This window comes from Notothenia rossii, assembly GCF_949606895.1.
Source record: "Notothenia rossii genome assembly, chromosome: 1".
NCBI lineage: Eukaryota > Metazoa > Chordata > Actinopteri > Perciformes > Nototheniidae > Notothenia > Notothenia rossii.
Genome location: NC_136912.1, coordinates 73,012,716 through 73,084,804, shown reverse-complemented (window position 1 = coordinate 73,084,804; position 72,089 = coordinate 73,012,716). Strand labels below are relative to the sequence as shown.

Below are 72,089 nucleotides of genomic sequence, written 5' to 3'. Positions count from 1 at the left end.
TTAAATTCGGCATCATGTAAGTTGCGCTGACAGGTCCACACACTGCTTCCCCGCAGCGAGGCTCCCCCGCCCTCCTGCTGATAGTTGACGGGCGTCAAGCTCCTCACCCCCCCCCCCGTTGATAATTCTCGATCGTTGGCACGCTGATAACATTATTTTTTTTAAATGGCACTTCATATCAAAAAGGTTGCCGACCCCTGGTATAGTGTATGGTACTATGGTATGGTATCCTAGCTTAATCTGTTATCTGTAAACGTTCCTTAAATCTACTAATTTAGGGATAATCCACTGACATCCTTTTATACACATGTTAATTTGAATCAGATGTACTGATAATATCCGCAATATAAATCTTTAAGCTTCTTCTTACCTTTAAAAGTCCGTCACGAACGGTCTATTATGCTGCAACTCTACAGCTCTGCTAGCCTTGGCGCTAACTTCCGGGGAACGATTGAGAGGCTCCACGATCCGCCATTGCTGTAAAAAAGTGGTCCATTGGAGTGAACGGAGATGACGTAACTCTCAGTCTATATGGCGCTGGTTGTTACCATACGTTTTAACTCTCGTTGTAATCGGAGCGGCTCGGAAACACATCTACAGCAGTAACATGCAACATACACATTAATGCAGCAGCAATATTAATGGAGAAACATCAGACATAATAGTAAAACACTGAAAGGGAACACTTTATTACACCAGGAGCTATCTTGGTAGCGGTCTTGCTGTTCAAAGAAGAATGACAACACTGTAGATCACCAACACTATGGTTTATTTTTGATTCATAGGCAAGGCAACGTTGTCGCAGTAAAAGTCCCAAGATAGCTCCATGGTGCAATAAAATGTTCCCTTTCAGTGTTTCTATTATCCTGCTGCATTAATGTGTATGTTGCATCTTGTTACTGCTGTTGATGTGTTTCCGAGTCGCTCCAACGAGAGTTACAACGAGAACGTGACGTCATATTTAGACATATTTAGACGGATCCTTTCTAGTCATAACGCTGTTCACTGTCCTTCGGATTCCTGCAGGACTCCTGAGTCGCGAAGAACCGGGGACGTGCACAGACATTTTGGTGGGCGGGTGCTCAAATGAGAAAAAGGGGCACTTCTAATCTTTTATAAAAAAATGTTTTAAAAGAAAAAGTTAAATATAGTTGCACATCTCTGACTTACTGACACATTTATTTTAATACCCTCACACTCACGCAATTGTTTAATGATCAACAGAATTCTACAAAAATAATCAGCTGACGCAGAGACAATGGTCTTCTTTAGTATTCACAATGCACAAGAGCAGACAACAAACTAGTAAAATGAATAGTTATCAAATGAGCAGCCAACAATCAAAATTATGAAGTGATTGTTTAAGGACATTACAGGCAAAAATATCGTTTTTCATGTATCCTACTTGTTATTTTGGTCTATTTTGCTTCCATGTTTTCTTTCACTAATGGAAATAAAACTTCCAAGAAACACATTTAAATGGTGTTTGTTTTACTACCATGTCTGAATTCATCTATAGATTTAAAGCTAATCTTCATATTTAAACATAACATTTCAGGGGAAAATACTGACTTGACGTAAGTAACTATCTGGGGAAGTTGTGAGGCGATGTGTTTTTGTTGTTTGATCCTTTTCACCTGCAATGCCTTGGTAACTTCAAGCAAATTAGCGCATTTTAATTAAGCCTATACGACTAATTTGTCACGATCTGTCTGTGTTGTGTTTTGTCTTGTCTAGATCTGTCTTTAGTTTTCTGTCTGCGTTGTGTTTTGCATTGTTTAGATCTGTCTTTGGTTTCCTGTCTGTGGGTCCTTTCACTTCGGTTAAATGGATTCCTTGCGTCCCTCACTTGCGTCATTTCCCTGTGACTAGTCCCTCCCACCAGGGAAGCATGGAGAGGCGCAAGGAAACCACGAGAAGTAGGGAAATGTGTTTTAAGAGCAATGGGACGTCCTTTCCTCCGGAGCGTCACGTGAAGCGACGTCCGTTTGTGATGACGCTGCACAGCTGATCGTCTGACAGCAGCCAGCTCTGTCCCCGTTATTTCGACACACACCCCCGCCTCTGTTAGTACACATTTACTGACACAAACATTTGTATCATCTGTTGTAGACCCAAATAAATAAAATAAAATAAGAACTAAAGTAGTAGTACACATGCTGTTTCAATCACATTAGTATGCATACAAAGTGACAGGTGGGCCCGCCCCCAATTGTGCTAATGAGCTAAGTCCCGCCTCCCTTTTTTTGAGGTGTTATCACACGTATACGTGTGAAATGCACCCCTGTAGTAGCACCTCTGTTGTTTAATCTAATTAGCCTTTGATGTCTGTCCTTTGATGTGAGGGTTGAGGTGTTATAACATGCCGGTATGATATCGCACCGGCATGTTATAAGCCTTTGATGTTAATCTATGTGTTGATTAAGACAGTCTCTTTGAAGTTGTGCGTGAGACTGTCTCGCACCCCGTCCCCTCACACTCCCTGCCTCTCCCCCCTTTCTGTCACACCCGCTTCTTTTGGCTATGAGGCCAGAAGATAGTGGGGGGTGGAGTTAGGTAAAAAAAAAGAAGAAATCCGTGCAGACTAGATAAAAAGCCAGTCATTTCCACTCATCAAGTCACCTTTCAAAAAAGAAAAATGGCCAAGAGACGCATCTATCTGGGTTTAATCAGCGAGACGCCTGTGACAACTTACCGCCATCCGTCGGGAGCGCCAGTCAAGAAACGGACACAGTATCTGTGCCGGGTTCAGACCCTCCGTCTGAGGGTCTTCATGAAAAATGGAGTCTGGATGTGTGAGATTGTCTCCCCCCTTCCCCCTCACACCCCTTCTTCTCCCCCACTTTCTCTCCCCCCTCCTGTCACCCCCGGTTTTGTTGTTATCCTAAGCCAGAAAGATAGGGGGGTGTTGTTATTTTTAAAAACAAATACGCTCAAACTAAATAAAAAGCCATTCATTTTTACTCACTAAGTCATCTAAAACTTTTATTGTCCTCTCTAAATTAGATTAGTTTTTTTAATATGATTTGTGTTAACTAAAGATGTTATTTGTTGTTGTTGTATGGCTTGTGAACTAATGTGTAATTACTTTATTAACTATAAGGAGGTCTCTTTTATGAAGGGGGGTAATAATAATTTAAAATATCTTAATGACCCCCTGATCTTGTATTTTTTAATGTTTAATTACTTCACACAACTTTAAAAGCCCCTATGAAGTTGTTGTTAACCAAGGATGTTCTTTTTGAAATTGTATGACTTGTGAACTGGATGTTCTCTCAAGTTGTATGGCTTGTGAACTAATGTTTTAATTATTTTATTAACTACAAGGAAGTCTCTTTGAAGAGGGTAATAATAGTTTAAAGATCTTAATGCCCACATGATCATGCCTTTTTTATTGTTTAATTACGTTATTAACTATAAGGAAGATTCTCTCACAAAGGAACTGTAAGACTGTATGTATGCAAAAAGTTAAAACTATAAAAAATGAAATACTTTGTCTAAAGAGATGTTATTTAAGAATGTGACTCTAAAAGGCAAGTTTGTGATTTTAACACTTTTTTACTGACACTAGGCAGATTTAGCTTTTTTATCTCGTTGTCTTTCTCTTACTTTTTGGATAGAGTTTTAGGTATGATAACTTTACAACTGGTAGAAAGTTAAGTACTTTTTCTGAACAGATTTTCTTTAAGACTGTGACCCTTAAAGGCACTTTGGAATTTTAAGACAATCCAGTTTTCTGGAAATAACTTAAATTATTTTTAATTTCTTCTCCGACAAAGATACTTATAGTTACACTTTATTGGATGCAAAACTTTATAACTTGGTAAAAATATTCATTGATTTGTAATGAATTGAGTTTCTTAAAGAATCAAACACTAAATGAAGAGTTTGTGATTTTAACACTGTTTCGATGAAACAATGCAGTTTTGATAACTTGACTTGACTAACATTACTTTTTTAAATATATGTTTTTTAGATGACTTTACTGATTTTTGTTTTTTCTGCAGCCAAGATACTTTTAGATACAGCTTGTTGTCTGAAAACATTACAACAGGTAGAATGTCAATTACTTTGTAACAAATGTATTTTCTTAAAGACTGTGACTCTAAAAGGCAAGTTTAAGATTTTAACACTTTTTTACTGACAATAGGCAGATTTTGGCTTTTTTCTCTTGCCAAGATACTTTTAGACACACTTTGAAAAAAACAACAACTAGAAAAATCAAATACTTTGTCTAAATAGCTGTTATTTAAGAATGTGACTCTTAATGGCAGCTTTTTGATTTAAGTAAGACAATCCAGTTAAAAAATGTGATTTTTGATGACTTTACTAATTTTTTGCTTTTTTCTGCCACCAAGATACTTTTGGACACTTGTTTATGACACTAGGCAGATTTTTGGCTTTTTTCTCTTTTTCTTGTGCTACTGAGATACTTTTAGATACACTTTGATGTATGCAACACTTTACAACTGGTAGAATATGAAGTACTTTGTAAGGAATTCGGTTTCTTTTAATGGCCTAGGCAGATTTTGGCCTTTTCTCTTGCCAAGATACTTTTAGACACACTTTGAGGTATGCAAAACCTTAAAACTAGAAAATGAAGTACATTGTCTGATTAGATTTTTTCTTAAAGACTATTTCTCTAAAGGACAAGTTTGTGATTTTAACATTTTTTACTGACACTCGGCAGATTTTTGTGTAATTATTTCACAAAGGAACTGTAAGATACACTTTTTATGTATGCAAAACCTTATTTTGAAAATAAAATACTTTGAATACATTTTCTTTAAAGGCACTTTTGATTTTAACGCTATTTCAGTAGAACAATCCTGTTTTGTTAACATCAATGCTTTTTTCTCTTTTCTTGTGTTACTAAGATACTTTTAGATACACTTTGATGTATGTAACACTTAACAACTGGTAGAATATGAAGTACTTTGTAAGGAATTCGGTTTCTTTTAATGGCCTAGGTGTCACGGTCTGTCCGTGTTGTGTTTTGTCTTGTCTAGATCTGTCTTTGGTTTTCTGTCTGCGTTGTGTTTTGTCTTGTTTAGATCTGTCTTTGGTTTCCTGTATAGAGAGGCGAAGTCCCGCCCATCTACTTCCGACCCATGGGACCCCGGAAGCGGAAAATTATACATTGACGTCAATGGAGAGAGAAAAGTCATCTTTCGATCCCGTTTGAATTGTGCCACGAATGACACATATGATGTTTGTCAAATTAAAAGAACATTTTGCAAGTTAAAAAAATAAAAATGTGTCGTAAAACTGTGAAGTTACAATTTTTTTTGTGTGAAACCGCTCAGTGAACTACAGGTCTCTGGTCTCGCACAATACGCGTCACCATCACAAAGATGGCTGTCACGTTAGTAAATTTCACCTGTTTCTTTCAGAATGAGGCGAAAAAGTATAAAACGAGGTGAAAATCACTACAAGTCTAGGCATGTTGAGAGCTGTACATACACGAAAGGGAGCGGTTCTGTAAGAGCCAGCATGCGGGACCGGCTTTACAAGGTTTCAGTGAGTAATATGAGTGCAATGTTTAAGGTTAATGTCAGCTAGCTAACAAGGTACACTAACGTGTTTTGTTTTAGCAACTAGTTTTCTCCTTAAGAACTTCGTGGTGTCTGTGTATGCTGTGGATAACATTAGTGTTCACAAGAACAAGATACACTCCTGTGTTTTGTTTTAGTTGCTCTTCAGATTGAAGCGGCCAGTTTTATATCGACTATATGTGTGATCTCCTTTTTACATCTCGTTGTGTCATTTGAGTTTATTTGCTGTGTGTAGATTCAAGGATTTTGCTTATCTTGTCCAGGGATGTAAACTTGTGACCTTTCGGCGAAATTCTCCGTTTTGAATCCAAAATAGGTCGTTTGTGTGATTCATGTATATAATGTATATAAATATATAAAAATATTTTGGGGTATGGGAGGGGGTCTGGGATCCGGATTAATGTGCGGCCGCAAGCTTTTTTTATATATTATAATGAAGCGCGAGCTGTGTGCTCGAGTCTTCCTGCCTGTCGGCTCTGCTCATGATGTATAATAAGCCTCTGCTGCTCGGCGATGATGGTCTAGCTTCAGCAGCTACATTACCTACGGTGCGTTCGTTAATATTAACTGTGCGTCCGGAGTCACTGTGGCACAGACTGGACCGCTGGTGAACAGCTGTTAGAACGGGCCGTTCAGGTGTTCAGAGTAGAGCTCCCTGTCGGAGCGGCAGAGCGTGATGTGCACTGAAAAGTGTTTTTCTTCCCGTCGCAATATTATCGTTGAGCTAGCTAACTAGCATACATTGTCACTATCTTCTTCTTCTTCTTCTCTTGATTGTCACTATCTGCTAACGTTAGCTTTAGTCTTCGTTTTCTAATCGTTTTTTTCATAGGGTATAATCAGAGGTGGTATAAGTATATATCTTGTACTTGATTTAAAAGTAGAAGTACTCAGTTCTTGTACTTGAGTAAAAGTAGAAGTAGCCTACTCAGATCGTGTAGGGTACTTGAGTAAAAGTAGAAGTACTCAGATCTTGTACTTGAGTAAAAGTAGAAGTACCAGAGTGTAGGAATACTCTGTTACAATAAAAGTCCTGCATTCCAAATGTTCCTCAAGTAAAAGTAGAAAAAGTATTATTATCAAAATATAGTGAAAGTAGCGACAGTAAAATTAGTCATTTTGCAGATTGGTCCATTTCAGAATAATATGATATGTTTTATAATGATTGATCATTAAAGTGTTATCAAAGCTGGTAAAGGTGCAGCTAGTTTGAATGACTTTGTATACTGCAGGGTAGCTTTTGGATTTACTCCAGGTGGAACTAAAGTCGGAATTAACACTTGATTATATTTCACATCATTCATCCACATCTGTAAAGTAACTAAAGGGATTAAATACATGTGGTGGAGTAAAAGTACAGCATGTACCTCTGAACTGTAGTGGAGTAGAAGTACAAAGTAGCAAAACATTGAAATACTTAAGTAATGTACAAGTATCTCAAAATTGTGCCCAAGTATAGTACTTGTTGAGTTTATGAACTTAGTTACTTTACACCAGTGGCTATAAAGATAGAAAGATTAAGCCTTGCACAGAGGCATGAAAATACATTTTCAAAATGCTCAACAGTGCTGACAAAATTATAAACTGACTGCTACACAATAAAAAATAAATGCTTTTTATATATTTCTATTATGTGACTCTTTGGCGTTTCTGTTATTATTAACACTGTTGCTTTAGTTGTTCTGACTGCTAAAATCCTCTGTTATTCCTCATTTTAAAGCCGATATTCTGTGGGGTCAGGGGGCTCGGATCCTTGTCACCTTTTTCATACCTGATGAGTTTGCATCCCTGTTGTCAATTTGTTTGGTTATCTAGGCACAGCTGTGTGTGACTCCCTCTGGTACACTGGTATGTGTTTTCCTAATGTAGAGAGCATTGATTAATTAATAAACTACACACTGACTCTAGATCCTGACCAAATCCTTTTTTGTTGATCAAATGTTTTTCAAAAATGTATTGTATATTATATAACAGCTGCACATCACAGACCGGAGTCTCTGCTACTGTGGACCACGAAGGAGGCGATTATCATCCCCATCCCCAAAGACCCTGCATGGCATGGAAATCTCCTCCTCCTGGAACAATTCTACACCCAGCATATGCTCCCTGTGTTGGCCAGTAGAGAGGACATTTAAATAAACATACTCTTAACACCCTCGGACTCTGCGTTGTGTTTCGTATGTGTGATGGGGTGTTATGCAGAGGGGAAGAAAACGGGACACAGCAGATTGGGATTGTGGTGGAGATGCTGAGCAGTTATTTAATTGTTGCGTGTAATTATTATTATTATTATTATACTGCGTGCTTCTTAGTTATTCCATCTTTTGCTGTAACATGGATCTGTATGTAACTCTATATTTACTTGTTATCTACCACACTTCCTTCTACATCATACACCATCATTATACATGGTGTATATAGGATATATATATTTGTATACATATCTGTAAATTGTATAATTTTATTTTTCGTATTTGGGATTTCTCTTTTGTCCACTCAAATACACTTGGCCCTTTCTCTTTTCCATGTGGAAAATGGCAGCTGCATATTCTGCTTTTCTCGTCTGGCTCCCTGTCTGCTCGTTTACAATGAGACAATTATATAATTAATTACTAATAATCATTTAAACCTGTTATTACCAATATTTCACAAATTCTTCATGTAAACTTAAGAGCACAGCTGTATGTTGAGTATGTCAACTTTGCTTGGTTCATCTTACTGGGGGGCAGCTACATGGATGTCGGTGCAGTCCACAATCATTGTGCAGTTGAAGGCAGAATGAATTTATTATTGACTCGGAATGAAGCACAACTTCATGTCATACAATACATTGACTTTATTTGTAATTGTGTAAAAAAAATATGAATATTGATTAGCAAGCAGGACCTGCAGGAACAGAGAATGGTGATGGATGGAGCTGGGAAGAGAAGAATAAAGAAAACAGATCAACTTTATTATCGGATATTAAAAATTCAATTTCAAAACAAGTTGCCGCTCCTATAGTTTTCTAGTATGTAAAGATGATTTCACATGACCAATGCAAAATATCACACTCAATACATGTGTGTCTCTGGGGGGTGCATTGTGCCTTTGATGTATATAAATAATATACCATAACCAAATACTATTACGTACAGTGGAAATCAGGTTGCCAGAGCAGGTCAGTCCAGTGTGCATGTTCCTCAGGGTCTCAGCAGTTACAGGTGAGGTAAAGAAAATAAAAGAGAAAAAGGTCAGTAACAACACTTTAAAGTAACAACACTTTGAATCATTATCTATTTTAATAATTTTCTCTCAGTAATCACTCAACTACTGTCTTTCCAACAAACAGATTGACTCACTCTCACTATCATCACAATGAAACACGTCCAGAAGAATGTCATGCAAAGCTGCCTGCCTTCCTTCCTTCGACTCTCCCCGTAGAAAATATGCTAATGTGGCATTAGTCTACCTCCCGCCCCCTTAGCACCTGGTGGAGGGGGCGATAGGCTACTCTTCAAATGTTTCACAAAATACTTACCATCATGACTACTCTTACTGTTTAACATTTTTGGTTTACTTCATGTTAAGGCTAATACAAATGACAAGGCTAAGTAATGTAATGTAATGCTAACTAACATGCTCGCTACTAGCTAGGTATAGCTAACTTGACTATGTTCCATGCAAAACATGTATATTACCTGATATGTTTGGTCCAACGACTCCTGGTCCTTTCATAAGACGGGAAGCGATAGAACGAGCAAGTGGTATGATCTCTTTTGTGATTACAACCTGGTACAAAGCACACAGGCATCTTGTAAAAGTGAATTTATTGGAGCAATCTCTTATATTTATTGGAGGGAATAAATCAGTCTTCTTCTTCCTCTTTGATTTGCGAGTCGCAACCAGTCTTCTTCTTCTTCTTTACTTTAATGGCGAATCGCTTCCACTTGGAGCATATATCGCCACCTACTGTTTAGTTACTAAATGTTCATACTAAATCCTTGTCCTCAGACCAGTGCTTTTGAGGAATTTGAAGATCAGCTTGTTTGCTTCATTTCTTGATTTACTTTCAAATATTGCCTTGAAATCCATGTCCTTGATGTTGAGTTGTTCCAGTGCAGTTTTCAGAATGAATCTTTGTCTGTTATAGTCCGGGCAGCTAAAAAATACATGATGTATTGTCTCTGGTTGTTGGCAACCATCACAATTGCCATTTGGATGTTTTCCAATCAGATGCAGTGATGAGTTTAGTCCAGAGTGTCCCAATTTTATCCTGCTGTTGATGCTCTGCTCTCTTCTACTACTACCCCACGTGCTTCCTGTTCCTACTTCCCTTTGTATCTGATATAAATGTCTTCCTTTGGTGTTACTGTCCCATAGTTTTTGCCATTGTTGCTTGATAACCACTTTAGTAAAAGATTTGACTTCTGCTCTACTGATGGGTACACTAATATCAATCTGGTTTGCTTTCAAACCACATTTTGCCAGTTGATCCACTACTTCATTCCCTCTAATGCCCACATGCGCTGGAACCCACACAAATTGAACAACAATTCCCAGATGAACTAACCTAAACATGCTTTGTAAAATTTCATGTAAAATATCCTGACGACATTCTGAAGAGAAGTTGTTTATACTCTCCAGAGCTGCACTGGAGTCAGAGCAAATGACCACTCGCATTGGCTGTATTTCCTCTACCCACTGAAGTGCTAGAGAGATAGCCATCATCTCTACTGTATATACTGCAATGTGATCACTTGTACGCTTTCCCACTTTGACTTTTAACTCAGGAACATAAAATGCACAACTCGTTAAACCATTTTCTGGATTTTTGGATCCATCAGTAAATATTTTTATAAAGTGCCCATATTGTTCATGTAGAACAGTGTTCACATAAGCCTGTACATTGAATTTGTTTTTCATTGAATGTACCCGTTTCAATAGTGATAAATCTACTATAGGTTGAGGTAGCAACCATGGTGGAACAGCTGATAACAACACCGTCGGACTAATATTCCATTCCTTAACTTTGAATTCCTTACATATTTCCGAAACACAAAAACAAAAACTTTCTTTTTTTATTTTGTTACTTTCCCAACTTGTTTGTACAGTTTGTTTAGTAGGGTGAGTATCTTTATGACCCTGTAGATTTGCCCAGTAATGAACAATTAACTGCTTTCTCCTCAAAGAAATAGGTACTTCTCCGACCTCTACCTGAAGTGCCGACACTGGTGTAGATCTGACTGCCCCACAGCATATCCTTAGTGCTTGTGCCTGGACTCTATCTAATTTTTGAAGAGAAGAGTATGCAGCTGACCCATACACTATTAGTCCGTATTCTATGGCTGATCTAATTAAGGCCGTGTATACGTTCCTCAAAGCAGCTTTATCAGCCCCCCACTTAGTGCCTGCCAAGCACCTCATAACATTTAAAACCCTTTTACATTTATCTACGACTTTATCAATGTGAGTACTCCATGTGACTCTCTCGTCCAACCATATTCCCAGAAATGTAAATGTCTTCACTTTCTTTAGATCTTGTCCATAAAGTTTTAACCTAACCTCCTCACCTATCCTTTTCCTCGTAAAAAATAAAGTTTCAGTTTTTTCCACCGACAATCTAAACCCCCATGTCAGAGACCAGCTTTCAATTTCCCTAATGGCTTCCTGAATCTTAGCTACAATATATTTTACATTTCTGCCCCTTTTCCAAATAGCTCCATCATCTGCAAAAAGTGACTTACCAATATCAGATCCTACTTGTGTATATATATCATTGATCATGATAGAAAATAAAAGAGGACTGATGACACTCCCCTGCGGGGTTCCATTCTCAACTTCATGCCTGCGAGAATATGACTTGCCAACTCGGACTCTGATGGCACGGCCAAACAAAAAATCCATAATCCAATTATATACATTACATCCCAGACCCATAATGTCCAGTTTGATTAATAATCCTTCCTTCCACATCATACCGTAAGCTTTTTCCACATCAAAGAATACAGCTACAACACACTCCTTGTTCGCTTGGGCTTTCCTGACTTCAGACTCCAGGCACAGCAGTGGATCTAAAGTACTCCGCCCTCTTCTAAACCCACTCTGATACGGAGTCATTAGTTCATTTTTCTCAATGTGGTATGTTAGCCTTTCTGTTATCATTCTTTCCATAACTTTACACAAGTGCGACGTCAGAGCTATAGGTCTATAACTGCCTGGACTGGTTGGATCTTTCCCAGGTTTCCTAATAGGAATAATGACTGACTCTTTCCATATTATTGGCAGCTTCCCTTTCTCCCAGATCTTATTGTACATCTCCAGCAGCTTTCCTAAGGCAAAATCACTTAATTTGGTCAACATTATATAACATACATTATCTTTCCCAGGAGCAGTCATTTTACACTTACTTAATGCTCTTCTCAACTCTTGAATAGAGAAAGGTATATTTACAACACTCTGCGACGAATGTCTTTCTTCATATACATTAGGATGCTCATCTAACACTTCCTCCCTCCTGATCTTACCTTCTTCTGTCAAATTTTCCGAAGAATGAACTTTGACAACATTTTCAGCTAGAATTTCTGCCTTCTCCAAAGCACCAGTGGCAACTTCCCCTCCAATCTCTAATACTGGCAGGTTACTCTGATGTCTTATTCCCCTCATCTTCTTAATCATTCCCCATACTTTATCTAATGGTGTAGTTCTCCCAATACTTGAACAGAATCCTCTCCAACACTCACTTTTTGCTCTTTTAACAATGTTCCTTACCTGAGCCTGTGCCTTTTTATATTCTAATAAATTATGTAATGAATGTGTCTTTCTTAGCTTTCCAAACAGCCTGATTTTGTTTCGGATTGCATCATTACAGTCTTTGTTCCACCACGGTACCATCTTAACACATTTACCAAGTTTCCCAGTTTTATTCCCAATAGTTTGATTAGCGCTTTTAATTATATTTGAAGTAAATTGCTCATTTATTTCATCAATACTTTCTGCCATATCAATCTGATCCAATTCATTATCGCACAATTTAGCAAACATCTCCCAATTTGCTTTAGAAAAAGTCCATCTCATGATACCGTCTAGCTCAACCACATGATTTATATCAAACTTGATTATAATTGGAAGATGATCACTCCCAATACTGTTATTTGTCAATACTTCCCAACTGCTACCAGAAGCTAATTCACTTGTTACAAGAGTTAGGTCGATCGCAGACTCTGTTCCATCTCTAAAATTGATCCTTGTACCTTGCCCATTATTTAAACAAACTAATTCCTTTGCCTCCATTAAATCCTCCACCACCTGTCCGTTGTAATCTGTTGATCTCCCTCCCCACATTGTATTATGTGCATTGAAATCACCACACCATATTATTTCATTTCCTTGGCAGAGACTGTCTAATTCCTCTATTCTGAGTTTATTACATGGATTATAAAAATTCAGGACACTAATTTTCCTTTTATTAATCCAAACTTCTACACCCACTATTTCTAAATCATGACTGTTCTTAAAAGTTAGCTTACTATAAGACATGACTTCTCTGATAAAGATTGCACATCCCCCTCCCTGGCCATCATTTCTATCTTGTCTTATAGCAGTATACCCCCCAATTATGAAGTCCAAATGAGTCTTCAGCCATGTTTCTTGAATACAAATAACGTCTGGTTTTTCTTTTAACTGATATATATAGGTCTTGAATTCTTGTCCATTTGCAATAAGGCTTCTAGCATTCCATTGCAGAATGAGAAAAAACATTCATCTACTCAATCTGTGAATCATCATTATTGGTGGCTAGCATTTCATGTATCATTTCAACGGTTATATCCTTTATCCCCAAAAATTCACCTGCTGCCTCCACTATTGTCTTCAGTCTTGACCTCTTTTTTGTCTGTTGTAACGCAACATTCACCACTTTTCCAATAAAGGCCACAAACTTGTACTTATTAACAATCAATGCATCCTCTCCTATCACACACTTATGTGAACACTTTGTGGGGCTTTCCTTTGCCTGTGGGAGTTTGGGAAAATCTTTTGAAGAGAAAATACTTGATGCTACTTGGGATTTCCTAGCTATGTTTAGTGAAACCTTTTCTGTTGCTTCAGCATATGAGACTTTATTTTGCACTTTGTATCTCTGCACCTCCTTGGCCTTTTTCTGCACTTCACAGCCCTGATACGCAGCACTATGTTCCCCACCACAGTTACAACATTTCACCTTAGCACCTGCAGTACAACTACCATATTCATGTTCCCCCGCACATGTTGGACACCTGGGCTTAGTTGCTTTGCACTTGTCTGCCACATGCCCAAACCTTTGGCACTTAAAGCAGCGCAGAGGTTTAGGGATGAATTCTCTTACTGGAAAGCTCATGCAACCGATCATTATCTTCTGTTGCATTGTTTCTTCAAACTGAAGAAGAACAGACAAACTATCCACTATCTTACCTTGATACCTAGTAGGAAGACGCTTTACTACAGTCACTTTCCCCCCTTTAATTTCCTTCTTGAGTTCTTCTATGCCTATTTCTATGGGAACTCCACTGATAACTCCAAGTATTTTCCGATTTGCTCCAGGAACATGGCATTTAATTCGAACTTCATTCAGGGTCTTCATTTTCAGTAACTTTTCCTGTTGTGTTGCATTAATCAACTCAACCAACATCCGTCCTTTGCTCAGAAATCTTGCTTGTTTTATCGATCCAATTTCTTTGTGAATTGCTTTAGTCAGGGCCACTGGATGTAGCTTAGCTGCGGATTGCTCACCAAACTCCACAATCACTTTCCACTCTTCATTCTCAATCCTTTTCTTTACTTTCTTCAATTCATTCTGTGAATCAGATTCACTAAGACTGTCACTTGACATGTCTATCTTCTTTCTTGAAGTCTTTTTCCTTACTTCATTCCATCCTCCTTCAGATGCACTTTCCATATCCTCCTCTCCAGGACTCAGAGAAGCCATTCCACCAGCTGCTCTCAATCTCGCACTCACTTCAACGTTCACTCCTATCTCCGTCTACTCAGTCTCAGCACGTGTGTCCGCTGCTCCAACCCCAGGTTTTTGGTTGTCGTCGCAACCAGTCTTGGAGCATTATCGCCTATGACATCACTTACGCGACCCAGAATGCATTTGGGATTTGTAGTCTTTCTAGTTGCGTATTTTTCATAGTCTTATATTTCAACAGTTTTACGACAAACTGTGACTTTTTTTACATGGAAATGATTTTTTAAGATTGACAAACATCATATGTGTCATTCGTGGCACAATTCAAACGGGATCAAAAGATAACTTTTCTCTCTCCATTGACTTCAATGTATAATTTTCCGCTTCCGGGGTCCCATGGAGGCTCCCGGAAGGGGAGGGACTTCGCCTTCTTCTTCTTCTTCTTCTTCTTCTGTGGTGGATGTGTGTTTGAAGAGGGAAGAGGGAATTTCAACTTTAACTCTTTTGTTTCTGTTTCAATCGTTTCTTTAACTGTATGATCTTTCGTTGGGATTTTTGTACCCTTTGCAAGTACGGTTAATTTGTTAATTTAGTGTTTTTCCGTGCCTCGTGGCGGGGATGGCGTCCTCCGGGGCGCCGCCGGTGTCTCTGAGACACGGAGTGCGGCTGGTGGCTCAGGCCGCAAGCACAGTGGAGCAGGTGCTGCTGGCTGTGGGGGATCAGGTCGGTCATGTAAATATCTCCTATGCTTCCCGCATGAACAAAGCGGTCGTGGTCTTTTTGAAAGACCAGAAATATGTGACGGAACTTATCGAGAGCGGATTAATGCTAAACGAGGAATACATTCAAGTTTCACCGCTGGCGACACCGTCCACGCGGATCACTGTGTCTGGCGTTCCTCCGTTCATCCCGAATGAGGCGCTGGAACGGGAGCTGAAGCGTTTTGGTAAGTTTGCCAGTAGTCTCCGCACTGTTGCTCTGCCGTGTAAGGATGAAAAGTTAAAACATGTCCATTCTCTGCGGAGACAGGTTTTCATGTTTCTGAATTGTCCCACTCAGACACTAGATGTGTCCTTCCGGGTGAGGCACGAAGAGGGTTTTTATATGGTTTATGCGAGCTCAGGGAGCGTAAAGTGTTTTGAGTGCGGGGAGTCGGGTCACAAACGTGTTGCATGTCCACAGAGACGGCACGCCGCTCCGCCGGGTGCGGCTGGGCCCGGGGCCGCCGAGCCGGGGGCCGCCGGGGCAGCCGAGCCGGGGGCCGCCGGGGCAGCCGAGCCGGGGGCCGCCGGGGGCAGCCGAGCCGGGGGCAGCCGAGCCGGGGGCGGCCGGGGCCGCTGTGGCGGCCGAGCCCGGGGCGGCCTGGTCCGCGGCAGCGGGACCCGGTGTCGCGGGGGCTGCTGCTGCACCCGCCGGGGCCCCGGTGGCTGCGGAGGAAGTAGGGATGAATATCGTGAGAGATGAAACAGGGACTGTAGAGAGTGTGGTGAGTGTGAGAGGAAAAAATGTGGAAACAGGTAAACGGGTGAGAGATGATGTAGCAGGACAGGTGAGGACTGGTGCTGTCGGACAGGTAGAGGCTGTTGGCACACAGAAGGAGCTGCCGTCTGGCTCTGGGCGGAAAAAAGAGCTTCAACAGGCTGCAGACAATAATGAGGTGACAGAGATGGACACAGACGGTGAGGGGGATTCTGACTGTGGTTCAGTTGCAGATAGTCTCTCTCAGAACGCAGAGATATATTCTTTGGAAGAGATTAATGTCTTTTTAGACGAGTCTTTTGGCAAGTCAGTGGAAGTGAGAGATTTTTTCCCTGACATTGACAAGTTTCTTCATACAGTGAGAACTCTTCAGAAAGTTGTAGGGTTAGACCTGCTGGATGAAAAGAAACGTTATCGTCTCAGGAGGCATGTAACTGCTATGAAAAAAGATACGACAGGAAGCAATAGAGGGAAGAAACTGAAAAGGTCTAAATAATTTCAACATGATCATGCAACACCGGGTGTCTCCTCTCTGCTGTGTGTACCTGTCTGTTCTTTCTCTCTGTCTCCTTCCTCTAATGCAGGCTTTAAGGGTTGCTTCCTTGAATATGAACGGGGGTAGAAGTGCACAGAAAAGAGCTTTAGTGTTAGAAGTCTTTAATCAGAAAAAATTAGATTTGATATTTCTGCAGGAAACGCACAGTGATAGCCTGAATGAGACGGACTGGGGGATGTGGTGGGGGGGTCAGTATGTACTCAGTCATGGCTCAAACCTTAGTGCTGGAGTAGCTGTTTTATTCTCCCCCTCTCTAAATGTAAAGATTTTATCCAGCACTGAGATAGTGGCAGGTAGAGCCTTGATGGTGAAAGTGGAACTGTTAGAGTTCAGTTTCACCTTTATTAATGTGTATGCACCCAATCAGGGCCCTGCACGTGTATCTGTGTTTCAGTTATTAAAAGACAAGCTAGACACTAGTGTACAGGGGGAGTGTGTTATACTGGGGGGGGGACTGGAACGTTTGCACTAATGTCACTTTAGCCCCTTGACGCCTGAATTTATATGCAATTATGTAAAACATTTTATTTTATGTGTTTTTGCTTTCAAGCAGATGCTAAAATAAGTGGAGATTATTAATTTGAATTTAGCACATAGAATAGATATAATTTTGGGTATGATGCAAATTAGCGACAACAGGCATTAATGGATAAAATAGTAATTTGGGGTATGATGCAAATTAGCGACAACAGGCATTAATGGATAAAATAGTAATTAAAACACATTTCCCATATCAGGCATGTAATTCATTTTATTGATGCCAACAAATAATTTAAATATAAATATATATTTCATTTCATGACAATATGTCAACAGACATGCAAAACTCATGACAATGACAACAAAACCACAATAAAAAAACAGCGTGTAGAACTGTTTGTAATAGAGAGTGTGTGTGTGTGTGTGTGTGAGAGAGAGAACGAGAAAACACTTAGAGTGAACAAAGCTGTCTTACTCATGAAGCTGTCATGACATGTCAAACAGACATTCAAAAACTCATGACATCATTCACCATTCATTATAACAATGAAAACAATAACAATAACAAGAACAAAACAGCTAAGGTGTCTCACTGATGGAAATCTCTGAAGCAGTTGTTATTTTTGTTCAGGCACAAGTGAACATTGCACTTCGAACACTTGATCACAGTCTGTCCCCTACAGTTTGGGAGTTTGCAGCGCTGTCGTGAACTTTCAACCACTGGCCAGTGACCCACAGCATCTGCGCGGACTTCCTGTGCTGGTATGGCCTTGGCTGGGCCTCTGTGTCTTTTCCTCTCAAACTCTCTTTCCAGATCTGATGAAGGGCGTCCCCTCTTCTTCTTGGACAAGTCCTTGCCCTGCATGCAGAGAGCTTGTGCAACTGATGTTCTGAAGGACAGCAGATCCCTCTGCTTCTTCTTCGGGATATTCAGGGATTCAGAATCACGCCGATACAACAGCCAGCTGTTGACAATGGCCATATCCACAAAGTGAAAAAAGAACCTATGGTAGTACTTCTTTGACCTAATGTGGATGCGATAATAGGCAATAAGTGCATCAAGAGCATCAACGCCACCCATGAACTTGTTGTACAGGCTAATGATGTTTGGGCATTCCACAGTCATTCTCTTCTTTTGCTTTCTGTCCCATCTTTCCACAGTGGAAACAGGCTGGGCACTGGCAAAAGTGCTGGCAACAATCACCCCTCTGTTGTCAAACCATTTCACAGCTCTAACTTCCACATTTTCCACAACAGCCTGTTTCTCCTCGAATGTCCCTCTGCCCTTCTTCTTCATTTCTCCGTCCGCACTGAAAGTGCAGCCTTGGAGTCGATTTTGCCGCACTGTGCCAAGGGCAGGTATCCCGTTGTTTGCCAGAGCTACAAACAACTGCAATGAGGAAAACTAGTTGTCAAAATATAGCAGGTGATTGAGTGCACCCTGAATGACTTGTGCAAGCTTTAGCACGATGTTTCCGCTTGCCCCAATGTCTGGCCCGTTTGGTGGAGGGTCAGATTTCCCTGCAAAGATGTCAAAGGAATGCACCAGCCCCTTTGTGTCACAAAGCACAAATATTTTATATCCCCATTTGTGTGGCTTGCTGGGGATATATTGCTTGAGACTTGATTTGCCTTTGAAAGGCACCATTTGCTCATCGACACAGAGCATTTGATCTTGCGGGAGAGCCTGGAATTTTGGAAGAAGTGCATCAATCAGTGGCCTGATTTTGAAAAGTCGATCCTCGTTGTTTGGTGTCATGTTGTTGTTGAAGTGGATGTAATGTTTAATTGCCTCCCATCTGTCACGGGGCATCACATCAGCCACATGTGGTAGTCGACATGCACTGGACCAGTACATTCGGGATCGAGGTAAGTGCAGAATGCTCATGTAAACAACTGTGCCAATGAACTGTTCCAGTTCATTACGATCCAATTTCAGCGCACAGTTTGGATTATTTTGGGTGCAGTATAGATTGCTCTGTTCCACAATACTGTCTAGAAGCTCTGTGTCAAAAAAGTCTCTGAAGTATTGGATGGGCAGTCTGACTGCATCGGCCTCAGGAAGAGCGTCTTGCCAAACTGGGACTTCTTTCTGTCTTCTTGCTGTCTTCCACTCTACCCTCTGTCTTTTTTGTTTTGTAGCAGCTGCTGTGGTAGCAGCTGCTCTCGCAGCAGTAGCTGCAGAACTGTTGTTAGGGACCGCATCAGAGTCTCCATCAGTGCTGCCACTGTCATCGCTGCTGCTGATGCTGCTTTCGTCACCTGGTGTAAAAAAAAAAAGGTCACTATTGAAAAGAGCAGACATTTTTATTTATGATTTATGAGTACACTTGTAAGACAGAAAAGTTCTTTGAAAACAGCTTTCCATACTTTGAGGTCAAGCAAAATGGAAAAAAAAAAAGCCACTATTGAATGCAGACATCGTTATTTACATAATACAAAACATGTAGGCTACTCATTGTGACATCCACAAATATTTGGCTAACAACAAAAAGCTGCACAATATTATAACAATATTCAGCGTTTTCCCACTGACTTTTCTGCCAGTCTCGCAATGAATGGGAAACACTGATATTATAACATTATTACTACTATTCTCATCACCTGATGCAGGTCTATAATCCTCATCCTCATCACTGTCTCCACTCTCACTCAGACAACTGTCCTCACTATCTGATGGTGGAACCCTGGTTTGTACTCCAGGAGTTCGTTTTCCATAAAACATGGATGTGTTCATTTTTTCTCCTGAGCAAAAATAAAGGGCAAAAATTGCATTTATATTCAACATTGTAACTTTATAAGGATTATAGAAAGTTACTAGAATTGTATTTCCTATAGAAATTGTGTATGACTACCGCTAAATATAGTATTGTTTAGATACGGCCGAATGTAGCCAATATGAAGCCGATTGTAACCAATGTAGACAATATGGCCGAATGTAGCGAATTCGCGACACACAGAAAAACTTCAAATAACTTCCGAAATATCTGTCAAAACTATTCTATTCTGCTTCGTTAGCTGCACAAACAAACAATAAACAGCAAACATATTTTTTTTTTCAATAACTTACCTCAAATAGGAACGTATCTATTCGTATTTGCCTTCTCCACTCATTAGCGTCTAACCGGATATGCCCGCCTTCGTCGACCGGATGTAGCTCCCACTTTGACCGGTCCTACTAGAAACAAGTGCTTTGCAAAACGTTCCTAGGTCCGTATCGAAGAGACATGAACCGGCATTGGGGGAACACATGCACGATCTCGGCTGCATTTTTAATAGAAGCGGTTTGAGGCGAATTCGCGACAATAGGCGTTAAGGGGTTAGACAGAATAGGACGGGAGCCTCATCCTCAGTCGTCCCATTTACTGTCACAGGTGATAAGAGAGGCTGACTTAGTGGATGTGTGGAGGATGAAGCATCCCTCCGTTAAACAATACACCTGGATGAGAATGCTAGATGGGGGCGTCAGTGCAGCCAGGCTAGACAGATTTTACATGTCTTCTTCTTTTATTACTCGTGCAGTGAACTGTCACATCCAACCTGTTGGTTTTACAGATCATCAGCTAGTTTCTTTGGATTTGGCTTTATCCAACACAGAGAAACCTAGATCGTTCTGGCAGTTTAATGTTAACATTTTACAAGATTTGATTTTCTGTGAGAATTTTAATTTGTTTTGGATCAACTGGAAATCAAAGAAAGAGTCTTTTCCCTCCCTGAGTCAGTGGTGGGAGGTAGGAAAGGCTCAGATTAGAGTGTTCTGTCAACAGTATACAGACTACTCCACTGCAAACACTAGGAGAGCTATAGAGCAGTTAGAGAGAGAGATCAGAGAGTTAGAGAGTGTGTCTGCTCGAAATATAGAACAGTCCCTCCTAAAACAACAACAGCTTAACTGTTTTCTTCAGGAGAAAGCCAAGGGAGCTCTGATCAGAGCCCGTTTTACTTCCATGAGAGACATTGATGCACCAACCACCTTTTTCTTCAACCTGGAGAGGTCTGTGGGCCAAAGGAAGCAGATGGTATGTCTGCGTCTTCCCAATGGACAGGTAACCTCTGAACCTGCTGAGATGAGGAGACATGCAGTGTCCTTCTACACGGACCTGTTCAAAGCCGAAGGTTGTGACGTGGAAGCCGCTGATGAACTTTTTCAGGGTCTTCCACAGCTGAGTCCAGCCGAAAGTGACACCTTGGGCTCTGACATTACGCTGGAGGAACTGACCTCTGCGGTGACACAGATGGCCTCCGGCAAGGCTCCGGGCATAGACGGTTTACCTGCAGACTTTTTTAAACATTTTTGGAGCATTTTAGGACATGATTTGTTGGATGTATTGATGGAGTCCTTTGGGAAAGGGACTCTTCCAGCTTCCTGTAGGCGTGCAGTGATTTCACTGTTGTCTAAGAAAGGAGATCTAACCCTGCTGAAGAATTGGAGACCTGTGGCTCTCTTATGTACGGACTATAAGATACTGTCAAAGGTTTTAGCTAACAGACTGAAGTGTTTTATCGAACTTCTTGTTGGTACTGATCAAACATATTGCATCCCTGGCAGATCAATTGTGGACAATTTGTTTTTGATGAGAGACACTTTTGATGTTTGCAAACTGTACAATATAAATATTGGTATTATTTCTATTGACCAAGAGAAGGCCTTTGATCGTGTGGATCACACTTTTCTGGCTGCCACATTGCAGGCTTTTGGTGTTGGGGAGCATTTTTTGTCCTGGGTGAAGTGTTTGTACAGTGATGCATGTTGTGTTGTGAAAGTGGGGGGAGGGCTGAGCAGACCTGTACCAGTTAAAAGGGGGATCAGGCAGGGCTGCCCTATCTCAGGCCTATTGTATAGTATTGCCATCGAGCCACTTTTGTCCAGGCTTAGAAACCGGCTGAGGGGCCTGAGTCTGCCAGTGTCAGCTCAGGCCCCCCCGGTGGTTGTATCAGCTTATGCTGATGATGTCAGTGTTTTTATCCAGGGTCAGCGAGATATCCAGGAGCTACAGGACAGTTTAGTTTTGTATAGGAAGGCTGCCTCAGCCAAAGTTAACTGGGAGAAGAGTGAGGCAGTTTTGGTAGGTCAGTGGAGTTTAGAAAATAGGCCTAGTCTTCCTGGTAACCTCAGCTGGGGAAACGAGGGTTTAAAGGTCCTGGGAGTTTGGTTGGGGTCTGAGGACATGGTGGCACAGAACTGGGAGGGATTGCTGGGAAAGGTGCGAGCAAAATTAGCTAAATGGAAATGGCTGCTACCCCAGCTGTCCTACAGGGGAAGAGTTCTTGTAGCCAACAATCTGGTTGCCTCATCTTTGTGGCACAAACTCCAGGTGTTAACCCCACCGCCGGGCCTCATGAAACAACTGCAGCGGCTCCTTGTGGATTTCTTCTGGTCGGGTCATCACTGGGTGCCAGCATCGGTCCTGTACCTCCCTGTGGCGGAGGGGGGGCAGGGCCTTGTGGACATTACTGCGAGGACTGCTGCTATTAGACTGCAGGCAGCTCAGCGGCTGCTGTATGGTGCCTCTCCCTGCTGGCTGGCTATGGCCCGGCTGTTGCTCTGGAGGGCAGGGGGCTTTGGTTTTGATAAACACCTGTTTCTGCTGAAGGCCCCGGCGTACAAGATAACTGGACTTGCACCTTTTTACTGCTCAGTCATCAATGCCTGGAAGATTCCGAGTTTTACCAGACCACCCGACCCCCGGCCTGGGATGAGGCTGTTTGAGGAGCCCCTGTTTGACACTGGTTTTCTTTCCGGAACCATTTTCTCTTCAGCCGCCCTAAAAAATGCGTTCATTGAAGCGGGAGTGGTAAAACTTGGCCATTTGACACGGATCTCCACAGAAAAACTGGCTGAGGTGACGGGCATTCGATCAACTCGAGTTCTGGAGAACCTGGTAGAAGAGGTGTGGCAGTCGCTGTCGCCATCCCACCGGACTTTTGCTCTGGATGCAGATCTGGCCGACCAGTGGAGAAAGGGACATGATTATATTTTTCCTGCCTTGAGTGTGGGTCCTGCGGTGGGGGAATGGAGAGAGGAGGATGGTCTCCTGCTATCACTGGGGACTCTAACACCTGGAATGTTCAGCTCCTGCAATGGGAAGAAGCTATATCTTAGCTGCGTAAAGGTGCTAAACCTCAGCTCGCTCGCAGGCGTCAGAGAGTCGAGGTGGACAGATGTGTTTGGTTTGGGCTCTTCCCCTCAGGGCAGCTGGCGGATCCTGTATAAGTCTCCCGTTGAAAAACGGATGGCTGACATCCAATGGAGAATTATACACGGTGCAATAGCCACTAACAAATACAGGGCTAATTTTGACCCAGGCACAAGGGGGGGCTGTCCGTTCTGTTTTATGGCAGAAACATTGGAGCATTTAGTGGTGTCCTGTCCCCGGTTGGCTGGTCTTAAAAAAATGTTACAGGAGTGGGTGGAGGGGTTCGGGGAGGTTTTCTCCATACCACTTTTTGTCCATGGCCCCAAATACATCCTGAAAAAGAAGGAAATCCTACTATTGATCAATTTCTTGTTTGCTAATGCAAAATTAACAATCTGGAAAAGTAGGAAGAACCAACTTGCTGGAGTAGGGTGGACGGATGCAGTGCTCTGTCTGAGGGGGCTGGTGGCAGCGCGTCTGAGGGTGGAGCATGCATACTATACGCTGATCAATCATCTACAGGGGTTTCTGGATGTGTGGGCTGTTGGGCAGGTTCTGTGCTCACTGGGGGAAAATGACTCTCTAATATTGAAGTTTTAAAGGGTAGGTGAATTTTTTTGTTTTTAAAGTGTGTAAAAGATGATGTTTTGAAATGGGTAAAACGTTTTCAAATGACATTTATTTGGTAGACGTGAACATCTGTTTATTTATTTGATTTGTGTAATGTTTTTTGTTTCGGTGTATAGTTAAAACAAATGGAAATAAAATTTGTTTTAAAAATCAAATCAAATCTTCTTCTTCTTCTTCTCTTTAATGGCGAATCGCTTCCACTTGGATCATATATCGCCACCTACTGTTGAGTTATTACATGTTCATATTAGATCCTTGTCCTCATACCAGTGCTTTTGAGGAATTTGAAGATCAGCTTGTTTGCTTCATTTCTTGATTTACTTTCGTATATTGACTTGAAATCCATGTCCTTGACGTTGAGTTGTTCCAGTGCAGTTTTCAGAATGAATCTTTGTCTGTTAGAATCCGGGCAGCTAAAAAATACATGATGTATTGTCTCTGGTTGTTGGCAACCATCACAATTGCCATTGGGATGTTTTCCAATCAGATGCAGTGATGAGTTTAATCCAGAATGTCCCAATTTTATCCTGCTGTTAATGCTCTGTTCTCTTCTACTACTCCCCCAAGTGCTTCCTGTTCCTACTTCCCTTTGTATCTGGTATAGATGTCTTCCTTTGGTGTTACTGTCCCATAGTTTTTGCCATTGTTGCTTGATAACCACTTTTGTAAAAGATTTGACTTTTGCTCTACTGATGGGTACCATAATATCAATCTGGTTTGCTTTCAAACCACATTTTGCCAGTTGATGCACTACTTCATTCCCTCTAATACCCACATGTGCTGGAACCCACACAAATTGAACAACAATTCCCAGATGAACTAACCTAAACATGATGTGTAAAATTTCATATAAAATATCCTGACGACATTCTGAAGAGAAGTTGTCTATACTCTCCAGTGCTGCACCGGAGTCAGAGCAAATGACCACTCGCATTGGCTGTATTTCCTCTACCCACTAAAGTGCTAGAGAGATAGCCAAGCCATCATCTCTACTGTACAGTATATACTGCAATGTGATCACTTGTACGCTTTCCCACTTTGACTTTTAATTCAGAAACATAAAATGCACAACTAGTTAGACCATTTTCTGGATTTTTGGATCCATCAGTGAGTATTTTGATAAAGTGCCCATATTGTTCATGTAGAACAGTATTCACATAAGCCTGTACTTTGATTAGGTTTTTCATTGAATGTAACCGTTTCAATAATGATAAATCTACTATAGGTTGAGGTAGCAACCATGGTGGAACAGCTGATAACAACACCGTCGGACTAATATTCCATTCTTTAACTTTGAATTCCTTACATATTTCCGAAACACAAACACAAAAACTTTCTTTTTTTATTTCGTTACTTTCCCAACTTGTTTGTACAGTTTGTTTAGTAGGGTGAGTATCTTTATGGCCCTGTAGATTTGCCAAGTAATGAACAATTAACTGTTTTCTCCTCAAAGAAATTGGTATTTCTCCGACCTCTACCTGAAGTGCCGACACTGGTGTAGATCTGACTGCCCCACAGCATATCCTTAGTGCTTGTGCCTGGACTCTGTCATTTTTGAAGAGAAGAATATGCAGCTGAACCATACACTATTACTCCATATTCTATGGCTGATCTTATTAAGGCTGTGTATACGTTCCTCAAAGCAGCTTGATCAGCCCCCCACTTAGTGCCTGCCAAGCACCTCATAACATTTAAAACCCTTTTACATTTATCTACTACTTTATCAATGTGAATACTCCATGTGACTCTCTCGTCCAACCATATTCCCAGAAATGTAAATGTCTTCACTTTCTTTAGATCTTGTCCATAAGGTTTTAACCTAACCTCCTCATCTATCCTTTTCCTCGTAAAAAATGAAGTTTCAGTTTTTTCCACCTACAATCTAAACCCCCATGTCAGAGACCACCTTTCAATTTCCGTAATGGCTTCCTGAATCTTAGCTACAATATATTTTACATTTCTGCCACTTTTCCAAATTGCTCCATCATCTGCAAAAAGTGACTTACCAATATCAGATCCTACTTGTGTGTATATATCATTGATCATGATAGAAAATAAAAGAGGACTGATGACACTCCCCTGCGGGGTTCCATTTTCAACTTCATACCTTCGAGAATATGAATTGCCAACTCGGACTCTGATAGCAAGGCCAAACAAAAAATCCATAATCCAATTATATACATTACCTCCCAGACCCATAATGTACAGTTTTATTAATAATCCTTCCTTCCACATCATATCGTAAGCTTTTTCCACATCAAAGAATACAGCTACAACACACTCCTTATTCGCTTAGGCTTTCCTGACTTCAGACTCCAGGCACAGCAGTGGATATATATAGGGCGACTGTGGCTGTGAGGGAGTGTGGTCGTCTTTCAACCAGAAGGTTGTGGGTTCGATCCCAGCCCATGCAGTCAACATGTCGATGTATCCTTGGGCAAGATACTTAACCCTGAGTTGCTCCCGATGGCATGGCCAACGGTGTGTGAATGTGTGTGAATGTTAGGTCCTAGAGTAAGGTACACTGCTCTGTATGAATGGGTGTGAATGGGTGAATGACATGTAGTATGTAAAGCGCTTTGAGGGGTCTTAAAGACTGGATAAAGCGCTATATAAGTACAGTCCATTTACCATTTACCATTTAGTGGATCTAAAGTACTCCGCCCTCTTCTAAACCCGCTCTGATAAGGAGTCATTAGTTCATTTGTCTCAATGTAGTATGTTAGCCTTTCTGTTATCATTCTTTCCATTTCTTTACACAAGTGCGACGTCAGAGCTATAGGTCTATAACTGCCTGGACTGGTTGGATCTTTCCCAGGTTTTCTAATAAGAATAATGACAGACTCTTTCCATATTATTGGCAGCTTCCCTTTCTCCCAGATCTTATTGTACATCTCCAGCAGCTTTCCTAATGCAAAATCACTTAATTTGGTCAACATTATATAACATACATTATCTTACCCAGGAGCAGTTATTTTACACTTACTTAATGCTCTTCTCAACTCTTGAATAGAAAAAGGTATATTTACAACACTCTGCGACAAATGTCTTTCTTCATATACATTAGGATGTTCATCTAACACTTCCTACCTCCTGATCTTACCTTCTTCTGTCAAATTTTTCGAAGAATGAACTTTGACAAAATCTTTAGCTAGAATTTCTGCCTTCTCCAACGCACCAGTGGCAATTTCCCCTCCATTCTCTAACACTGGCAGGTTACTCTGCTGTCTTATTCCCCTCATCTTCTTAACCATTCCCCATACTTTATCTAATGGTGTAGTTCTCCCAATACTTGAACAGAATCCTCTCCAACACTCCCTTTTTGCTCTTTTAACAATGTTCCTTACCTAAGCCTTTTTATATTCTAATAAATTGTGTAATGAATGTGTCTTTCTTAGCTTTCCAAACAGCCTGATTTTGTTTCGGATTGCATCATTACATTCTTTGTTCCACCACGGTACCATCTTAACACATTTACTAAGTTTACCAGTTTTATTCCCAATAGTTTGATTAGCGCTTTTAATTATATTTGAAGTAAATTGCTCATTTATTTCATCAATACTTCCTGCCATATCAATCTGATCAAATTCATTATCACACAATTGAGCAAACATCTCCCAATTTGCTTTAGAAAAAGTCCATCTCATGATACCGTCTAGCTCAACCACATGACTTATATCAAAGTTGATTATAATCGGAAGATGATCACTCCCAATACTGTTATTTGCCAATACTTCTCAACTGCTACTAGAAGATAATTCACTTGTTACATTAGTTAGGTTGATCACAGACTCTGTTCCATCTCTAAAATTGAGTCTTGTACCTTGCCCATTATTTAAACAAACTAATTCCTTTGCCTCCATTAAGTCCTCCACCACCTGTTCGTTGTAATCTGTTGATCTCCCTCCCCACATTTTATTATGTGCATTAAAATCACCACTCCATATTATTTCATTTCCTTGGCAAAGACTGTCTAATTCCTCTATTTTGAGTTTATGACATGGATTATAAAAATTCAGGACACTAATTTTCCTTTTATTAATCCAAACTTCTACACCCACTATTTCTAAATCATGACTGTTCTTAAATGTTAGCCTACTATAAGACATGACTTCTCTGATAAAGACTGCACATCCCCCTCCCTGGCCATCATTTCTATCCTGTCTTATAGCAGTATATCCCCCAATTATGAAGTCCAAATGAGTCTTCAGCCATGTTTCTTGAATACAAATAACGTCTGGTTTTTCTTTGATATACAAAAACTGATATATATATAGGTCTTGAATTCTTGTCCATTTGCAATAAGGCTTCTAGCATTCCATTGCAGAATGAGAAAAACCATTAATCTATTCACTAATCTGTGAATCATCATTATTGGGGGCTAGCATATCATGTATCATTTCAACGGTTATATCCTTTATTTCTCCAAAAATTCACCTGCTGCTTCCACTATTGTTTTCAGTCTTGACCTCTTTTTTGTTTGTTGTAAAGCAACATTCACCACTTTTCCAATAAAGGCCACAAATTTGTACTTATTAACAATCAATGCATCCTCTCCTATCACACACTTATGTGAACACATTGTGGAGCTTTCCTTTGCCTGTGGGAGTTTGGGAAAATCTTTTGAAGAGAACATACTTGCTAGTACTTGGGATTTCCTAGCTATGTTTAGTGAAACCTTTTCTGTTGCTTCAGCATATGAGACTTTATTTTGCACTTTGTATCTCTGCACCTCCTTGGCCTTTTTCTGCACTTCACAGCCCTGATACGCAGCACTATGTTCCCCCCCACAATTACAACATTTCACCTTAGCACCTGCAGTACAACTACCATATTCATGTTCCCCCGCACATGTTGGACACCTGGGTTTAGTTGCTTTGCACTTGTCTGCCACATGCCCAAACCTTTGGCATTTAAAGCACCGCAGAGGTTTAGGGATGAATTCTCTTACTGGAAAGCTCATGCAACCGATCATTATCTTCTGTTGAATTGTTTCTTCAAACTGAAGAAGAACAGACAAACTATCCACTATCTTACCCTGATACCTAGTAGGAAGACGCTTTACTACAGTCACTTTTCCCCCTTTAATTTCTTTCTTGAGTTCTTCTATGCCGATTTCTATTGGAACTCCACTGATAACTCCAAGTATTTTTCCGATTTGCTCCAGGAACATGGCATTTCATTTGAACTTCATTCAGGGTCTTCATTTTCAGTAACTTTTCCTGTTGTTTTGCATTAATCAATTCAACCAACATCCGTCCTTTGCTCAGAAATCTTGCTTGTTTTATCGATCCAATTTCTTTGTGAATCGCTTTAGTCAGGGCCACTGGATGTAGCTTAGCAGCGGATTGCTCACCAGACTCCACAATCACTTTCCACTCTTCATTCTCAATCCTTTTCTTTACTTTCTTCAATTCATTCTGCGAATCAGATTCACTAAGACTGTCACTTGACATGTCTATCTTCTTTCTTGAAGTCTTTTTCCTTACTTCATTCCATCCTCCTTCTCCTTCAGATGCACTTTCCATATCCTCCTCTCCAGGACTCAAAGACGCCATTCCACCAGCTGCTCTAAATCTCGCACTCACGTCAACGTTCACTCCAATCTCCATCTCAGAGCCAACTCAACTCATCCTTGTCTTGCCTGTTGCTGTCTGTCTGTTTTCCCTCCTACCTAATTACCCGATTGTGTTCACCTGGTGCACCTGTGTTTTCTCCTCCCTCCTCACCTGTTTCTTGTTTGTGTGATTAGTCTTGTGTGTATTTAAGTTCTGGTTTTTCTGTCTGTCATTGTTGGTTCGTCATTTGTCTGTGACTGTGTTCACCGGGGAGTGTTCTGATTGTCCTTACTCCATATCCTTGAAATAAAGGTATTTTCAGTTTTTTCTGCATTTGGGTCCTGCCTGCTTCACTCAACTGTAACAGAACGAACCAACCAAGATGGACCCAGCAGATGATCCATTTGAGGTGGAACTACATAAATGTACCTATTCTTTGGCTTTCTGCTATGGTAGGTGGAGGGGAGCTTCCAGTGTTGAGCAGAAAGAGGATGCTCTGGCAGAGGCGCTCCAGATAGCAAAGGAGAAACCATGTCTTGTGAAGTTCTTACCTGGCTGGATTATGGAAATCCTCCCGACATGTGTTTACCGGCCTGCTAGCCCCAGGCATGCTAGCCCCCTGCCTCCCAATCCCCAACCTGACACCATACGTCTCGGCGTGTTCCGTTTGGAGTCAACCTCTGCTTCTTCCCCAGTTCCTGCTCCTGTCCAGGAGCCGTTCTCTGGAACTCGTCTGGCTTTTGGAGGTCCACGGAGCCTCCAAAAGGCTCTTAAGAGAAGGAGTCGCAAGTCCAGACTAGCAGCCCGAGCCCCAAAAGTCATTGTTCCGGCCCCAGTTCTGGCCCCAGCAGCCATGGTTCCAGCCTCAGTCCTGGCCCCAGCAGCCATGGTTCCGGCCCCAGTTCTGGCCCAAGCAGCCATGGTTCCAGCCTCAGTCCTGGCCCCAGCAGCCATGGTTTCGGCCCCAGTTCTGGCCCCAGCAGCCATGGTTCCAGCCTCAGTCCTGGCCCCAGCAGCCATGGTTCCGGCCCCAGTTCTGGCCCAAGCAGCCATGGTTCCAGCCTCAGTCCTGGCCCCAGCAGCCATGGTTTCGGCCCCAGTTCTGGCCCCAGCAGCCATGGTTCCAGCCTCAGTCCTGGCCCCCGCAGCCATGGTTCCGGCCCTGGTTCCGGGCCCCAGCAGCCATAGTCCCTCCTCTAGTCCCTCCTCTAGTCCCTCCTCTAGTCACTCTTCTAGTCCCTACTCCAGTCCCCTCTCAAGTCCCTTCTCGAGTCCCCTCTCCAGTCCCCTTTCAAGTCCCTACCCTATGTCCTGGTCCGTTGGAAGTTCCGCTGGGGGTCCTGCCAACTCTATCTCCTGTGCCGTTGGAGGCCCGGCGACTACTCTTCTGCCGGGGGTCCTGCCAACCCTATGTCCTGTGCCCTTGGAGGTTCCGCTGGGGGTCCTGCCAACTCCGTGTCCTGTCCCATTGGGGGTCCCGCCGACTACTCTTCTGCCGGGGGTCCTGCCAATCCTATGTTCTGTGCCGTTGGAGGCCCTGCGGCCTACTCTTCTGCCGGGGGTCCTGCCAATCCTATGTTCTGTGCCGTTGGAGACCCCGCCAACTACTCTTCTACCGGGGGTCCTGCCAACCCTGTGTCCTGTCCCGTTGGGGGTCCCGCCGACTATTCTTCTGCCGGGGGTCCTGCCAACCCTATGCCCCGTGCCGTTGGAGGTCCCGCCGACGGTTCTTCTGCCGGGGGTCCTGCCAACCCTATGTCCTGTTCCGTTGGAGGTCCCGCCGTAACCTGTCTCACCAGGGGTCCGGCCAACTCCTGGTCCTCTTCCGTGGGGGATCCTGTCAAAGTCTGTCCCTCTGGTTCCTGTCCGGCCGACACCGGGTCCTTCCCAGCCTCCGGAGCTGTCCTGTCAGCGCCTGCCTGTCCGTTCTCCGGAGTTGTTCCGTCGCCGCCTGCTTCGCCCTCGAGCTCGGCCCCCTGAGAGCCGCAGCCTTCTTCCTCATGCTCGGCCCCTTGAGTTCGCCCGCTGTGGTCTTCGCCCCACCATGGACTCTGCCTTCCCCCAGGGCCGTCCGCCCGAGACCCCCACCATGGTCTCTGCCTTGCCCCCGGGCAGTCCGCCCGAGATCCCTTCCGGGCCCTCCGCTGTGCTCCTGGGCTGTCAGCCCAGGCCCGTCCTCCTGACCCCCTCCACCCACCCTGGTGGTCCTACTTTTGTTTGTGTGATTAGTCTTGTGTGTATTTAAGTTCTGGTTTTTCTGTCTGTCATTGTTGGTTCGTCGTTTGTCTGTGACTGTGTTCACCGGGGAGTGTTCTGATTGTCCGCGTTCCATATCCTTGAAATAAAGGTATTTTCAGTTTTTTCTGCATTTGGGTCCTGCCTACTTCACTCAACCTTAACACTAGGCAGATCTTTGCTTTTTTCTCTTGCCAAGATACTTTTAGACACACTTTGAGGTATGCAAAACCTTAAAACTAGAGAAATTAAGTACATTGTCTGATTAGATTTTTTTCTTAAAGACTGTTTCTCTAAAAGGCAAGTTTGTGATTTTTACACTTTTTACTGACACTCGGCAGATTTGTGTGTAATTCTCTCACAAAGGAATTGTAAGATACACTTTTTATGTATGCAAAACCTTAAACATTTTTGAAAATAAAATATTTTGTCTGAATACATTTTCTTTAAAGGCACTTTTGATTTTAAAGCTATTTCAGTGGAACAATCCAGTTTTGTTAATATCAATGCTTTTTTCTCTTTTCTTGTGTTACTAAGATACTTTTAGATACACTTTGATGTATGCAACACTTAACAACTGGTAGAATATGAAGTACTTTGTAAGGAATTCGCTTTCTTTTAATGGCCGTTTTTTAAACACTTGTTCAGTTAAACAATGTGGGTTTTTTTCTGATAACCTTACATATGTTTAGTTATTTTCTGCTACCAAGATACTTTTAGATACACTTTGATGTACGCAACACTTAAAGGGTATAATATGAATTAATTTGTAAGGAATGGGGTCTTCTTTAATGGGCGCAAAACTTTAGAACTGGGTAAAATATTCATTAATTTGTAATGAATTGAGTTTCTTTTTTTGATTTCCAACATACAATTTGTACACAATGACTTTTCCATATATATTTTTTCTGAGAAACTATACTTTTGACTTTTTCTGTAAAATCAGGACCAGCTATTACTTAAAGAGCATCTTGCAGGTTTTTATTTATTCTACATTTATGCTTAAACTTGCTTTAAAATTACAATTAAAAAAGTTAATGCAGGATTTGATATGTTTTACGAGACATAAGGGCAGGAATTCAGAGGGAAAGGAGCAATTTTGAGCTCTGCTCTTAAAAACGGCTTTTTTTTAAGGTCATACGTCAAACGCGTCATATTACATCACACAGGGGACACGTCTCCGCTCTCTGACCGCGGGTATAGTAGAGTTGCGTTGAGTAGAGCGGTTGTGTTTTAAGGAGCTGGTATTTTTCGGTAGTTTTACATTGTATTTCACCATTTTTAATCATGGTGCAGTATTGTGTTTGTGCAGGTTGCACAAATACCAGCCTGTCAGGACATCGAGTCCACAGTAAAAAGGACCGGAGGTAGCGTTCGTTCCTGGGTGCGTTGTGCATCCACCTCCCTGCAGCACATACTCTCCACAGCTTTATCAGGAAACCGTATTACTTCTCTCTCCTCCCCCCCCCCCCCCCCCCCCCCCCCCCTACGCTGCTCTCTCTCTCTCCCCTCCGGTACACGGCACCGTAAGACATTGCATTAGGTAACGCTGTGGTGGCTGTACTGCTCCAGCCGTCTCCTTTGTGTTTGTTTGTTTCCCCCTGTCTGTGTTGTTTGTGTGTGCGTGGTGGCTGTCACTCCTGGCTCCCGGCTCAACCTCCGAATGGACACCCGAATCTTGCAGTACTACTGCTGCGGATTTTGCTCCTTGGGCCAAGACGTCTCTGTTTGTGGACACAGTGAAATCGGTGTTGGTTGATATTGTGGAGAGGGTGATACATTGGTACAGAGAAGAAATCTGCAACGGACGCCGAGTCAGTCACCCCGGCCAGAGGCAACACGATTGTCTGAATGACATGCCCGATTTTTTCTTCAGAAACAATTACAACGCGTTAAGGAAAAGACTCTGGCTCACCGACTTCATTACTGAGATTGAACTGACTCTTATTGATAAAGACATTTTCACGGATGAATGGAGGATCCAAGGCGCTTCGGAGGCTTTTCTGCACAATCTCAAAAATTGCAGACGCCTCAAGGAGAGACTTGAAAAGATCCATGCCGAGTTGGATGGAGAAGAAGAAGACTAATAACCAGCGGTTGATTGAAGCCAGGGATTTTTTTTTTCTTTTTCGATACATTGACTTTTTCTTTAAAGTAAAATAAAAATGGGGAACTATGCAAAACGCTCTGTATATATTGATCAGAATGTAGTCAATACCCTTTTAATAAGTGTGGTGATGAGGATGATTGAAAACAGAATGAGTAGTGACCCCCGTATAAACAGAATGGCTGAAGTTTGTAAACTCATCATTGGGAAACGATTGTAAACGAAACATTTAAAGTGGTCCTGGAATCTTAATTTTCCGAAACATTCTGTAACATTACCGAAGAAATGAAACAAACATCAAAAGTGTATCATGTGCTCTCATTGTATGCTCTGTTTGTAGATGTAATGCATCTTTGTGTCAAAAACAGCAAACACATGAATATTTTTGACTGAAGTGAAAAAACTCCATGATATTTCCAGTAATCTGGGGATTCCTAAGTTGGAGACGGTCCTGGGGATGTTACAATCAGTAATCATAACTATTGATTTGGTGTTTGAAAAAAAAAAATGTAAATGGGACATTTGTGTTTTTTACATTTAAAAACTGTTGTCTTCATTATAGCAAGGGGAGCGTGTCTGATATATGTGTATTACAGTCCTTCGCATGCACTGTTGTCTTCATTATAACAAGGGGAGGATAACAGGGAAGATGTATGATAAATGTGTATTGAAACGTGCGTATTATACCCCCACAGAAACGCAGAAACACAGAAACACAAAAATACAGAAACACTGAAAACACAGAAACACCCACACACAGAAACACCGAAACAAAGAGACATGGAAACACACAAACACAGAGACACGGAAACACAGAAACACAAAAACACAGAAACACAAAAACACAGAAACACAGGAACACAAAAACACTGAAACACTGAAACACAGGAACACAGAAACACAGAAACACAGGAACACAAAAACACTGAAACACAGGAACACAAAAACACAGAAACACAGGAACACAAAAACACTGACACACCGACACACCGACACACTGAAACACAGAAACACTGAAAAAACGAAAACACAGAAAACACTGAAAACACAAAAAAACTGGCTTGTGTGCTAGTATGGTTTTTGAATAAACACATCAGTATTTTTAAAAAGTCGATGGGGGGCTGATACAATTTTTTTAAATGAAACAAAGATACAGGGGGCCAAAGTACAAACACTCTGTTTTCTGACTAAATGAATCCTGGCAGGTTTATGTAAAGTATAAGAGTCGAAGGATAGTCTGGTGGTTCTTCGATTATAGCTCCTCCATTATCGCTCCTCGCTCCTCTGGCAAAAATAAGGCCATTGGGACGCTACTCAAAATGGCGCAGACCAGCGCCATATAGATAGAAGAGTTGCGGCAACGGAAGTCCAAAATGCTTGATCGTCACGTGGTTCAGGGGGACTCAATAGTTCCCCGGAAGTTCGTGGCGGGCTATTTGAATCACGATTTGAATGCATTAATACCAGGATATAAATGCAATTTTTGGTAATTAGTGGTCAAAGAAATATTTTGCTAATATTTGAGTATTAACATAAAATAAGAAGTACTTTATTGATACCAATTGGGGAAATGTTTATGCTGCAGCAGCAAAAGACAAGGCATTGTACATTAGACAGTTAAACAGTCCCTGCTAGAGAGGTGGTACGAACCTGGTGATAAAAGAGTGCCAATTTCTATTCTATTTCTATTGGCTGGGCGAATTGCAAACCATGCCCCGTTAGACTCTGAATTTTTTTGTTAGGCAGCCATTTTTTCCTCGCTACAAAACCACATCCACACCTGAGCGAGTAGTTTTTTTGTACTTTAAAGCAGTTATGACCACACGTACTACAACACCGGAGCGGTGGAATGATGAGGAAGTGTCGGCGCTTCTGGCAATTTACTCTGAGGACGGGATGCAGCAGCTTCTACAGAAAGCAGTTCCCAACTCCAAATGTTTTGAGCGATGTTCGCAAAAGCTACTTGAGCGGCGTGATGCCGTTATTGTTATGTCTTGACTGTGCAATAAAACAAAAAAACAGACGTAAGCGTAATCTTGCCTCAGGGAAAGTAATGCGTTGTGAGTGCGATTGGCAATAGCCCCCTGGCGGATTCAGTGCCGTGGTACTTTAGTGCCGGCACTAAAGTACGGCAAGTCCTGCGGTGTGAAAGCGGCTATGGTAATTGCGGACACAAGTAATCTAAAGTACTAATGTAATCTTTATGACTTTCAGAAAGGACAGGAGACCAACAGGTGCCTATCAATGATTGTCAACTGACAGCACAATGAGTCAAAGGACTAGCAACAGCAGCATGATGATGATGTTAAATGTGTTGTTTTAGGAACATCCATGTAAATAAATTGAATTCAATAAACATTGAATAGCATATCATGCAGTTTGTCTGTGCCTTTTCCTCTGTGTTGTCCTGGCATATCGTCGACGTCCCCCATGGTTTGCAGTGCTGCCTGAGGATGCTCCAAGCGCTCAGAGAAAAGAGTACAGATGTAAAGTTTCCCCACTGACACAGAGAGGAGGAAAGAATGGCTGGCTCAAGTCAACAGGAGCAATTTAACTATCACAAAAGACAACAACAGCAACAACATATTTGAGGGAATCATATTTTTCAAAAAACGAAGACCACACCATTGGGAAGCTTAACGTCTGTTTAATCAAAATAAGGAACAGGGAGAGGCTTGCAAAACTCTGGGAGGTGAGACTCAGGTGCAGGGTCTGGGTCTCATCGCAGGTTTTCAGGCTCCATTGAATCCCCCTGGGGTTTTTGTGCTGAAAGGGGGAGACAGGAGAAAGGGTTAGATAGATCTAGCAACCTATAGGATGGGAAATTGCTGACCCTCTCCTTTTGCCATCAATCCCAAATCAGCTGAGCTGCAACATAATACAGATAGGTAATAATCAACAGAATCACAAGGACATTATATGGCTCTGCTAAAAACACTCACCCATAAGTTACGTTTTTGTTTACTGTTTGGAAGTCTTAAATATGCACTCTAAATCCATATCAATAGCGATGTATCACACAAATAGCTCTCTTCCTTATTATTGTGTAACGTTAACTATAATATACTAGCTTGAACTCCAAAAAAGATATCCTCATTTCACCACCTCCACCCACTACAATCAGACGCCCCAATGTTATATTTAACTAATATTTAACTCCCTCCACCCCGGATAAAAGCACGTTAAGAAGCCCCTTTTCTCTAATTCCACAACGTTGGGTTGAAATAACATTAAGAGAACGGATGAATAGGCTGTTCGGGGTTAACGTGTGTTGCTAACTTTATCCGGAATCCTAGCCTAATCTGTTATCTGTAAACGTTCCCTAAATCTACTGATTTAGGGATAATCCACTAACATCCTTTAATACACATGTTAATTTGACTCAGATGTGCTGATAATATACGCAATATATATCTTTAAACGTCTTCTTACCTTTAAAAGTCCAACACGAACGGTCTATTATGCAACTCTACTGTGCTGCTAGTCGCAGATAGCCCCGAAACTCAGTGGCAAGCTAACTTCCGGGGAACTATTGAGAGCTCCACGATCCGCCGTTGCTGTAAAAAAACTGGTCCATTTGAGTGAACGGAGATGTCGTAACTCTTCTATCTATATGGCACTGGCGCAGAGAAATCAACTTCCGGTGAGACCGAGACCGAGGAGCGAGGAAATTAAAAATAAGAGAAGTGAGAAAGGGCCACTGTGTGTTCCCTCCTACCTGTTCCCTCCTACCTGTTTTCTTGATTGTGTTCACCTGGTGCCCCTGTGTTTTTTCCTCCCTCCTCACCTATCTCTTGTTTCCTTGATTTATCCAGTGTGTATTTAAGATCTGTTTTTTCTGTCTGTCATTGTTGGTTCGCCGTTTGTCTGTGACTGTGTTCACCAGGGAGTATTCTGTTTATCTATGTATCTTTGAAATAAAGGTATTTTCAGTGTTATCTGCATTTGGGTCCTGCTTGCTTCACTCACCCGTAACAGAACAAACTAACCACAAATGGACTCAGCAGATTCAGCTTTTTTGATGCTACAGACGTAACGTCTTAGGTACTCTCTGGAGAACATTTTTTATACGTGGTATGATGCCTCATCTATACGGGGTAGAGTGGCTGCTTTGAAGGAGGCACACCAGGAGGTTGCTCGCAAGCCTTGGCTCAGGAGTGTGTAGCCTGAGTGGCTACAACTATATACCAGTAGTCCTGGAAACGTTTCTCAAGCCTCTAACCCTTTCCTCGGATCCGACTACTATCCTGGTAGAGGTCCACGGTGTCTCCAAAGGGCCTCTAGGAGACGCAGGGCCAGGATTCCAGCCCGTGCCCCAGCAGCCATGGTTCCGGCCCCAGTTCTGGTCCCAGCAGCCATGGTTCCGGCCCCAATTCTGGCCCCAGCAGCCATGGTTCCAGCCCCAGTTCTGGCCCCAGCAGCCATTGATCCGGCCCCCTGAGAGATGCGGTCTTCGCCCTCGAGCCCGGCCCCCTGAGTGCCGCGGCCTTCGCCCTCATGCTCGGCCCCCTGAGTTCGCCCACTGTGGCCTTCGCCCCTCCATGGACTCTGCCTTGCCCCCGGCCGTCCGCCCGAGACCCCCTCCATGGACTCTGCCTTGCCCCCGGGCCGTCCGGCCGAGACCCCCTCCATGGTCTCTGCCTTCCCCCCGGCCGTCTGCCCGAGACCCCCTCCATGGTCTCTGCCTTGCCCCCGGGCCGTCCGCCCGAGATCCCTTCCGGGTACTCCGCTGTGCTCCTGGGTTGTCAGCCCAAACCCGTCCTCCTGACCCCCTCCACCCACCCTGGTGGCCCTAGTTTTGTGTCCCTCCTCCGGTCCCCCTCCACCCACCTTGCTGGCGTTGTTTTTTTGTTTTGTTTTTTACGTTTATTGGACTGTTTTGGTGTTTTGGGATGTCTGGGATCCGTCCCTTGAGGGGGGGAAATGTCACGATCTGTCTGTGTTGTGTTTTGTCTTGTCTAGATCTGTCTTTGGTTTTCTGTCTGCATTGTGTTTTGTCTTGTTTAGATCTGTCTTTGGTTTCCTGTCTGTGGCCCTTTCTCATTTCCCTAACTCCCCTCCTCGACTCCCCTCCTCGACTCCTATCCTCGAGACTTAGTCCTGCCCACAGGAGATGCGAGCGGAGGAGCCGAGGATCGGAGCCGAGGAGAGAGGAGGGGAAGCAGCAGGCGGTTAGAGAAATGAGAACTCCTCTCCTCTGAGCGGTCATTTTAAAGAGACGTCCATTAATGATGACAGGAGCAGCACTTTGTCTGATGGACAGATGTGTTCATGACCACTTATATATTTACTTTTAATTCATTCACAGTGCTGTATAATGCGACAATAGCAGGCTACAGATGCGGACACACACACACACACACACACACACTTACACACACACATATACTGTATATATATATGTATATATGTATATAAATATATACAATTTCAGAATCAAACAGAGCACTCTCATAATAACGCAACACAATCAGAGACTGGGTATATCCCCCCCCCCCCCCCCCCTTTCTCTCTGGTCGCTACAATGAGGAATTTAAATTACGGGCCAAAAGTTTTATTTACAAGTATTAAAAGTAAGCATAGGACACCAAACCAACTGAGACCCGACTGTCCGCCGCATCTACGCACTGTACAACACACACACCTACACACTGTACCACACACACCTACAGCCCCAAAGCATAATCCGGCTACAGCCGTTGTGTGTTTTATTATGTGAAGCACCAAAGGGTTTTAGAAAAATATCGGCTCTTTGTTTGTAGATATCTACTAAACTACAGCAAATAAAGAGAGTATACTGTAGGCCTCTTATACTGAGTGATATATTTTACACACTGCTCTGCTTTCTGCACGGACCTCACAGCTGTTCTCACTGTAAACATTGCGTCGCGATGAGAGCAGTTAATAAATAATATCCAGGGGATGCATGCAGAGCTGTCATTGGCTGAGATAAGTCCGGCCGTGCGTCACAACTCTTTTAAACATCACTGTTGCCGGAAATGCATCTACGAAGGAGCCGTGGAGGACCGTGGAGGACCCATCAGTGTATCCTCGGTTAGAGCTCCTCCAGAGAGCCTCCTCGACGCTCGATCCTCGATCCTCGAAGTGCATTTAGAGAAATTAGATATCCTTCAACATGGCGCGCTGAAATTCATTTCCGGGTCACTACCGGAGGACCGAGGAGTCGAGGAGTCGAGGAGGGGGTTTGATGAAATGAGAAAGGGCCACTGTTTGTTCCCTCCTACCTGTTCCCTCCTACCTGTTTTCTTGATTGTGTTCACCTGGTGCCCCTGTGTTTTCTCCTCCCTCCTCACCTGTCTCTTGTTTCCTTGATTAGTCCTGTGTGTATTTAAGTTCTGTTTTTTCTGTCTGTCATTGTTGGTTCGCCGTTTGTCTGTGACTGTGTTCACCGGGGAGTGTTCTGTTTCTCCGTGTATCCTTGAAATAAAGGTATTTTCAATGTTATCTGCATTTGGGTCCTGCTTGCTTTGCTCACCCGTAACATAATTTGCATATCAATGTGGCGATTGTGACGATGTTATTAGATACACATTTTACAGTATTCACTTTAAGTGTCTCCCCTTAAGTACAGTACATTAGCCTGTATGCCCATGATAAATTGCCTTAGCTAAACCTTGAGCTAACTTACCCATTAATAATAATATATAATTAAAACTGCGGTCGCACATGTGCGCGCAGTGATGAGCGGGCCCTTGCGTCCGTGCGCCTATCGGGGAGGGCAGCCGGTCGTCCCGGCGTCAAGCAGACGCGCTTGAGTCCTCGGAAATTAGCCGTTTGTCATTTTTCTAATTTTCGCGTCCCAGACTCCCAGGTCCTCCGACAGCGACCCAGAAACGGATGTCGGAGCGCCGTCTCGAAGGAAAACAAATTTCTCTAAAGGCTCGTCGAGGATCGATTATCGAGGAGGCCGTCTGGAGGAGCCGTAACCGAGAATACACTGATTTAGAGGAGAGAGGAGTCTCTTTGGAGGAGCTATAACCAAGGGTACACTGATGCAGAGGAGAGAGGAGTCTCTTTGGAGGAGCTATAACCGAGGGTCCACTGATGCAGAGGAGAGAGGAGTCTCTTTGGAGGAGCTATAACCGAGGGTACACTGATGTATTCTCCGGATTCGATTTCAGCCAACAGTGATGTTTAAAAGAGGCGTGACGCATGGCTCTACTTATGTCAACGAAGCACAGCTCTGCAAACTGTTCCCGTTGTGATTATAAGTTATTTAAGATGATCAAATGTGCATCAGACTTTCTGCCCTTTACCGTTTGTTTACTCACTAATCACATCTCCCCTGGATGTTAGGCTATTTTTTTTGTTTTAGGATGCCAGCCCCTATCCTTGAGCCAAGGAAGCTCAGGAATGTCGTGTGATATCAGAGGTTCCCTCTGGTTTCTGGGCTGGAACTGCTGACATGTCCCACAATTCTCGACCATTTGTTCTATCTCTCTTGACATACCTGGCCAGTACCAGTGCCTTCTGGCAAGTGCTTTTGTCCTCTGCATTCCTTGATGAGCCACATGTAATGTTTGCAGCATGTCACTTCTCATCGAGCTCAGGAGGATTATCCCGTCACCTGCAAACATGATCTCATCTATTACTGACAGAGTATGTCTGATAGGCCAGTATTGAACCAGTTTAGTGTGTACTTGTTTTCTGTGTCGTGGCCAGCCCTGTCTGTGTGTTCCCTGCAGCAGCTGTAGTATTTCATCATTAGCTGTTCCACTTTTGAGCTTTTGCAGCATCTCAGTGCTCAAAGCATCTGTTGGCTCCAGAGCATAGACAGCTTTCTCATCTGTGATGTCATCAACTGTTGAATGTTCATCATGTGTGACAGCTCGTGATAGTGTGTCTGCAATCAGTAGGTCTTTACCTGGTGTGTAGATGACATTCAAGTCATATCGCTACAGCTGGAGGAGCATCCGTTGCAGTCTGGAAGGAGCTGCTCCAAGCGGCTTTCTCAGAATGCTTTCCAGAGGTTTGTGGTCTGACTGCACATCCACTTTCAATCCGTACACGTATTGATGGAACCTCTTAACAGAGAAGACACTTGCTAACAGTTCCTTTTCTATTCGAGCATAGTTATTTTCTGTTTGTGTTAGTTCTCTTGATGCATAGGCAATTGGGTGGCCCTTGTGCATTAGACAAACCATCTTTGGATGCATCTGCCTGTATGATGACCTGTTTCTTTGGTTCAAAATAACTGAGTACAGGAGCTGTACTGAGAGCATCTTTCAATTTTTTGAATGCTTCATCATGTTCGTGCTGCCACAGCCACACATTGTCTTTTCTCAACAACTGTCTCAGTGGTGCTGATATGGTGGCCTCACCTGGGATGTACAGAGCTAGGTATTTCACCATGCCCAGCAATCGCTGTAGTCCTGTTTTGTCAGTTGGTGTTGGCATGCCTGTGATAGCCTTGATCTTAGCGTTGTCTGCTTTAACACCCTCTGAAGTGACAGTATGGCCAGCATGTAGTTGACACTGCTCACCTTGTACTGTATCTTGTCTTTGTTGAACTTCACATTAGCCTCCTTTGCTCTGGCTATCACTTTCTGTAATATCTCATCGTGTTCTTTCTCTGACGATGCAGCAATTATCATGTCATCTGCAATGATGTGGATCCCTTGGATATCCCCAAATGTCTCACAGTTGCGTTGCTGGAAAACCTCACTTGCTGACTTGATCCCAAATGGAAGACGTTTAAAGCGGTATCTCCCACATGGTGTGTTAAATGTGCACAGTAGGGATCAATCAATCAATCAATCAATGTTTATTTATATAGCCCAATATCACAAATGTTACATTTGTCTCAGTGGACTTCACAGTTTGTACAGAATATCAGTATGACAATACGACACCCTCTGTCCTTAGACCCTCACATCGTACAAGGAAAAACTTCCAGAGAAAACCCACAGTTTAAAGGGAAAAATGGGAGAAACCTCAGGGAGAGCAACAGAGGAGGGATCCCTCTCCCAGGACGGACAGACGTGCAATAGATGCCGTGTGTAAATTGAAAAGATAATACATTTGCAACATAGGTAGTCCAAATGTTTTGAAATGCATGTGTGTATAATAAGAAGATGAATCCACGAGGATATCCATCCAGGACTTATGATCCAGGACCGCAGCCACGACTCAAGATCCAGGACTCGCAATCCATGACACAGGACCGCAGGATCATCCATGACTCCGGATCCCGGCGTATATAGACACCAAAAAGAAAGAAATTTGGGGAAGCTGGGTTAATCGGAACATGAGAGTACACAGGTATAGACAGAGAGAAGGAAGAAGTAAGATGTCCCCCGACAAACTAAGCCTATATCAGCAAAACTAGGGGCTGAATCTAATCAGCCCTAACTATAAGCTTTATCAAAAAGGAAGGTCTTAAGCGCACTCTTAAAAACGGATAGGGTGTCTGCCGTCCGAACACAAACTGGAAGCTGATTCCACAAAAGTGGAGCTTGATAAGAAAAGGCTCTGGCTCCCATTGTACTTTTAGAGACTCTAGGAACAACCAACAACCCTGCATTCTTGGAACGCAATGCCCTAGTAGGACAATAGGGTATAATGAGTTCTTTAAGGTAAGATGGCGCCTGCCCATTAAGGGCTTTGTAGGCGAGAAGAAGAATTTTAAATTCTATCCTGTGTTCTATAGGGAGCCAGTGTAAGGCAGCCAGAACAGGAGTAATGTGGTCCCTTTTCCTAACTCTGGTTAGTACACGAGCTGCAGCATTTTGAATCAGCTGAAGCGACTTGACTGACTTCTTGGTACACCCTGATAATAAGGAGTTACAATAATCCAGCCTTGAAGTAACAAATGCATGGACTAGTTTCTCTGCATCGTTTTGAGGGATGGATGACTCTTTATCTAGCTTTATTTGCCAATATCCATCTTTTTCATCCAGCACTGTGAAAAGTTTATTTCCAGCTAGTTTGCACAGGACTTCATCGGTCGTTGGAATGGAGAAGTGCTGCCTGAGTATAGCTTTGTTTAAGTCACTGGGATCCAAGCAAACCCGTAACTTTTTTCTGTCTTTCTTTTCTGTGATCACCAGGCTATTAACCCATGGTGTAGGCTCAGTTAGCTGTACAATAACATCAGCTTGTAACAAGTCATCGAGAGTGTCTCTCAGTCTGTCCATTACTGCCAGTGGTATTTTCCTACAGCCATGTATGACAGGTGTGGCCTTGGGGTCAGTGTGGATGTGATATTCTCCAGCAAACTCACCTAAACCCTGAAAGACAGTTGGGTGCTGAGCTATGAGCTCCTCTTTTGTTGTGGGATGTTTCACTTCCATTGAGTCAATGTCCACTCTTTTCACCAGGCGCAGTTCTTCATATGCCTCGTTTCCTAATATGGGAATGGATGGGTGCCTGGAAACATAAAATGTCAGACTTGCCTGTGTTTTGGGAGTGGAGCATTTGAGTGTGACCACCCCTTCCGGCTTCAATCTCATCCCTCCATATATGCCACCAGCACTGTCTTTGTAGGCTGCAGTTTGAGGTGTGTTCTTCTTTCACGTCTGGCTTTTCAGGTCATCGCTGTGAATACTTTCAGTGGCAGGACGTTGGCCTCTGCTCCTGTGTCCAACTTAAACTTCACACACATGCAGTCAACATTTACATTATAATGCCACGACTTGTCAGCCTTAGACTTTAGCTGATCAATGCTCACTGTCCCAATATGTAGGGTGTCTATTTCCGGAGAAACATCATGTACTGTCTTGTGATGTTGGGCTTTAGCTGACCTACACATTTTTGCCTAGTGATTCTGTTTTCCACAATTATGGCAGGATACTCTGTATGCTGGACACTGTCTTGGCTGGTGTGATTTTACACATTGTTTGCATGTTTCATGCCTTTGTCCCATGTCTTGTGTACGTTGTATAGGCGGTGTGCGTGTCTTTTGTCCTTGTCGACTATTCTTGTGCACTGCAAGAACAGACATCTCCTGGGCTGCTGCATTCATAGCTAGCATTTGAACTTTGGACGTCTCAGCAGCTCTGCAGGTATCTATGGCCCTTTCTAATGTGAGATTAGGTTCTCTTAAAAGTCTCTCTTTCAGTCTCTGGTCATTCATACTAAACACAATCTTGTCTCTGATCATGTAATTTTCTGTGGTATACAATTCACAATCCTTGTTCTTTTGCTTGAACTCTGTCAAATATTTCTCAATCATGGTGTTACCTGACATAGGATGTGCCCAAAACTGATGTCTCTCAAACACTGTGTTCTTCTTAGGCAGACAATAGGCTCTGAATGCTGCTGGAATATCATTGACAGTGTGTTCATCTTCTTCTTCACCTTCATCTTCACCATGTGCGATGTCTAGCGTGTTGTAAACTTCAAGAGCCTCCTCTCCTAGTGCATGCAGCAGTATGGCCACTTTAATCTTCCTGTCCTTACCGTCTGCAGCACTCGCGGTCATGTAGATTTGGAAGCGTTGTTCCCATCGTCGCCAGTTTTCTCCCAAGTTGCCAGTGAGTACCAGTGGAGATGGTAATTCGAATCGATCCATCTCTCTTTTTTCCGAAAAAAATTGCGACTCCGTTCTCTGGGGACCGCACCTGTTAGCTAGGCTTTAGGCTAACAAAACGTTCATCTGTTCACCTCCGGCAAAATGAAGAACTGGACCGACTTCTAACACCATGTAATAGTCCTTTATGTTATATAGTTGACCGCAGGTCATGGAGAGTAATGAGGTCTTCGTAGACCTTTGTATGAGGCATCTTTATTTATGTAACAGGTCTTCCGTCATGATGCATCCATGCGTCATAGATGCGGGCTTGCATACACGCCCTATCATTCCGCAGCCGCACCCCATCAGTAACGTCCTGATGGTATACGTGCGCGGCACTATATACTACATTAACAGAGGCGGGGGGGTTGGTGAAAACAACGGGGACAGAGCTGGCTGCTGTCAGACGAACAGCTGTGCTCACAAACGGACGTCGCTTCACGTGATGCTCCGGAGGAAAGGACGTCCCATTGCTCTTAAAACTCATTTCCCTGCTTCTCGTTTCCTTGCGTCTCTCCATGCTTCCCTGGTGGGAGGGACTAAACGCAGGGAAACGAGCCAGTGAGGGACGCGAGGATTCAAATTAACCGACCTGAGATGCAGCCATATAGTTCCAATCTAATCAATAGATTTATGATCGATAGATTTATGATTCGAAAATTATAAAAGTTGGGTAAACATGTGGATATTATCCGGCTGAACAAAACGTGATCTGTCTCTTCAATTTGTGTCAACCACAGACATTATTTTAAAATATTTTCCAAAATGCATTGGTTTTTGTCGAAGGAACTGGAAGGAGTTTACTTCCGGGTTTTAGGACGCATCACTGTGGCACTCAGAGAGGCGAAGTCCCTCCCTTTCCGGTGGACCTTCATTGGACCTTATTTCGGAAAATGTATGTATTGAAGTCAATGGCGAGAGAAAGATTATATTTCGATCCCGCTTGAATTGTGCCACGAATTACACATAATGTTTGTCAATTTATAAGATAATTTTGCAAGTAAAAAAAAAAAAAATGTGTCGTAAAACTGTGAACTAACACTTTTTTTGTGTGAAACCGCGCAATGAACTACATCTCCCGTCTCGCACCACACACCAAGACGACCATCACGTTAGCACATTTCGCTTCTTTCTTTCAGAATGAGGCGAAAAGTTTTAAAAGGGGTGAAAATCACTACTCTGGGCATGTTGAGAGCTGTAGATACACAAAAGGGGAGTTAGTCGGTTACATAAGAGCCAGCATGCGGGATCGGGATTTTGGGATTTGTAGTCTTTCTAGTTGCGTATTTTCATCTTATATTACATCAGTTTTACGACAAACTGTGACTTTTTTGACTTGGAAATTATTTTTTAAGATTGACAAACATCATGTGTAATTCGTGGCACAATTCAAATGGGATTGAAAGATACGTTTTCTCTCCCATTGACTTCAATACATTATTTTTCCGAAATAAGGTCCCATGGAAGTAGATGGGCGGGACTTTGCCTCTCTATTATGTTGAAACTAATTTACTGTGTAACCCACTATAATTTAGTCCAGCAAACAGCCTGTACTATCCAGTGGTTGAGTAAGATGTAGAAATAGCCCTAACCGGTTAAATGTCAAGTCCTGCATTAAAATGTATAATGCAACATTATACGCTTAATATATAGCCTACTCAAAGTAGAACATTTTCAAAATATTCTTAGTGCAGAATGAAACATTTTTAAATATCATAAATTATAAGAACGGATTTAAATATTGATGCTTTAATATGTGCATAATTTTATGTCTGCAAATAAAAATAAATAAAAAAATCTAATCAAATCTGCTGTCAGGCAGATCGAACTGCAGTATCTGGGCCAAGACCACCAGACTCAGGGATACATTTTTTCCCACATGGCAATAAGACTGTTGCACTCCTATGCTCTATGAAATGTTAGTACTTAAATATTTTTAAAGTACACACTGCTGTTTATCACAAATCCCCATATTCATATACTTTTACAGTATACCGTATTTTTATTTTACCTGACAGTGTTTAATTTTACTGTCTGTTTTATCTTATTCTAGTAGTGTATAAGTATTTATTTGACTTGTTCTTAGATGTTCCTTGCACCATTGTGTCTCTTGCACTATTTTATTTCTATATTTCTTTTTATGTCATAAGTATACTGTACATTACATTGTTGGAGGAGCCTGGGACTTAATATGTTTAACTTGTTGCGCATATGAAAATAAACGTTTAAATCCTTGAATCTTGAATAATTATATAACAACATTGCCTATGTTGTATTATTAATCTCAATCTGAAGAGTAACTTGTTACAAACATTGCCTAAAGGTAGGATTAGAAAGTAACAAAAAAGGAAATATCCCCCAAAATGTACTTAAGGACAGTATTGCAATAAAACTATTTCACAGAAACAACAGATCATTACTATTTGCTATAAGCTAGCACAAAATAAGGGCCTCAGCACAGGTTATCATAATGTAGAATAATATGAGCAGATGTGTTGATAAATAGAGGAATAGCGTTACAAGGATAAGAAACCTGTTTGACAACCTTGACACTGACACTAATCTAGTTTTGGCCTTGGCCATAGCCCACGTTTTTTCCACTCCATTTAAGCTTCAGTTTTCTGAAACAAGCTAAAGCAGTTCTAAAACCAAGAAGATCTTTGCTGGAATATCAAACTCGTATACATCGTTATGTTCGCAAAATATTAGTTTGACAGTTTTAACCTCTTAAATGTTTTAAGTGTGTCTTGGAGTTATAAAAAACGGTTTGGTAAATACAGTATGTTTTGCCTTTATGCATTTAAATTAGTGCAACCAGAAATAATTCCCCTTATGTTTCTGATGTATTACGTGTTTTTTTCTCAGAGAAAACATTGTGACTCAAGTTCAGTTGTGTTTACATAATAGTAACAGTGTCACGCAATTATTATAGTTACTACAAACAAATATCATTCACATGAATATAGGATAAATATCAAGGTGAATTGTCAAGCTTTAAAAAAGGGTAATTTCAGTTATGAAAAGCGTTCAAACTAAAAACCACAATGTGACTGAAAAAAAGACTACTCAGACTTTCCAACTAAAGGCTGATTAATTCAGTGGTTAACTAATACATCAGAATAAAAGCAGGATTATTGCTGCAGGCTGAAAGATAACTGTTATACTTTATTCAATTGTTTGTTTTAATGATTTAGTTTGTAGAGTCTTTTATTTTGTAAACATATCTGTGTTACCTGGTTTTTCAGGTTATTTGAAAGTAACCTCTGTTACTAAGCTTTGTCACTCCCTCCAAAGCTGAGGGAGGGCTAATTCACAAACTAAGCCCAGAGGGTAATCATTGACGAAGGACTTCACTATACCTGGAGTTGTGAGAATTAACACTGGTCAAAATGGAAAGAAAAATCCTCTGTTGGATATTTTTATTTGGATATTTTTATGTTGCTATTGGACAAGGTATTTATTAGTGATATTCTTTATGGCTTTCACTGTTGGTATGGGTTGTATTTTCTTTCTTACATGTGTTATTTTTGCAATATATTGCGATATGTTATTGCCTACTATTGCTCGCTTCTGAAATAAACTTTCGTTGAAACTTAAATGTTGTTGTTAGAAACTATAATACTATTATTCATTAGAAAAATGCAAACACATTTAACTGTTTTCCTAAAGCCTGTTAAAATATAATGTAATCATTTAATAAAAATGTGGTAGAGCTTAATCATTTGCTCTGTATAAATTCCAAGATGGTATTCTGAATGATCCTCTGTCAAGGACCTTGAAGAATAAATAACAAGAGATTATAAATAAATCCTGAGCAAATCACTTCTTCATTATGAAATGTATTTCTGCTAAACATTGTATCCAATTGTAATTCTTATAAAAAAAAATCTTAGCACTCAACATCTGTCTAGGTTTTATCATCTTTGAGTTAGAAAAATCCTCTGTTGGATATTTAATTTACAGTCAGTGTTGAACTATGCAGAATACAGAACACTTTAGGATCATTTTAGGAAGAAGGATGTTCAAAACCCCAAAAATAGTTGTTGAACTGTTTGGTGACAGTTGAACACAATGATATACCTGCATTGAAAAGATTGAAAAGTTGACTTTAGTTGTTTTTTGTAACAGATTGTGCATAATTGTATAAGTTAGTTGAAAGCAATATCAAGTTTAAATACAAACATATGAGGTTCAATGTAATAGTATGGTTTTCAACTAACCTAATACAATTATGCGTTGACAATTTAATTTAATCAAAATCAATGTTCCATGTGTTGAGTGTACAAAAGACTGGGCTCGTTGGTGAGATTTGTTATTAAAGGTCCCATGTCATGCTTTTCCGGTTATTACCCATCCCCTTGTGTGTTATGTAGCTTTTTATGAATGTACACGGTCTGCAAAGTCACAAACCCTCAAAGTACACCCTGTAGCGAGTACAACTCTAACACAGAAAATACCTGTCTATGCTGCCCCAGAATGCCTCGTTGGAGCACACCCTCAGCCTGGCTGAGAGAGTGTGTGTGTGTGTGTGTGTGTGTGTGTGTGTGTGTGTGTGTGTGTGTGTGTGTGTGTGTGTGCTCGGGCTGAGTTCCTCGGTGCTTCACTGTCTCGCAGACCCCACACAGTAACCAGGAAACATCCCCAGTAATACAGCTCACACTGTCCGCTCCTTGAGCCTCAAAGGGCGGAGCAGCGAGCCCCACAACGTCCAGCCCACAAGGCACCCAGACCCCACGCAGCATTCTCATCTGTTTGTCATTACTGGTGTCTTTTTCTGGTGGCTAACAAATGCCATTGTAACACATAAACACACATCAGAGCACAGTAGGCTCATAAGGAGGGAGTGTGGGGGGGGGGGGGGGGGGGGGCAGGAGCTCCAACAAAGCGTGTAGGACAGAGAGTGAATACACATACTATACATAGATCCTGTATGAGAAAACCAATGTGATTTTGGAGCATTGAACAATGTAAATCTATTCTAGTAGAAATGACCATGACATGGGACCTTTAAGGATACATCAAAATGATATATTTTCTAAAAGTATTCTATATAATCACAATGGCTGCAACCACAACTACAGGTTCATCTACAACAAGTGCCACAAGCCCAACTCCATTTTCAAGTGCAACCACCACAACTCCAGTTTCAACCACTACACCTGCAGCCACCTCAACTACAATTTCAACCATGACAACTACAGGCCCCAACAATCCAGTTTCAACTTCCACATCCCTCATTTCAACAGCCACAACTGCAGCCCCTATCTCTCCAGTAACAGGCACCAACACTGCATCTCCAACAACTACAACCCCAACAACTGCAACTCATACAACTGCAGGTCATACGAGTGAAGCTCCTACAGCTGCCCCCATTACTGTAGCCCCCACAACTGCAGCTCCTACAACTGTAGCACCCACAACTGCAGCTCATACAACTGAGGGTATTACCAGTCTAGCCTCCACAACTGCGGGCCCCACATCTCCAACCCCTACAACTGAAGGCCATATAACTACAGCTCACACAATTGGAACCACAATAACTGAAGTCGTAACAAGTGTAACCCTCACAACTGTAGCACTCACAGCTGTAGCTCCCACAACTATAGCCCCTACAACTGTGACCACTACAACTGAAACCACCACAACTGAAGTCGCAACAACTGCAACCCCCATAACTGCAGCTTCTACAACTGCAACCACTACAACTGAAGTCGCAACAACTGCAGCCCCAACAACTCAAACGGCTTCAACAGAAGCCCCCACAACCGTGGCCCATACAACTGCAGCTACAACAACGGCAACAACTGCCACTGCAGCTGCAACAACTGCATTTTCTTCTACTGCAGCCCCCACAACAGTAACAACTACAACTGCAGCCTCCACAACTGGAGAATCTACGACTATAGCCCCCACAACTCCAGCCTCCACAACTGGAGAATCTACGACTATAGCCCCCACAACTCCAGCCTCCACAACTGCAACCACCACAAATGAAATCGCAACAACTGCAGCTCCTACAAGTGCAAACCCCACAACTCTAGCCCCCACTACTGTTACAACTGCAACTGCACCCTCCACAACTGGAGAGCCCACGACTGCAGCAACTCCAGTCTCCACAACTGCAACAACAACTGAAGACACAACAACTGCAGCTCCTACAACTGCAACCCCCACAACTGTAGCCCCCACTACTGTAACAAGTACAAATGCACCCTCCACAATTGGAGAGCATACAACTGCAGCCTCCACAACTGTAATAACTACGACTGCACCCTCCACAACTCGAGAGCCTACGACTGTAGCACCCACAACTGTAATAACTACAACTTCAGCCTCAACAACTTCAGCTCCTACGAGTGCAGCCTCCCAAACTGCAGCCTCCACAACTGTAACGCTTACGACTGCAGCTTCTACAACTGCAGCTTCTACAACTGCAGCTTCTACAACTGCAAACACCACAATTGAAGTTGCAACAACTGCAGCCCCAACAACTCAAACCGCTTCAATAGAAGCCCCCACAACCTCGGCCCATACAACTGCGGCTACAACAATGGCAGCAACTGCCACTGTAGCTGCAACAACTGCATTTTCTACTACTGCATTTCCCGCAATGGTAACAACTATAACTGCAGCCTCCACAACTGGAGAACCTAGGACTACAGCCTCCACAACTCCAGCCTCCACAACTGCAACCACCACAACTGAAGTCGCAACAACTGCAGCTCCTACAAGTGCAACCCCCACAACTCTAGCCCCCACTACTGTTACAACTGCAACTGCACCCTCCACAACTGGAGAGCCCACGACTGCAGCAACTCCAGTCTCCACAACTGCAACAACCACACCTGAAGACGCAACAACTGCAGCTCCTACAACTGCAACCCCCACAACTGTAGCCCCCACTATTGTAACAAGTACAAATGCACCCTCCACAACTCGAGAGCCTACGACAGCAGCATCCATAACTGCAACCACCACAACTGAAGTCGCAACAACTGCAACCCCCACAACTGTAACAACTACAACTGCAGCCTCCACAACTTCAGCTCCTACGACTGCAGCCTCCACAACTGCAGCCTCCACAACTTCAGCTCCTACGACTGCAGCCTCCACAACTGCAGCCTCCACAACTGCAACTCCTACGACTGCAGCTTCTACAACTGCAACCACCACAACTGAAGTCGCAACAACTGCATCTCCAACAACTCAAACCGCTTCAACAGAAGCCCCCACAACCACAGCCCATACAACTGCAGCTACAACAATGGCAGCCCCTACCACTCTAGCTGCTACAACTGGGTTCCCTACAACTGTGGACCCCACAACAGTAATAGCTACAACTGCAGCCTCCACAACTGGAGAACCTACGACTACAGCCTCCACAACTCCAGCCTCCACAACTGCAACCACCACAACTGAAGTCGCAACAACTGCAGCTCCTACAACTGCAACCCCCACAACTACAACCCCCACAACTGTAGCCCCCACTACTGTAACAAGTACAAATGCACCCTCCACAATTGGAGAGCATACGACTGCAGCCTCCACAACTGTAATAACTACAACTGCACCCTCCACAACTCGAGAGCCTACGACTGCAGCATCCACAACTGCAACCCCCACAACTGTAGCACCCACAACTGTAACAACTACAACCGCAGCCTCCACAACTGCAACGCCTACGACTGCAGCTTCTACAACTGCAGCTTCTACAACTGCACCCTCCACAACTCGAGAGCCTACGACTGCAGCATCCACAACTGCAACCCCAACAACTCCAGCCCCCACAACTGTAACAACTACAACTTCAGCCTCCACAACTTCAGCTCCTACGAGTGCAGCCTCCACAACTTCAGCTCCTATGAGTGCAGCCTCCACAACTGCAGCCTCCACAACTGCAACTCCTACGACTGCAGCTTCTACAACTGCAACCCCCGCAACTGAAGTCGCAACAACTGCAGCCCCAACAACTCAAACCGCTTCAACAGAGGCTCCCACAACCGCGGCCCATACAACTGCAGTTACAACAACGGCAGGCCCTACCACTGTAGCTAATACAACTGGGTTCCCTACAACTGTGGACCCCACGACTGCATCAACAACAACAACTGCATTTCATACTACTGCAGCCCCCACAACGGTAATAACTACAACTGCGGCCTCCACAACTGGAGAACCTATGACTACAGCCTCCACAACTCCAGCCTCCACAACTGCAACCACCACAACTGAAGGCGTAACAACTGCAGCTCCTACAACTGCAACCCCCACAACTGTAGCCCCCACAACTGTAACAACTACAACAACACCCTCCACAACTGGAGAGCCTACGACTGTAGACTCCACAACTCCAGCCTCAAGAACTGCAACCACCACAACAGAAGTCGCAACAACTGCAGCTCCTACAAGTGGAACTCCCATAACCCCTACTAATGCTACTACTGCAACTGCACCCTCCACAACTGGAGAGCCCACGACTGCAGCCTCCACAACTGTAATAACTACAACTGCACCCTCCACAACTCGAGAGCCTACGACTGCAGCCTCCACAACTGCAACCACCACAACTGAAGTTGTAACAACTGCAACCCCCACAACTGTAGCCCCCACAACTGTAACAACTACAACTGCCGCCTCCATAACTTCAGTTCCTACAAGTGCAGCCTCCACAACTTCAGCTCATACGAGTGCAGCCTCCACAACTCCAGCCTCCACAACTGTAGCCACCATAACAGAAGTCCCAACAACTGCAGCCCCCACAACTGTATCCCCCACAACTGCATCCTCAACAACTGAAGTTGCAACAATTGCAACTCCTACAACTGCAACCCCCACAACTGTAGCCCCCACTACTGCAACAATTACAAATGCACCCTCCACAATTGGAGAGGATACGACTGCAGCCTCCACAACTGTAATAACTACAACTGCACCCTCCACAACTCGAGAGCCTGCGACTGCAGCCTTCACAACTGTAGCCACCACAACTGAATTCGCAACAACTGCAACCCTCACAACTGTAGCCCCCACAACTGTAACAACTACAACTGCAGCCTCCACAACTTCAGCTCCTACGAGTGGAGCCTCCACAACTTCAGCTCCTACGAGTGGAGCCTCCACAACTTCAGCTCCTATGAGTGCGGCCTCCACAACTGCAGCCTCCACAACTGTAACTCCTACAACTGCAGCTTCTACAACTGCAACCACTACAACTGAAGTCGCAACAACTGCAGCCCCAACAACTCAAACCACTTCAACAGAAGCCCCCAATACCGCAGCCCATACAACTGCAGCTACAACAACAGCAGCCCCTACCGCTGTAGCTGCTACAACTGGGTTCCCTACAACTGTGGGCCCCACGACTGCATCAACAACAACAACTGCATTTTATACTACTACAGCCCCCACAACGGTAACAACTACAACTGCAGCCTCCACAACTGGAGAACCTATGACTACAGCCTCCACAACTCCAGCCTCCACAACTGCAACCCCCACAACTGTAGCCCCCACAACTGCAGTCCCCACAACTGCAACAACTACAACTGCAGTCCCCACAACTGTCTCCTTCACAACTGAAGTTGCAACAACTGCAGCCCCAACAACTCTAACCTCTTCAACGACCCTGATCATATCGACTCCAGAAGAACCAACATCACAGGGTACTTGACTCCAATTTTGTATTTTTCCCTTCTCTTTCAACTTCATGACACATGAATGATTAATGTATTTATTTCCATATTATGTGATTTAATCCCATCAGGTTTATCACTGGCACACCTACAGATGAGATTAACTACCTTTGGGGATGTCAGCAATGGAACCATTATTGCACTTGTTAAACAGGTATGTAAAACACTATTGGATGTATGGCTTTTATGTGAAAGCTCCTCACTCAACATAATTAATGAAAGGAATGAAATATAACTTCTGTTTTCTGTCCATTTAGTTTTTTGGTGACCAGCTCCCGAGTGGAACAGCCCACACAGTTACCGTGACAAACCTTCAAAGGGTTCAAGTGTCCCCATAGAAACTTCATGTAGATTTATAATGATGACAGAACTTAACAATTTCATCATATCAGGAAAGAGTCTTTCATTTGTTTATATTGTTTTCAGCTTGTGCACAACGTATTAATTGTCATTGTACTCCAATATGTTGCACTATTCTCCAAATCACTCTTAGTTGCAAGAGACGTTGTGTTTGATCAAGGTCAAAGGCTTATATTTTAGGCTCACACCCCCCTCTTATGTTTTCTTTATGATCTTTCTAAATGAACTAAATCTGATTAAAAAACACTTTCTCTCTCTATATACCTTAAGACCCATTTTCACTTTTAACCAAACAATATTCTTGTGTGTGCTTTATTTCCCGGAATGTGAAAGGTGAGTTAGTGTATTAGGCTCAAGTTTCAAATGAATTGCACAGTACAATAGGAAGCTCTAACCCACCATCTGAACAGTCAAAGAGGTTTTAAGAGGTGGTAATACATTCCCATGCTCTGAAATTAAAGGAGCAGCTGCCATGGTGACAAGTCTGGTAACCAGGAAACTATCCTAGTATATAAATATTATGACTCCTCCTTTTAACCGTGCAACGTTTCACACAAAATCTAACCCCAGTTAGTTGCAGCCCTGTTACAATGTATGACAATTGTACACCAAATGAATGGCCTGTTAAACAGTACTGACAAAATGTAACAAAATGTTATGTGTATTGAATGGGAATTTGTTTTGCTTTGCACCATCAATAAAACATAATTATACATATTTAGCTTATGCAATTGGTCTTTCCATTTAATTGGAAAAGCAGAATATGAATGGACTGCTTTACTCCAACGGGTGGCACTTGCCTTTATGTGGTGGTGTCAGTGAGGAGGACGCTGTGATGCACAGCAAGTATCATGGACAACGACTCTCACGCTCTCCAACATGTGATTTAACGTAATGGAGCATAAAGGGCAACAAATTGCACAATAGGCGCTATAATAGAAATAAATATTGAAATTGTTTAATATACATGTACCTGTAGAAATGTAATATTGTACATAGCTATATGACACTTTTCATATATATCTATGTTTAATGAGTTAATCATAGATATATGAGAAGTGTCACATAGCTATTTTTATGATCATGAAGTAACCTGAGTTAAGAGCAACTTGTGATCCTTATCTTTAACCACCTTTGTTAATATGTTTGCATTGTCTATATTTTACACTTGCACCTTTGTTGGTAGTTTATATTTCCCCTATGTCTTACTTTAAATTATAACTGCTGCACAGCATTGAATCAAGTTGTTCTTATGAAAAGGGTAGAAAAAGGTCTTATATGTTTTTAGTAAATATGTTTTGATTTTATGCATTAAAATTAATACAACTATAAATTACCCCCTACAGGTTCTTCTGAATTTATATTTGTTATGGAGAAAACTTTATTGGATATTTTTCCTTGGACATTTTTATGCAGCTTCCGGACAAAGTAACTATTCAAGTTATATTTTGTATGGCTATAACGTTTTGTATGTTTCTTTCTTAAATACTTTTTTAAATTGCATAGCACATTAGGAAGCTCAAACCCACAATCTGAACCCTCAAATGCATTTTTAGGAGGCGTCCGTCAACCAATCTCCATGCTCTAAATTTGGAGGAAGACTATTGAATCAGGTTTGTGCCATTAAGATCTAGATAAAAAATTCAGGACCAAGCAAAAATAAGCATTTGAGAAAGATAAAAAAACTTCTCAAAAGTTTTTGTTGATTTGGGCATATTTCCTGGAAAGACTAGTTAATAATAATTGTAATATTCCAGTTATAAACGACATGAATCAAAGATGTGTTGCTGTATTTTAGTGGTAAAAAAATGCATTCATCATCATAATTATTCTATATAATTTACACAGTGCCTGTAAACCGGAAGAGAACGCTGGCATTTCTCCTCCCACTTGAAAGACTACTGAGGGATAGGGTGTGCAAAATTAGTTTATTTTGGGGATTGACTGGATTCTCAGACCCTTCCACTTCCTGCCCGGCGCCATGCAATGGGTCGCGTCAAAAATAGACTTGCGTCCTATTTTTAGCGGAGCAGCGCCGAGACGCTTCTGGGACGCTTCTGGGACGCTTCTAGCCGTAACGCAGCGTGTCTGGTGGAATAGCACCCATGGACTAGAGTGGCCACGATCGCTGTGAACGCGGCCGTAGCGCGGTGCAGACGGACCCGGTGGAATCTAGGGGTTACTGTAGGTGCGCCACGTTTGGGGGCGTCCATACGCTGTCTTGCAGATCCCACGCAGTGAGAAGGAAATGAACCCAGCTCACACTGTCCGCTCCTCGCAGCAGCGAGCCGCGCAACTTCCCGCCAACACGGCACCCAGACCCCACGCAGCATTCTCATCTGTTTGTCCTTAGTGGTGTCATTTCCTGGTTGCTAACAAATGCCATTGTAACACATAATCACTGATGTTCCGCTGTAACGGTGGTGGATGTAATAGTATTCATTGTCACTCCAAGTTCATTTTTTTAACCAAGGGACACGATTGGTCTGGAAAAGTTTAACCAATGAGGAAGTGTTTAACATCTGAAAAGAATCTACTGTTTGTACAACTTTCAGAAAACATTTCATATATCTGTAACCGGCTGTGTCTGACTCTGCGTTGTGTTGTGTAGAAAGACGACGACCCAGACGTGTAGCTTCATTCAGGATGTACATTTATTTTCACTCCTGACGAAACAGCGACAGAAAGAAAACATTTCTCCAGTCAGTACTCTCTTTAACGTGCCCCTCTCCCACAGAGATCAGTATCAAAAGGGCATAACGTAAAAAGTAACACAACATACCTGACGAAACAGCGACAGAAAGAAAACATTTCTCCAGTCAGTACTCTCTTTAACGTGCCCCTATACAAATTAAACAACACAGAAATACATTGTGAACACCCGTGAGACACTACAACAAAAATAAGTAATAAAAAGTAACTTAAAGTGCATAAAGTCGACACTAAAACACGGAAATTGCTTCTGGCTGAAGAGCCGCCTACCTCTCCCACAGAGATCAGTATCAAAAGGGGAGAACGATGCATGAACCCCGCGAAAAAAAGGGGAACAGTGTCACATACATAAGGAACGTAGGGGTACACGCTAAAATTATAGTTCCACATACTGATGTGAGTCCTACTGCGTCAGGTATTAACACAAGATAAAACAAGAATAAACACAGATTTTGTGTAATTATATAGACATATTTACATAATATATTATATACAAATGAGACATAACTGTCCCTGTTACACTCACCCCGCTAGAATTATGCAAAATTCTGGGTCGCAAAACAATCCACATATAAACACACTGGCCATTACAACAAGCAACAAAACCATATGAAACAGCAATAAGAGCTTCCTACCTAAAGGATAAGAGAATGAGGGACTCGCTTGGGCCCAGCAAGAACCCACAGTACTCTACAGACAAGGTGAGGTGCAGTTTACACCCCACACCCTGGCCAAACGATGTGGATGAGCGAAAAATAAAATAAAAAAAGGGTCAATACAGCAGTATATCACCAGAGCACAAATAATGGCTAACACGCCACATTTCACACATTAATAACAGCACGCGGCCTTATCTCAACCCTCAAGAAGGGACTCAAGTTGTGCCATGGACTCAATGAAGCGGCGCACAGGTCTAATGACTCTGCCGAATCGTGAGGTAACCTGGCCATCTACATGTGATGCTTGACGCTTATTGGCAGGGGGCCGTTGTGGCAGAGGAGCTGGGAAAGCCATTGGGGTCTCTACAGCAGTTGCAGGGTCACTAGAAACGGGGGTGACCAACACAGAAGGAGGTGGTGGGTGGTCTGGATGAACAGAGTCATCAAAAGGGGACTGCTCAAGGACCCATGAGGCGGTGCGGCCATCCTCCCCGTCAACATCCGAGAGGGAACCAGCTAGGGATGGCCCAGCTGTTGCAGCTGCTGTGTCTAACTCGGACACCTCTGTCCCATGCCAATCAGATGCCGGAGCGGTATCGGTCATGCTAGGGGTAGGTGCGGGCACAGGAGCATCATCTTCACCATCCGAGGCCTCCTCCAGCGGAAGGAAGTTGACTTGCAGCAGCAGGTTTCGGTGAACAACACGCTCATGTCCCTCTGGATCCCTGATCCGGTAGATATGGAGGGCTGGTTTTGAGGCCACCACAGTGTGCACAACAGGCATCCACTTGTCAGAAAGCTTGCATTTTCCCTTGGCGCCTTTGTTCGCCAGCAGCACCTGGTCACCGACAGACAGAGGTTGGCCCCTGACCCGTTTGTTATACTGGTCACTCTGATGTCTCTGCTCCGCTGTGCAGTTTTTCTGGGCCAGTGCCATGGCACAGTGCAGGTCTTCCAAGAGGGATTTCACGTAGGCATTGTAGTCACACACAGTCACATCATGAAGTACATTCCTGAACAGAAGGTCCACTGGCAGCCTTGGGATTCTCCCGAACATCAAATAGAAGGGCGCGAACCCAGTGGTCTCATGGACAGTGCAATTGTACACGAAAGTCATTGTCTGTATTATCTGCGGCCACTTCTGTTTGGAGCGAAGTGGTAGAGACCTCAACATGTTGCCCAGGGTGCGGTTGAACCTCTCTGTGCCGCCGTTCCCCATAGGGTGGTAAGGTGTGGTGTGGGACTTGTCAACCCCTGACAACTGCAAGAGCTCAGCAATCAGCTCACTTTCAAAGTTTGCTCCCTGGTCAGAATGAAGGCGCTGAGGGAAGCCATAAACACAGAAAAAGTTGTCCCACAGCTTCTTGGCTACTCTCTTAGCTGTCTGATCCTGGCAGGGGAAAGCATGTGCCAACTTTGTATAGTGATCGGTGATCACAAGAACATCCACAGACTTGTTGTGACGGTCTTCAGCTGACCAGAAGTCGATGCACACAAGCTCCAGAGGGGCAGAGGTCTTAATGCTCTCCAGTGGGGCTCTTGCGGAAGGTTCAGGAGTCTTGCTGAGAACACATCTGTGGCAGTGCTTCACATGATTGCGGACATCCTTCTCCATGTCGTACCAGAAGAAACGCTGGCGGGCCAGAGACAGTGTGCGGGGCTGACCTTGATGGCCAGCATGGTCGTGAACACCAGATAATGCATCTGCCTTTAGCGACTCCGGCACCACGAACTGGGACCTCTTCTGTCTAGTCAAGGGATCTTTCGTGACCCTGTAGAGGACGCCATTCAGAAGAGTCAGTTTATCCCACTGCTTCAAGACTCTCAGAGTCGGCTGACTCTCATTGTAGCGTTCCCGTCTGGAAGGCCTGCGCTTCCTGTCAACATAGAGAGCGACCCTGGAAATTACTGGGTCCTGTTGCTGGTGTGACTGCAGCTCAGAAAGAGATAGGGAATGCAACGTGTCCTGGCCAGGTGGTTCAAAGGTGGTGAGGTGATCAACCAGGGAGGCTGCACGCTCCCTAGGAGCAGAGTCCCACTCGTCCAAGGAGGAAAGAAGAGAAGAGACCTCATCCTCAGACATTGAACCTTCAATGGCGTCAGAGTGAGATGGACCCTCCAGTGACTGTGGTTGGCAGGTGAGGCGGAAGGCATCTTGCACAGACCCATCACTGACGTCACAGACCTGGTCCAGTAGCTCCAAGTAGGGTTCACGCAGCAACCGTTCCCTCAAAGGTTTCACGAAAGGGTCTCTGCTGAGGGCATCCGCCACCACGTTCAACCTGCCGGGAATATGTTTGATTTCGAAGGAATACGGAGCCAACTTAGCAACCCACCGCTGCTCACAGGCGTCAAGTTTCGGCTTGGTCATGATATATGTGAGAGGATTGTTATCTGACCAGACGGTGAATCTGTGACCCTTGAGCCAGTGGCTAAACTTCTCACAAACCGCCCACTTTAGAGCCAAGAACTCCAGTCTGTGTGCAGGATAATTGAGCTGGCTGCGACTGAGAGTTTTGCTTGCAAAGGCGATGGGTCTTGCCTTCTCCTCACCAGCAGAAATTTGGGACAGTACAGCACCCAGACCATCAAGGGAAGCATCGGTGGAGAGGATGAAAGGCCTATCAAAGTCTGGGTGTGCCAGCACCACGCTGTTGAGGAGTGCGTGTCTCAGATCATCAAATGCCTTCTCACAGGCAGGGGTCCAATCCTGAGGAGTCAGTTCTCGAAAGGTGCCAGCTCTTCTCCGACCGAAAGAGCCCTTGGCTTTCCTCTTCTGCCCTGCAGTTAAGGCGTAGAGTGGCTTTGCGATGGAAGAACAGCCAGGAATGAAGTGTTGATAATACAGCACCATCCCGAGGAAAGACCTAACCTTCCGCTGAGATGGGGTGCAACCGTCGTCGTTCATGAGATCCTCCTTCCCGAAAGCTGAGATGACCCTCACCTTCTCTTGGTCGACTGAGACGCCACTGCTGTCTATCACGTGACCCAGAAACCCCACAGTCCTGCGAAGGAAGTAGCACTTCTTCTGAGACAGCTTCAGGTTGTTGGCTCTGAGCCGCGAGAAGACAGTCTCCAGCCGTTTCAGGGCTTCCTCCTCGGATGGAGCAAAGACAAGCAGGTCGTCCAAATAACAGAGGAGGCTGGAGAAGTTCAAATCACCAAACACACTCATCATCATCCGCATAAAGGACGCGGGACTGTTGCAAAGACCTTGGGGAAGTCTGTTGTACTCATACAAGCCTAAGGGTGTTGTGAATGCCGAGTACTTCCTGTCAGACTCATGGAGGGGGATGTTGTAGAACCCCGATGTGAGATCCATGGTGCTGAAAAAGGCGTTTCCACCAAGGGCAGCAAGACAGTCGGCCTGGTGAGGCAGCGGGTGGGCGTCCTTGACGGTCTTGGCATTAAGCCAGCGAAAGTCAGTGCAGATCCTTAACTCTCCTGACTTCTTCCAGACAAGGACCAGCGGCGATGCATACTCACTGACTGATTTACTGATGATGCCTTTCAACTCCATCTCAGACAGCACCTCTCTCAGTTTGTGATAGTGTGCTGGAGGGACACGGCGATAGGGTAGCCTGAAGGGGTGATCATCAGTGAGATGAATCCGGTGGACGAACTCTTTCGCTTCCCCACAGTCCAGCTTGTCTTTGGAGAAGACATCCTGGTAAGTGAGCAACAGTTCAGAGAGTCTCTTTTTCCATTCATCTGACACCGCACAGCCTTCGAGGTCGATGTCTGCCAATCCACAGTCTTTAAGCTGCTGAGTGTGGGTAGAGCTGGCATCTGAGTTGGGAGGAGGGTCAGCTGCCTGACTGGTCTGTGGCCTATTCACACCCTGAGAGAGGGGAAGGTCTTCCATCGCGACACAAGTAAACACATCGGCCACTTTAGCATTGCGGCGTAGTGTCACGGGACTCTTGGTTGGGTTAAGGACCTTCATAGGGACCCAACGATCTCCCCACATGGGTGCCACAACCCGTCCCACAATAATGTCTTTGGGGGCTGAACGGGAGGAGGTGGGCTCCACAATGACAGTGCTCCCAGGGGACACAGGAACACTGCCAGGTAGCTTTCCCCACACCAGATACTCCTTCTGTGGTGCTAGAGTGATAGCTTGCCGTAGCTTGACCGTGCCAACCTTGTCAGGCAGTTCAGGACCAGACCAACGAGTGATGCAGCTGAGCAACTGAAGAAACTGCTCACAGTCGGGGTCTGAGGTGTTGGACTGGATGAGCTCCCAGTACTTCTCATCAGACTTCATCCTCTGTAATATGGGCCTGATGACGTTGCTACCAATAATGAGTTCGTCTCTCTGCCCTGGGACAAGGAAAGTTGGCACAATGAATTTAGAACCGTAAACCTCAATCTCCAGGTCATAGATACATCTGGGTTGTGTCATAAGGCCACCACAGCCAACTAGGACCACCTTCTCTGGCACAGGCTGAGGACAAGGGAGGACACCAGCAGCTCTAAGATTGGACTCTGCCTCTTCGCTGAGTGTGCATGACATGCTCCCTGAATCAAGCATCCCCCTTAAAGTTGACTGACCCCCTACTAACACTGGGGTATAAAACAAGTCATTGGCTCCTTCAACTCTATGTGAACCCACAGCAATCACAGTTTTGTCATCAGGAAGATTACTACAGCAGTTCACATATGTTGATCTTAAGTCATTTTCCTCACTGAGGGTGTCACTAGTGCCGCCCATGCTATCCCTCTCACTGCACGGGCGGGCTAGTTTAAACCAGCATTGGAGGGAGAAGGTGGCATGGCTGAGGAAGGAGAGGCCTGTGGGCACTGATTTCTTATGTGACCAGGACTGAAGCAGTTAAGGCATAATCTGTAAAGCCTGCAGTGTGCATGGGTTGAATGGTCCCTGGAGCCACAAACCTTGCATGGAAAGGACTCAGATGCCTGCTGGTAACGGGGTCGACCATTCTGACGGTGGACTTGTTGGTGGTTGCCTGGCTGACCATTCTGACGGTGGGCTTGTTGGTGGTTACCTGGCTGATGGTAGTCTGGCCTTTGACTGGTTGTAAGGGAAGCGTTGCACATAGCCAGAACTCTGTCAAACATTGCAACTACCTGTTGAACACCAGCGTCGGTAGTAGGTGGGTTGACGGTGGTAGGGGCTGGGTCAGAGACAGCAGAGAGAGGCAGGGATAAGGGGGACACTTGGGGACTCACCCTAGCATGGTCTGGCTGAGGCTGACTGTAAGCAAGGGCAGTGGCCGGTAGAGAGTTGGGAGGGGGGTCTGGTTGGTGCGCTAATGAGGCCTGAGACATCCCCAGATTGACAGGGCGAAAAGAATCAGTCACAGGGCTCTGACTATAAACTGACAGACCCACCACATTATGAGACTGCGCTGCTGTTTTTCTCACATTTCTCATATGGGCGTCCAGACGCTCCTGAACCTCAGCCGTGGTCCACCGCTCAGGTGCCTTCAGTTGGAATGATATGGCGAGACTGGGGTCAGGACAGTGATTAATGAACATCAAGACCACTTCTGCACTGGGGTCATCTACACATTTACCTCGCCTCCGGAGGCACTCGTCCGCAGCATCTATTGACTTGTTAAGGCGTATCCAATAGTCCATAGCACTTTCACCAGCACGTGGAACAGTGCCGTAAAAATCTTTCATGGGCAAGTTAGAGTATGACAGCTCACTAAAGTTACCCTTTAATATGTCAAACACAGCTGTGGGCAGGTCGGTCGCACTCAAGTCAGGTCGGCTGCGGATTGACACTTTCACCACATCCCTGGCTTTACCTGTTAGTCTTGACATAATCAGATCAAACCTTTCTACGTGAGTGTCACATTTCACTCTATTCAGGTAACATCTCATCATGTCCTCCCATTCATGAATAGAAAATACATCAGCACGATCACCCCTGAAGTAAGGCGGAGCCTTGGTGTCTGACTGCACCACAACCTTCAATTGAGACAAATCAGCCTGGTGGGACGGATGTGGATTGGTGGGAGACTGAGGCTGGGCAGCACTGGGCTGGTGCATGGTGCTTGATATGTTCTCACCTATCTGTTTAGCCAAACTTGTTATCATTTCCCCAAAAGCTTCAACAGATACTACTTGTGTAAGTTTACGGTCTGGCTGCATAATAGGTGTGGAGCTTGCAGCAGGTGTTAATGTCGGGTTGAAATCACTAGTGAACCCAAATCTTTCACTACCTTTAAGTCGCTGGCCCCTCCCCAACCCAAATGTGACATCATGCCCACTAACATCCATATTGTTAATGACAACAACAAAAAAATCCCACAAAGCAATCAAAACACAGTTTAAAGCCACCCACAAGAGATAAAACACTAAAATAAAATAAAATGATAAAACACAGATAGACAGATATACTCAGTGATAAGTGTCCTCTCAGACTCAGTGCATCTCTCAATTTGAATATGTACACTGTCCCTTTAACGCACCTGCCGTCGCAGCAAGAGCGGGGGGAAAAAAAAAAAGAGGAAAAAAAACACACACTCCAGTCTTTCCTTCTTCCCGCCGGTGGGCAGCAGCTTTACCCCGGGGACCAGACGGCGCTGGTCGCGGATACAACGGGTCGTCACGGCACCAAGTGTAACCGGCTGTGTCTGACTCTGCGTTGTGTTGTGTAGAAAGACGACGACCCAGACGTGTAGCTTCATTCAGGATGTACATTTATTTTCACTCCTGACGAAACAGCGACAGAAAGAAAACATTTCTCCAGTCAGTACTCTCTTTAACGTGCCCCTCTCCCACAGAGATCAGTATCAAAAGGGCATAACGTAAAAAGTAACACAACATACCTGACGAAACAGCGACAGAAAGAAAACATTTCTCCAGTCAGTACTCTCTTTAACGTGCCCCTATACAAATTAAACAACACAGAAATACATTGTGAACACCCGTGAGACACTACAACAAAAATAAGTAATAAAAAGTAACTTAAAGTGCATAAAGTCGACACTAAAACACGGAAATTGCTTCTGGCTGAAGAGCCGCCTACCTCTCCCACAGAGATCAGTATCAAAAGGGGAGAACGATGCATGAACCCCGCGAAAAAAAGGGGAACAGTGTCACATACATAAGGAACGTAGGGGTACACGCTAAAATTATAGTTCCACATACTGATGTGAGTCCTACTGCGTCAGGTATTAACACAAGATAAAACAAGAATAAACACAGATTTTGTGTAATTATATAGACATATTTACATAATATATTATATACAAATGAGACATAACTGTCCCTGTTACATATCCACATTGGTATTATTTAAAAAAGGTCATGTTCTTTTCATCATTTTCAGGACAGACTACATTTGGATATGTTTCTATGTGATCAAGGATCAATATTTGTATTTTTAATTCAGAGATTGTAGACCTAGGTTGTACAATGAAAACCCAGTCCAAGCAATTTAATCTATTGATTTTTCAGTTTCAGAACGATTCTAAAAACAATGTATTTCTATTGGTAGTATCTTTCGTGCCTTCACCATGTCTTCTTTTTATCAGGGCGAGAGTCAGGTATTGGGAGACCGGAAGCTGAGTGGGTTAACACGTTTTATTGGTTCATGTTCATTTACAAACTCTGCAACTTGAACCCTCCTTTTTTTCTTTTTTTTGGAAGGCCTACCAAATACTTGAATGAAAATTAAAATATAAAGGAATGTGTGTATAACAAAATACATCCATCATGAACAATACCGGAAACAAAAGTATATGTATGGTGTTAACACTTTAAGCTTGACAGTTTTTTAAGCAATTTGCAACCCTTCGAGTGTCATTGTGATACACCCAGTGAACAGGTAGGTTGTCTGGCTAACGTCTGCTGCATGTTTTGCTGAATATGTAATGTGTTATGCTTTTTGAGATGTAACTCGCACGGTTTACATATGAGGGACATGTTTTTAAGCCTGACTATTACGTTTTGCCATTATCAACAAAAGAAAAACTATGCGAAAATAAGGCTAGCGTGTTGGCTAGCTAGCTTGCCTTCATCAAAAGCTAAAACTAGCTTAACTTTTATCAGCTCAATGGCATTAAAGTTAGGGATGAGTCTTTACACCGACATAATTGTGCATGTAATTTTCTATTTGTCAGGAATATGTTTCAATAGATTTCATAAATTGTTAACCTTTATGTAGTTTGAAAAAAATTAAAGGAAAAAACGTCTGTAGCCTGTTGTTAATGTTCTATTAGACCCTCCAGAAAAACGCGATTCTGCGATCGCAGAATTGACCACATAATCAGCAAAATGGCGCAGATTTTTAAAAGGCCGCATATTTATCAAAAGGCTGCATAATCACCGCATTTTTCCACACAAAGTTGAGAAGAAAAAAAAGTTAACTCGTCTTGACGTGACGTCATCAGCTCGCGCATCACAGAATGTAAACAACACTGTATAGAGTGAACGTGTGGAGCTCACACGATAGAGAAAACACCAAGATGAAAAAATCTAATGCATCTCATTTACCGACGAACATTTCTACTAAAGACCGGGCAAAAAGTGGTGGGAAACTATTCTGCACCCCGTGCAACTGTGTGTTGGAGCATAAGAGAAAATCAACGGTGACGACCCACTTTGATTCATTCAAACATTCGAAAATGCTTTCTGCTGCTGCGGACAAGAAAGCCAAACAACTCACGTTCACCGAGGCATCAACCTCCAAAACCCTTTCGAGGGCTACAGGAAACGAAGTGAGTAGCCTACAAGATTTAAGCTGGTCAGATAACGAACGATTAAATGAAAACAGAATGAGGTGGAGAAGTGTGTGTGTGTGTGTGGGTGGGGGGGGGGGGTGTGTGTGTGAGATTAAAATAGCCCAATTGCTTTTACAATAAATAAACATTGAATGTGTTTTAATTGAATAGTAAAGGGGTTTAACGTTAGTGGCAGGTTGTGTGTGAGAGAGAATAAATAAGACAGCCCAATATTTAAAAAAAATTGTTATATTTTTTTTCAACACGATTTTTAATCTATTGATTCATGTTCACCAACACAATTTCCCCCTTTTTTTCGTGTTGCACATTACGATTTTAAAAGCAATGTATTTATATTGGTAGTCTCACGGCATTACGTGTTATAGGAAGACCGGAAGCTGTATGGTTCATAAAAACATGTTCTTACTCAATAACAAGCCACAAGTATTGCTTTTATTTTAAATCGTATAATTTCTGACTTTTGCTGCCGTCTGTGAGGAAAATAAATGGGGCTCAGAGCCTCAGAATACTGAAATCTGTATTTTTAAAATCTTTTTTTCCTTCTAATTTGTTATTCTTTTCAAAATAACACACTGTTATTTACTCACCAATAACAAACAATTATCCTGGTTTTTATTTATTTGTTTAGTTCCATAATCTCTGACTTTTTTGGCGTCCATCAGGAACTGAATTTCAAAATAAAAATAACCAGAAACAGACGTAGGCCTTTCGAGCGATTACCCAAGATCCTCAGCTATGGTTTAAGCTCGCCGATTGGATGTTTTAACCGCAATGCATGTTGGGATTTGGTGTTTATATCATATGAAATCGGAAAAACATTTTAAAAGAATAAAATAATACTTAATTCCGAGTGTTCTTGCTTTTATCTTTGAAAGTCATCACATAACGGCATTGTAATACACGGTTCGGCTGCATTACATATTACAGATCTGCCGTAGTTCTCTATTTATAGAGCTCTGGTGAGAAGACCTTTGGAAAAACTGGAAGAAATGCCGCCAAAACTGAATACTTGACGTGGATCATAAATATCAACAATTAAACAACATCTTCAATTTCTCTTCACACATATGTCTCCTTGCAGTATCAATAGTAATTCGGGTGACTTTTACATTTGATCTAATTCATAGATAGGTTATATTTACACCATAACGGTGCACAGCTGATATAAAAGGACTTGTAGTTTTTAAAGATATTACTGATTTTCTTTGAATATAAGAATGTAAATACTGAGTCTGAAATAGTATAGCAATATGCTGTAAAATTATGTGAAAACATGAATAAAACTACACATCTTCAGATGTTGTACATACATAAGTGTCCTACACTAACAATACAAAGTTATTATGGCTGTGTGTACCTTGTGTGCACCGCCTAGTGGTTAAAGCACGTTATTGAATTATTGTTTTTGTGTGTTATATTTGATTAAAAAAATATTAAGAGTTCATACTTTCATAGGGGGAAAGTAGAAGGTCAATGATAGCAATATAGAATAAAAAAAATCTAGAAGATACTGTAAGTGATCTCTACAATAAAACAGTTTAGTGCAGGATGTACAAAGATATTAATATGAGGAGGTGCAAAACAGAAAAACGAATTAACCTTTATTTAAACATTAAATAATACTTTAGAGTAAGGTCTTCTTTTAAATAAGAGAAACGCTTTGGGGGTATCTACAGATAAATATTAAGCCTGACAAAGTACTTAACGTCTAATATATTGCTTTCCTGCAATGTTAAGTATGTTGAAGCACTTATTTTAACTGATATAATACATATGAATTATACTCTTATGTATGTAGATAGTATAAGAAATGTGCAGAATATGACAGTTTAATGGTGGAGGTATACACACATAGATGTCTTGTAATGCGCTGTTCAGGAACCTGTGACCCAAGATTTTCATTCATTGCATACACCGTAGTTGTGTATGATATTTCAATAACCTTTGAAAATCTTGAAAGGGATGTGCAAAATAGCCATTATATAGTCTTTAACTATCTATTAGTAGAGAATAACGAGTAATGAATATACTTTATTACTCGTTTCCATTCATGTCAATTGCAGATAAATGTTTAGTCTTCTCAAGCACCAACTATCAAATATCTCTCCTGATTGTTGGCACTTGACCATCACCTTCCCTGAATTTTACTCAGGTGTAACTAAAGTCTGATTTAAGGGTTGTTTATATTTCACATCATTAATCAGAATCTGCAAAGTAACTCAAATAAGTGTAGTGGAGTAAAAATACCAGGTTAACCTCTGTATTGTAGTGGAGTAGAATTACAAAGTAACAATGAGCTGTCAAGTGGGTATATATTAATGCTGCGCATTATGGACACAAGCAATTTTCACCCATTTAGTAATTACATGTTTTACATTTGATAACACCAATGTCATGGCAACTTCTAATTGTGGGAAAAACGAAAACGTTCAGTCGAGACGTCCCATAGAACATTTTGCGAAACACAATAGCCAGCATGTGTAGTTCTGGGGGGGGCGTTCGATTCCAGTTTGGGATAGCCTGGCGTGGTTTCGTTCCATTTCAAACAGCTGTTTGATGCTAGGCTAACCTTGGTGCACTGCCACTCCAACATTCAATCCGAGAGCTTGAAGATTAATCACGGGGACTGTAGTCCTAAACGATAGCTGGGGATTATGGGTAGTGTAGTGTCTTCGGCCATCCTAAACTCCTAGAGGCCTACGTCTGTTTCCGGTTATTTTTATTTTGAAATTCAGTTCCTGACGGACGTAAAAAAAAACACGAGATTATAGAAATAAACCAATAAATAAAAACAAGGATAATTATGTGTTATTGTTGAGTAAATAACAGTGTGTTATTTTGAAAAGAATAACAAATTAGAAGGAAAAAAAGATTTAAAAAATACAGATTTCAGTATCCTTAGGCTCTCAGCCCCATTTATTCTCCTCACAGATGGCAACAAAAGTCAGAAATTATACGATTTAAAATAAAAGCAATAATTGTGGCTTGATATTGAGTAAGAACATGTTTTTATGAACCACACAGCTTCCGGTCTTCCTATAACACGTAATGCCGTGAGACTACCAATAGAAATACATTGCTTTTAAAATCGTGCTGTGCAACACGAAAAAAAGGGGAAAATCGTGTTGGTGAACACCAATCAATAGATTAAAAATCGTGTTGGTGAACACGAAATGCCATGAGACTGGGTTGTGTGAGGAGTGAAGTAACTGAAAATGTATTACTCTGTATTAGCCAACTATAAACAAACTATATCTTAAACCTATCTTAAAAATGCCAAGAGTATGTGAGACTGTGTGTGGGTTGAACTGATGGGGGAGGGGGAGCAGAGAAGGAAGCCTATGGAATGTGTGTGTGCTGGCTGCAAGATGTAAGATAAGATAAACAAACTTGTTATTTGGAGCAGGTTCGTGCCGGACACCAAATGTATCTGGTTCGCTTCAAATGTTAGAGACTCTAGTTTCCGGGTCTCCTGGCGGACTCGCGCTGATTGGCTGCGACAAGGCCATCGTATTTGTACACCAATGAAAAACCCCCTTCTTGAATCTCTCTGCATAAATCCTCCTGCTGTAACCAACAATATGGCTCTGTGAAGTTTCTAGTTCGCTCTCTTCTTCCTCATGCTGTCCAAGGGGTAAGATCTCTCCCAGCGAGAGGAACCAGAGCCGGAGTAATCCGGATTACTTCGTGATTGATATTGATGTTATTGTTGTATTGTATATTTTACCATTAAAAAAGCATATTTGTTATAACCTCACCCTGGTTGCTTTGAATTCTTCCTCTGTTAATTTGACCCACTCACAAAAGGACGCGCTGGAGCAGAAGGGGGTCCTTCAGAGCCCCTGCCAGAGTGTGACTTCTGTTCCAGCAAGTGGTGATCCCGACGTCATTGAGTGGGGTTTCTGAGGAAGGAGCACCAGCGACCGGACTTGGTTGAGGGACCACGCGTCGGATAGCTTTGACAACTGATCGTAGGGCCCTGTGAACGACGAAAAGGTAAACGGACGCCTGTTTCAATCGAAGGTCTGTGATTGGCTAAGCTAAATTTTAGAGTCGTCAAAGCGATTCACAGTGTCAGTGTTTTTACGGTAAACAATACAATGCATATTTTAGTTTAGGTAGGAAAGTTATATAAAATAAAAGTGAATCAACGGGGTGTGTAAGAAGACGGTGAAAGGCCCCGTAATTTTTTTCAAAATTAGACGGCTAAGACTCGTTGGGGATGTTCAGTGGTTTTTTCAGGACTCCATCCGGTAACAAATCAGAATAACAATTCTTAAGTTCATAGGAACCAAAGTTACGTTATAAGTGCATCCAAGAGGAGAAACGCAAACTTCAAAAAGCCATTTGAAACTAAACGGATCTCGCTATCTCTTGTTCTGTTGGGGTTAACTCCCATTCTGTTGAAAGAAATATCGCATCTTAAAAGCTGGACAGACAGTGAGGAGGATATTTTTATGTGCTTGTGAATAAATAGAATATATTATTGAACATAGAACAGCCTTAGTCAGATAAAAAGATACTAAGTCATAATGGAGGGAGAATTTCAACGAGAAAAGATATGAGTTAAGAGCTTACGAGAAAAGTGGGTTCAAGCAGAAAAATTGAATAAAATGATAGCAGAAGTGTTAATTGTTGAAAGAAGCCCCCCTTCTCTTGACAAGGATGAGAGGTCCAGCGGGGGATGTTTCTGTCTTTGTCTGTGAGAGTCTCCCCCCCCCCCCCCTTTTTCCTCTCGAGAGCAGCAGCA

The 72,089-nt window shown here is 42.9% G+C and overlaps 1 protein-coding gene and 1 long non-coding RNA gene across 4 annotated transcripts in view; both read left to right on the top strand.

Moving 5' to 3' along the window:
- The first annotated feature begins 14,727 nt into the window (after positions 1-14,727).
- On the top strand, positions 14,728-56,575 carry LOC307036477 (uncharacterized protein). Of its 3 annotated transcripts, none has more exons than XM_079676832.1 (4): positions 14,728-15,427; positions 50,278-54,858; positions 54,960-55,042; positions 55,146-56,574. In XM_079676832.1, exons 1-4 carry the CDS (start codon positions 15,100-15,102, stop codon positions 55,224-55,226), a joined length of 5,073 nt encoding a protein of 1,690 aa, XP_079532958.1. In that variant the 5' UTR covers positions 14,728-15,099; the 3' UTR covers positions 55,227-56,574. The 3 variants fall into 3 exon arrangements, with proteins under 3 accessions (XP_079532958.1, XP_079532960.1, XP_079532959.1); XM_079676833.1 differs by lacking the exon at positions 14,728-15,427 and adding an exon at positions 47,792-48,649 and having other exon boundaries at positions 55,146-56,575; XM_079676834.1 differs by lacking the exons at positions 50,278-54,858; positions 54,960-55,042; positions 55,146-56,574 and adding an exon at positions 29,778-33,004 and having other exon boundaries at positions 15,343-15,427.
- A 10,014-nt stretch (positions 56,576-66,589) lies between these two features.
- Positions 66,590-72,089, top strand: part of LOC307040497 — an 11,528-nt gene continuing 6,028 nt past the window's right edge. Inside the window, exons 1-2 of the long non-coding RNA XR_013808522.1 lie at positions 66,590-67,315; positions 71,147-72,089. The exon at positions 71,147-72,089 is cut by the window's right edge and continues 6,028 nt beyond it. This is a non-coding gene — a long non-coding RNA (uncharacterized lncRNA). The remainder of the gene's footprint in view (positions 67,316-71,146) is intronic.

Coding starts and splice junctions, on each gene's coding strand:
- LOC307036477 (XM_079676832.1), top strand. CDS start 15,100: ATGGCGTCCTCCGGGGCGCCGCCGGTGTCTCTGAGACACGGAGTGCGG. Junction 54,859..54,959: donor AGAAGAACCAACATCACAGG/GTACTTGACTCC, acceptor TAATCCCATCAG/GTTTATCACTGGCACACCTA. Junction 55,043..55,145: donor TTATTGCACTTGTTAAACAG/GTATGTAAAACA, acceptor CTGTCCATTTAG/TTTTTTGGTGACCAGCTCCC.